This window comes from Sminthopsis crassicaudata, chromosome 4 (genome assembly GCF_048593235.1).
Source record: "Sminthopsis crassicaudata isolate SCR6 chromosome 4, ASM4859323v1, whole genome shotgun sequence".
Lineage (NCBI taxonomy): Eukaryota > Metazoa > Chordata > Mammalia > Dasyuromorphia > Dasyuridae > Sminthopsis > Sminthopsis crassicaudata.
In genome coordinates, this window is record NC_133620.1 from 37,817,889 (window position 1) to 37,889,977 (window position 72,089).

A 72,089-nucleotide genomic window follows, 5' to 3' on the forward strand; every position below is an offset into this window, starting at 1 on the left:
ATTTAGGAGCTGCTTTTGATAGATCTGAATATTTGACTTCGTACAATTCTGACTCACTTAAATCCACTTCACTTGCAAGTCCAGACAGCATCCTCCTGATGTCATCAGTCCTCTTCGAGACCAAAGGATGAACAAAAACTATATTTGTACAGAGAAATTTCCCTGATCGTAGATGTGCTTCATGGTCCTCTCAGACAAAGTTGTTCAGTGCTCTCATGACCAAAGCCTAGAGGATACTTTGAATACTGTCCCCCAACATGTTTGGGGTGCAAGCGGACATGACAGCATCCAAGCCGAGGGCTGATTCCTGATTCTGGCACTTACAAGCTAGAGACAAATCTGAGTTTACTTCTTTATAAAATGAGGGAGCTGGGTTTGATGACCTCAGGGATCCCTTCCTGATCAAAATTATAGAATCATAATATCATGAATTTAGAGCTAGCAAGAATTTTAGAGAGAGCATCTAGTCCAAATGCCCCATTTAAAAAGAAACAGACCCAGAAAGAATTCTTATGACTCCAAGTTTTATCAGCAGAGCCCAATCCCATCCAGTATCTGTTGACTAAGTTTGATTTATCTCTTCACTATGATATTTGCTTTTAATTCAAATACATTTTCTTTTTTTTTCTCAATTAACAATCTACATCCTCACGATTTTACTTTATGTTATTTGTAAATATGTCTTTTTTGTGATACAAAATTTCAAAGTGAGAGCTTCAGACTAAAACTTTGGCAATGAAAACAAAAGAAAAAATTATAATTCAAATACATTTTCAAACAATCTTGTCTTCAGTAGTGAGCAAAAGAGTAGAATATCTTCAAAGATTAGGGCAAAACCACTAAAAATTGGCATTCTGGAACTTTTACTCACCTCTAAAGTCAATCGTACATCTGAACATTTCCCTTACATTAAGCACTCTCTCAGTTGATTAGATCCTTGACCCAGGGCCTTCCCTTGCCCATCTATATCTTTCCTCCAGTGTTGCTAAAATAATGGACCAGCTACAGAAGCCTCTCCATCCCCCTTTACCCATCCAAATTTGTATAGCTCAGAGGTTGGGACCCAAGGGTCCTATGGGCACTCCAGATTTTAGATCATTATCAGTATTATATCAGCTCCATTTACGTCAGCTCCATTATGGCTTATGGCAGTTTTGTGGGCTAGTCTGGGAATCTAACCATTTATAAAATTGTTTTTATGGGAAAATGTCTTCTGACTTCTGATTTACAAATGAACTTTTGGAACACAGCCTGTTCAAAATGGAGGATTGCCTGTAATAGACTCAGAGACATTCCATATGGGAGACAGAGAGTACCTCCAGGTACATGCAGTTACAGATTACTGGCAAAAAGAGTTTTTTTTGTCTTTGCTCTGCAAACAAAAAGGGAAAATAAGATTTCTCATCCATTCATTTGCAAGATAATAGGATAGAAAACATGGATAAAAAGATTAAGGGAAAGAGAAATGTTACTTTTACATTTATTCTGCCTAGTCCAAACAATAAAATATTGATGAGAAAGTCTTGAAGATGCATTTTATTTTTTATTTATTCATTTATTTTACTGATTGAAATAAAAGAATGAAAAAAATGTATTAAGTGTTGTATAAGAACTCTGTTAAGCACTGAAATACAAAATATTAGAAGTTCTTGCTTACATTCAAATAAAGGGATTTATGGTCAAGGAAAGGATATTTTGGGTTACAAAGTTATTTGGTTAATGAATGGAGTCATAGGGGAAGAGAATGGCACACTCCAAGAGTAATGGCAATATTGATTTGATTACGGTTCCAGAACTGCTAAGGGGTAAATTCTCAGAGAGGGAGGAAAGAAATGAGTGTTTATTAAGCTCCTACTACATGCTAGCCACTTGCTAAGCATTTCATAAGTATTATCTCCTTTATATATCTTATAACAGCCCTGGGAGATGATATCTCCACTTTAGTTGAAGAAACTAAACAGGATCACACAGCAACTATGTCCTTTGAAGTTGTATTTGAACTTGAGACTTAGTCCAGGTCCAGGAGTCTTTTCCTAATACCATCTAGCTTCCTCTATGAATAATCATTCTTCACCCGTATTCCTATAATTAACATTGTTTTTCCATAACCAAATTATTTAAAAAATTTTTTCTTTTCAATTTATTTTTCTTTAGAATCTATAATTAATATTGATATTTTCTCCTGATATTATGTACTCTTTTTTATGTCAACTAATATTTTATATTTACTTAAGAATGAAAGCTCGAAAACACCTTTGAGAGACAAGATGAAAGAGAGAGAATAGAATAAACGGGGGAGGCGAATGTAGTTAGCAATATTGTGAAAAGATTTTTGAAATAAGTTTCTCTGATGAAGACCTTATTTCTCAAATATACAGAGAACTGAGTCAAAATTTATATAAAAAAGTTATTCCCTAATTGATATATGATAAAAGATATGATCTATGTGCAAAGGGCTATAAAATAATGCATATCCTTTGACCTAACAATACCACTACTAGGTATGAATCCTAAAAGACATTTTTTTAAAGGAAAGGGACCTATTTTTAAATTAAAGCTTTTTATTTTCAAAACATATGCATGGATAAATTTGCAAGCATTGACCCTTGTAAAACTTTATGTTCCAAATTTCTCCCTTTTTCCCTCCTCTCCTTTCCCTAGATAGCAAGTAATCCAACATATGTTAAACATGTTAAAATATATGTTAACTCCAATATATGCATACATATTTATACAATAATCTTGTTGCATAAGAAAAATCAGATTAAAAAGGAAAAAAAAATTAGAAAGAAAACAAAATGCAAGCAAACAACAACAAAAAAAGTGAAAATGCTATGTTGTGATCCACACTCAGTTCCCACTGTCCTCTCTCTGGGTGTAGATGGCTCTCTTCATCACAACATCATTGGAACTGGTCTGAATCATCTCATTGTTGAAGGACATAAAAGGACCTATTTGTACAAAAATATTTATAGCAGCTCTTTTCTCAGGGCGAAGAACTGGAAATTGAGGAAATGATAAGAAATGACGAGCAGGATGCTCTCAGTAAAACTTGAAAAGTCCTCTATGTACTGTGTACAAAATAATAGCAATGTTGTGGGATGATCAACTACGAATGACTTCACTCTTCTCAGAAACACAATGATCCAAGACTATTCTGAGAGACTTATAATGATAAATGCTGTCCAAACTCAGAAAAAGATAATTGTGTCCGAATATAGATTTTTTTAAAACTTAATTTTACTTGAAGGATTTTTTTGAGGGGGGGAAGAGAGGAAGGAGAATCTATGTTTTTTCAAAGTAACTTTTATGGAAATATTTTGCATAACTTCACATGTGCCTTCTCAATGAGGGGAGGTAGGAAGAAAAGAAAGAATCTGGAACTGTTTTATTTTTTATTTTATTTTTTCACAAGAAAGCTGAGGTCTCATTTATTTTGGTTCAGAATTACTGCAGGAAATCGGAAGGTAAGTTTAACAAAAGGAAACTTTTTAAATTTTATAATTATAAATTTTTTTACACTATATATGCATGAGTAATTTTTTTATAGCATTATCCCTTGTATTCATTTTTCCAAAATTTCCCCTCCCTCCCTCTACTCCCTCCCCTAGATGACAGGCAATCCCATATATTTTACATGTGTTACAGTATAATCTAGATACAATATATGTGTGTAAATACCATTTTCTTATTGCACGTTAAGTATTAGATTCCGAAGGTATAAGTAACCTGGGTATATAGACAGTTGCTAACAATTTACATTCACTTCCCAGTGTTCCTTCTCTGGGTGTAGTTGTTTCTGTCCATCATTGATCAACTGGAAGTGAGTTGGATCTTCTTTATGTTGAAGATTTCCACTTCCATCAGAATACATCCTCATACAGTATTGTTGTTGAAGTGTATAGTGATCTTCTGGTTCTGCTCATTTCACTCAGCATCAGTTGATGTAAGTCTCTCCAGGCCTCTCTGTATTCCTCCTGCTGGTCATTTCTTACAGAGCAGTAATATTCCATAACCTTCATATACCACAATTTACCCAACCATTCTCCAATTGATGGACATCCATTCATCTTCCAGTTTCTAGCCACTACGAAAAGAGCTGCCACAAACATTTTGGCACATATATGTCTCTTTCCGCTCTTTAGTATTTCTTTGGCATATAAGCCCAGTAGTAGCACTGCTGGATCAAAGGGTATGCACAGTTTGATAACTTTTTGGGCATAATTCCAGATTGCTCTCCAGAATGGCTGGATTCTTTCACAACTCCACCAACAATGTATCAGTGTCTCAGTTTTCCCACATCCCCTCCAACATTCATCATTATTTGTTCCTGTCAGCTTAGCCAATCTGACATCTGTGTAGTGGTATCTCAGAATTGTCTTAATTTGCATTTCTCTGATCAGTAGTGATTTGGAACACTTTCATATGAGGGGATATAATTTCAATTTCATCATCTGAGAATCGTCTGTTCATATCCTTTGACCATTTATCAATTGGAGAATGGTTTGATTTCTTACAAATTAGGGTCAGTTCTCTATATAATTTGGAAATGAGGACTTTATCAGAACCTTTAACTGTAAAAATATTTTCCCAATTTGTTACTTCCCTTCTAATTTTGTTTGCATTAGTTTTGTTTGTACAGAAACTTTTTAGTTTGATGTAATCAAAATCTTCTATTTTGTGATCAGTAATGATCTCTATGGAACTCAGTTTTAAAAATAAATATAAAAGACTGTTTTATATGTAACTAGGGAAAATAAAAAATGTTAAATTTAAAAAAAGGAATGTAGGCTTGTTGAAGACAGGGGCTGTTTTATTTTTGTTTTTGTTTTTTAATTCCCAGCACCTAGAACATAGAAAAGTAAATGCTTGTTGCATTTACTTGAATAATTCCACATCCTTCCGGTTGCCTGCTACATGAGCACTCTGAAGGACTTCCACATTAGGGCCTTCTCTTCTTATTGCGAACTCCTCCCTGAGACTATAGCCATGTTTCAGCTCCTTCTTGTTTTGTCTGCCATCAAACTTCACCTCTTTCTGTATCACTGGGGAAATTTTGCTCTGGAGCCTCTTTCTTCCTTGACACCTTCCTCCATGGGCACCTCCCTACCAATTTCTAGCTGTGCTCTGTTTCTCTCTCTTTCTTCTTCCTCCCTCTCCCTCCTCATAACAACTTTGGAAAGTAGATACTTAATACATGAATTGTTCATTGAGATTTTAAAAAATGACTCTAGGTTCCCAGTTTTGAATCTTAAGGAAGAAGTTTGTGGGATTAAGATGGAGAATGGATAGGAAGCAGTCCAAGGGCATCCTATTTTGCTGACCCAGGTCCCCAAAGTACCCTAAAAATTATTTAAATTTAAGGTCACATATAACAGTGAATTGAGAGCTGGATTTAGACTCTCCAATATCTGGTTTCAAGTCAGCTTCTGGGACATATTGGTTCTTGGGGCCTCAGATGACTTTCTAGATTCTTTAAGTTTCAAATCTGCTTTAGTAGAGGAAATTTTCTCAATAGTACCACCCTATTCTGCTGAAGTCATAGACCCTGATCAATAGATAAATAATTAGAGAGACAGACATCTATAATGCATGGATATATAGAGAGATGGATGGACATACAGACAGATCGATCAATCAATTGATCATAAGGGCATCCTTGGACCTAATATGATTTGGGACAAGAACAAGTACAAGGTTTTGCTTCTTCTAAAATTCTCTCCCTCGGTTGACTTGCTTAGTAATTCCCAGAGTTTCTTTAATTGGGGGACAAAGATTTTTCATGTCATAATTAGAGAAAAAGAATTTTAAAATACAATTATGTAAAAAAGTTAATACATCAGAATAGCTGAGCTTTAGTCCAAGCATAAAAGATATTAGAAAATCTCTGGTGTTGTTAGGAGGGAGTTAAAAAGAAGCAAGACTCTAAACATCTTAGATTAGGAAGAATGAGTTGGTATCTAGGGAAAAAGAGAGACTAGAGATCTGGAAGACAAACTTTGCTAAAATCACAATTTTGGCCTCCTGGGTCCTATTTATCTTTATCTGTCAACAAACAGAAGCTGTATGCAAAGATATGTCACCTCCTGCTGAGTAGGTCAAGTCCTACACAGGCTGGCTTAGCGGGAATTGTGGATAGAACTGGAAGGGAACAGTAAATGAGAACATTATTGACCTCCGAGGTCCCTTCCAACTTTAAATCTATCAGCCTATGAATCCATAAAGTGGGGAAGTCGTGAGGAATTATCTTAGAAAAGAGGTAAACAGACATCAAGTGAGCTCCTTTGGGTTTAATCAAGAAATAAACCCCTTCAATCTCTATGCTATTTCCCATCAGACTTAGAGATTTATATCCAGAGGTCAAAAGTATTTTTGTCTGCCCACTGATTCTCACATTATTCAGTGATTCTGTTAATTGATTAGAATGATGTTGAGTATGGTCAGTTACATCAGCATAAATTTCTGTATAACTTAATAGTTGATGGTAATATTTTGGGATCCTTCCTTTTTCTCTCTAATGGAAATTTGTTTTCTTATGCAAATCAGTTTTAAAGTGCTACTGTCAGTGTTTCAGGCCATTTCCAATGGTCTTGTGACCAGCACTGTGGGGACTGAGTGGGGATCACCACAAAATATTTTCACTTTTTTTATTATTTGATCACATTTTGTTTTCTTTCTCATTTTTTCTTCTTTTTGATCTGATTTTCCTTGGGTAGCATAAAATTGTGGAAATACGTATAGAAGAATTGTACGTGTTTAACATATATTGGATTACTTGCTATATAGGGGAAGGAATGGGGAGGAGGGAGAAAAAATTTGGAACAAAGTTTTGCAAGGGTGAATGTTGAAAACTATGTATATATTTTGAAAATAAAAAGCTTTAAAACTCAACTATATACAATTCACATTTTTAGGAAAGACAGGATGTGGTTTGTGGAGGTGGGTTAAACCCCACTATTACCCTGACCACCTCCTCTGTCTGGACTCCATGGAGATAACCCAGGACCTAGAGTCCAAGAGCTTAAGAGCCAGTGTCATCCCCTCACCCCACTGGTCCTGCATCTAGCCTGGTTCCCACAGCCATTATCTAGCAGAGCCAGCCTAGAGGAGAAAGATCCCACCCTCCCCAGGACCAAAACCAACTGTCACCCACGTGAGACAGAAGCCCAAGAAGCCCAGAGTCCTTCAGACCTCCATTACCAACCTGGGCCCGTCCTCCAGGGGGTCACCATTCTGCAAAGGTGACCTGACAACGGACTCTGCAGGTCCTTGTTCAGCCCTATTTCTCTTCTGATCTCGGTCTCATATCTCCAACTGACTCGCAGTCAGCTTGAACTGTATTCCTAAAGACATCTTAAGCTCAGTATGTTCAAAGCAGACTCATCTCCCCCCCAAACCCTCTTCTCTTTCTAGCTTCCCACTACTGGTGACTGTGCAGCCCTCCCTCCCTTAATCCACTTGCATGTCATGGTATCTTCCTACTGTCAAGGTCCTTTTCAATTATGGAGAACAACAAGAAGCAACAACAACATCAAACCTGTCCTGTCTGTAATCTGTTTGCACGTAGTTGTTCACGTTTGCCGCCTCCTATTAGATTCCCCTTGAGGGAAGTAACTGTATTTTGCCCTTCTTTATATTCCCAGTGCTTAGCATGATACCTGGCACGTATTAGGTACCTAGTAAATGTTTTGACTGTTGGCACTAAATAAGTGTATATTGGCTATTGAAGAAAAAGGAAGATGTTCTCAAAGAGGATGGCTTTATTATGAGTAGTTCTTATTTTCTTTTTTGACTAAACTGGTTAATTCATGGAAATGCCAGGGATGGTGTCCATAGTGGGTGGATGGAACTCTGATAATGAACAACAAAAAAGTAGAATTAGTTCATTCTTTGTGTTTCATTTATGCCAAGGGGAAGGACTTGTGGACAAGAAGAGCAAAACAATAATGGACAATAGGGAGTTAATGTCCACTGCAAATATTGTCACCTATTTGCCCTAGATGAATTTACATCCCCTGGCTCCCAGACTATATCCTTGAGTACTGAAAGAACTTGCAGATTGTCAGATGTTTTATTAGTATTTAAAATGATGAAGAATGGGAAAGTTTCTACAGTCTGAAGAAGAGCAAGACGCTCTGGTTTCCTGATAAGAAAACAAAATAGGAAGCTGGACTGGAAAAAATTTCCAGAAATAGTTGCTTTTCAAGCTTGCTGATATGTAGCAGCCCTTTCAGGTTCACCAAGGCATGGAAACCCCTGCAAATGACTGCACAATCTCTCCATCGTGGACGTTACCTGGTAGTCTAAAGGTACTTGCAATTGGCAGGGGGCTGGCTGCTTACCATTCACGGGCTGCCTAGTTAATCATCCATTTAAGCTTTAAATAGTAATAGCCTTTCCTCTTTATGCCCCCCATAGGGCTTGTCCTCTTAACGCTCACTCCTCCTCAGCCCAGTACTTTAAGTTATAGCCAGTGAGTCAAATGCTAATTTAAGTCTGGGAGAGTTCACCCAAATGTTGATTGCTTTGTCCCTGGGGTTTTGCCCTCTATAATTATTGCAGCCGTGGATCCGTGGATCCCGAGCTCTTGTTATCTGTAAATTCTCCTTAAAGCTTTAAAAAAGAGCTCCTGTAATTTGGAAGTTTAGATCATGGTCAATTGTCTGTAAAGGCAAAAATCTTCTCCCGTCTCTCCTTGCAGTTTCCATCCCCATCCATTTGGCTCCTTCCCATACAGCACCATGTAACCTAGCCATCATCCTTGTCCTAGACTCTGCTTGTGTCCCTGAGAGGTGAGCTTGCTTGGGCCCAGCCACTTCCCACTTACCTCTATTCTCTTGTCCTCCTTTCAATAATAGGGAATCTCCTTAAAGCCGGCCTCCAGTCTCTGATCCTAGATCTTGGAAAACGAGGGTTCCATTATCTAAACCTACCTGGCTCCTCACTGTTATAGAAGTCTTTGTTTTTCTCCAATAATTGACTCTCTCCAAGATGACTTCCACAGCTCTGCTCTCTTAGGTTTTCTTTGTCCTCTCTCCCTTCCCCTATGGACAGAGGCTTCACTGAAGGTTTACAGAAGACCACCGGTCCCAAGCTCTCTTCTCTTCCTGCAATCCTCTCTGCAGCAGCCTCCATTCTCTTCTCTTTCCCTCCTCCCCAGTCTCAGATGAAAAGATGGGCTTTCTCCTGGTAAAAGCCGATCTCTCCAATTGTGCAATGAATCTCATAACTAAATCAATAAGCATTTATTAAGTACCTACTATGTGCCAGGGATACAAATAGTGAAACAATTTCTATTCTCTAGCTTACATCCTTACACTCCACCCCATTCCAGGATCATCCAAAACCTCATTCTCAATTATTGCCTCTTTTTCCTAGCCTCAGTTTCTCTCTCCACCCTTCTAATCAGGTCTCTCCATCAAAAGTGAAACGAAAAAACTTCACTTCCACTTCTTAGGTGACAATTTAGCCCTTTTTATCCCACATTCCTAAAGGATCATCTACATTTTACTGTTTGGTCATTTTTAGGTGTTCCAAAATGTAATCTCCTTTGAGCTTTTTTAGCAGAGATACTGGAGTAATCTGCCATCCTTTCTCCAGCTCGTTTTACAAAGAAACAGCTAGTAAGCTCCTGGGACTGGACCTGAGGTCAGGTCCTCCTGATTCTAGGGCTGGCTCTCTACCCACTTTGCCATTTGCTGCCCCCGCTGTCTACCTGTCCACACTGGTCACCTAAGTTTCCTCACTTGCCACTGCTCAGGCTTTGCAATCTGGCTACTACTCTCTTCAATGTTGTTAAACCTCTTCACTGAAGAACCTCTTCTCAAGCCTCCCTGTACCTGATGATGTCTTTCGAGCTTTCTTTAGCCCTTGTAAACTCCTCCCTTCTTTCTATTCTCTTGGAGATCTACTCACCTAGGAGTTTAATTATCAGCTCCAAGGTTGTCCAAGCCCACACCCCTGGCCAGCTCTGATCTTCCATAAGATCACTTTCCTGTGAGACCTTTCTTTACCGATGTCCCAAGGGCAGCCAAACTGGCTATGTTCAAGTAGAATGTATTCTTCTTTCACCAACTCCAGCTCCTGCTCCCAAACTTGCCTTTCTTCCTAATCTTCATTTCTGTCAAGGCCCAACCACCCAGGTTCATACAACTCAATCATTCTCAATGTTTCACTTTCCCCTCACCTAATTAGCTTGCAAGTCTTGCAGATTTTAACAAGTCAACTCTTTCCCCTTCTGTGTTCTACTTCAGGTCATTGTTGGACTATTTCAATAGCCTCCTAATTCGTGTCCCTTCCTTGTGTCTCTTTTCTCCAATCCGTCTTTCTATCCAGCAGCCAAACAATTTTGATCAAGCCTCTGCATGAGTAGCTTGTTCCTGGAAGGCAGGGAACCTCCTCTCTCTGACGCTGAAAGCCATTCCCGGCTTGCTTCACAGCCTGTATCCTCCATGTTGCATTTCTCCTTTCCCAGACTTTGCACAGGCTGACCCCTTGTCCCTAGAAGGCTTTCCCAACCCTTACCTCCACCACTTGGAATTTCCAGCTCCCTTCTCCAGGTTCTGATGTGGAAGAAGGACCAGAGTATTTGTTCTTGTTTGTCCCCAGAGGGTGGAAATGGAATCAACAAGGAAAACACAGATTAAATGTGGACTTGTCAGGAAGAATCTTTCCTTATGATGAGACATGGACTGGGTTGCCCCAAGAGTGGAGGGTTTCAAGCAGAGGTGACCTCTCCCAGGGTGTGCTACCTTTCCCATGAGCTGCAGAGGTCCCATCTACCCCTCTGGAATTCCTTCAGGGAGGAATCATGGAGGACACTTAAGCAGAGACAACCACAAACTCATGATCCTTGACCCAATCCCCAAAGAGGGAGTGGAAAGGGAAGTGAGCACAAGACACAGCCTTGGGGTCTACCCACATCAGGGGACAGGACATGGATAATGGCCTGCCACACAGGAATTCAGAAGTGCTCAAGCAAATTGAAAAGGTGGAAGAGACCTCAGTTCTGTGAAGGCTCCAACCTTCCTGCTTTCCTGATATCTCGCATTAGTTACCAATGTTGTTTCCCAACCCCAAAAGAAGCTCGGCTCATATTTTGTTTATTCATTTGGACAGAGCTTGTTTCCCCCCATCAGCATGTGGGCTTCTGAAGGGTACGGCTTGTTTCGTCCCCCACCCCATATATCCACATGTAGTGAGGGTTTGTTGAATTACACTTTTTTTTAAAATAGTTTTTATTTACCAGATATATGCATGGGTAATTTTATAGCATTGACAATTGCCAAACCTTTTGTTCTAATTTTTCCCTTCCTTTCCCCTGCCCCCAAATGGCAGGTTGACCAATACATTTATGTTAAAGTTGAATTACACTCTTAAAACTAAAAGGTTTCACCAACGTGGTGTACATGGAGATAAGATAATCTGTTTGGAAATAAATTCTCAACCTAGTCTAGATATATAACCCTGATACAATGGAAAGAGTTGTGACATACACATATCTTGGAAGATACACAATTCTTTGTGAGAATTTTGCTAGCAAACAGCATTATTTTAAAAATCGGCCAGTTTTGAGTCACTAGGTAGCAAAGAGTGAACTTTAATTCTAATACCTTTATCAGCTTATTTGTTGTAACTAGTCACTATCACTAAGAAAACTTTGTTTTATTTCAATTTTTTTTTTTTTGCTGAGGCAGTTGGGGTTAAGTGATTTGCCCAGGATCCCACAGCCAGGAAGTGTTAAGTGTCTGAGGCCACATTTGAACTTGAGTCCTCCTGACTTCAGGTCTGGTGCTCTACTCACTGAGCCACCTAAGCTGCTCCAGGAAAACTTTATTTTGTAGTTATTTGACAGTAGCTACCATCAAGATAATAGTTGCAAATACTACTAGAGCCTACATTATTTATCTCTTCCCTCTCCCATAAGCAATTCGCGCTAGTAATGATATGTCTGTGGATGTCCATAATTAAATTGTTCTTATTATAAAAATGGAGATAAGATTTCTATATTTCAGCAGGAGTAAAAAAAAAAAAAAAGAGAGAGAGCATCCCTATGGGAGGTTGGAAAGGCAGTAAGGTAGTGGAAAGATATCATTAAAACACTACCTTTGCCCCCATCTGCCACTGCACTGCCTAAAAAGGACTGGGATGGCTAAATGCCATCTTTTTCTGCACGATGTCACCAGCCATGTAGCACGCCACGTGTAAAAAATGAATAAACTGCTGTATATCACCATCAAGACTTCTGTTCAATAAAATAATCTTGTTACTTACATTATAGTGTTCTCTAAGTGATATTCAATTGAATAGAAGCTGTCTCAAGTAAATCTGCCAACTGGTGTGCAATCAGAAAATGATGGTGTGAAAAAAAACATAAATAAACAAAATATGAAGTGTTTGTTACTATCAAGTTACTTTCAAAGGCCTATGCTGATAGTTATAGATTCTCATCTGTCAAAGAGTAATAACGCTTTAAAAGAGAGTGAATTTTTTTGGTAACTTAGGAGAAACTAGTATCCCCAAATAACTGTAGATGCTTTTAGAGCATATTTCTACTTTTCTACTTTCAATTGAAACTTTAAATGTTTTCTAGATGGGAATTGGCTTACTCTGATAATACAATAAAAATGTGGATTTCTGATCTTTATGGACACTTTCAATTTTGTACTCTCGGTCAAAAAGTTGTATCTATAAAAACATTCTAGCTAGGAAGCATAACCAATTTTGTGTTTGCTACCTGTATGTAATAATAATAATAAAAAGAGCAAAGCTGATATCAATTCACAATAAATTTATTTTACATAAAGGAAGAAGCTTGCCATTAGTGAAAAATTCAGTAGAAAACAGATCTCCTGCTTTCGATCTAGTTTACTCAAAAGTAGAATCCGCTTGTTAGTGAAAACTTCAGTAGAAACAGAAAATCCTGTAAGAAAACATCCTTGGCACGAAGTAAAAAGCTCTTAACACCAAATCTGAAGCAATGAAAAATTTACCATGCAACATTATTGGCAGAAAAGCCTATTTCTGATGGCTGGTAGTTTCTGAGTCTCTTAAGACATTAACATGGAAGACACTTAAACCTGCTTTACATAGTTAATCATATATAAATATCATGTCATAACTGGTAGTCTGTCTAGAGGCCCCCCACTTAGTTGAGCAGTTCTAAGTAAGTAATTGGTACTTTGCCCTTTTGATTTCCCCTTTCACCCATCAGCCAGTCTGAATCCATACCAACGATACTGTAAACTGTGATCACCTAAAAAAAAAAAAAAAAAAAAAAAAAAGAAAGAAAAGAAAATTGTAGTTACTAATTTTATCAATAAAATGTGACAGGGATCATAATTACCCTTGTGATTCATGTTATTTATAAAAAAAATAAATATTTTTTCAAGGTCTGGCTCAAATTCTCATTTTTTAAAGGAGTTAACCAACATTATAATCTTATCAAAAGATGCAATGTCTCATAGGGCAACGTTTCCAAACACCAAAAAAGCACCACATTATCCCTTTTTTGAGATCTTATTCTGTTATTCAAGATTTTAAGCCAAGAAAATAAAGACAATAACATAAACCATTAAAAATCCAGTCATGCTTGAAAAAATGGATTTTCTACATGTCACTTTGGGAGTCCACATGTGTCATGCTTGTTTTAGAGGGTATGTCCTAAGTTGGTGCCCTATATGTCTTTATACAAGTCATATCCCTTACCTCGTCTGCGAGAAGTGATAATTCACTACTGTTTGCAGCATCATAGTCATAAAGCACCCTGGCTTTCCTACTTCCACTGGATTCCTTCAAGTCACTGACGGTAGGAGTAACAATTGTGTTACTTGTTGAAGGCAAGAGAGAGGTGGTAACTGCGGTTGATGAGGAAACGGAGGCATTTGACATGGAAGTTGCAGAAGGTTGATTATTGTTAGATACGAAGGCAGATGGAAAACTGTTGAAAACAAAATGGTCAAGGAATCATTTTTCTATTACTTTATTAAAAAAATTAACATACAAATTAGTTACAAAATTGTTAGTGTTTCAATTCACAATGATGAACTTTTTAGTTAAAATAAGGGATTCAATTTTTCCTCAGAGTAGATGATCAGACTTGTGGGATTGTTGTTAAACTCTGAAGGTAAGAATTTTCTCTTGAGAAATCAGACAATAAATATTTCAACAAATTTCAGTTGTGAAATATTCAACACCATAATGCCACCACTTGGTGGCACTATTCACTTTCTCAACTTCCATTTTGGGAGGAAAAGTGGTTAGTGACAAAACATTCTTCAATCAGTTCCTATTCACCCAGCTCCTTTTCACTTCTAAGTCTAAAAAACAATGATACTGGGAAAAGTTCATAAAGCTTCAGTAAAAAATTACCCAAAGTTTGCTTTTAAAGACCTTTGGGATAAAATACTTCTTCTTACAAAATGTTTCTTATGTATGAAGAAATTTCCCAGAAAAGTAGAAACTCACATTTGATCTTAAAAATGTTATAGGGGGAGAGGGGAAGGGAGGAGGATAGGGTAGGCAAAGAATAGTGAAAACTTCCCAGGATTTTCTCTTTAGAAATTCAAATACAAAAAACAAAAATTATCATCATGGACACAGGCACCAGTATAATCTGTATTAATCAGTTAAAAAAATTCATATCAATTAAAATGGTATTATACAAAAGTGGGCACACTCCCCATTATTTAGGCTTCTTTTAGATTTATTGGATTCTTCATGACTTCATTTTGCGATTTTTTTGGAGTGATGCTCTAGTGATTTGCCATTTCCTTTTCCAAATGTTTAAGAAACTAAGGCAAGAAACTTGCCCCGCCCAGGGTAAACAGCTATTAAGCCCTCTCCCTCCTCACTTCTGCCTGTTGGCGTCCCTGGCTCCTTCAAGTCCCAACTAAAATTCTATCTTCTGGAAGAAACCTTTTCAGAAACCTCTGCTGCTAGAGCTTTTCCTTGGAGATGACCTTCCATCTATGCCAACTGTATCTTGGATATATGTTGTTTCTTCCATTAGACTGTGAGCTCCTTAAGAGCAGGAACTGTTTTTGCCTCTTTTTATATGCCTATGTTTAGCAGAGTATCCAAAACATGGTACTTGCTTAATAAAAGCCTGATGACTTGACAAGCAAAACTTTTGCAAAGAGGAATTCTCACTCATCTACTACGCTGGGAAATGCCCTAGGGTTCTGCACCCAGCTTTCTCCCAAACACCACAAGAACATTTTAAAAAGAGTAAACCTCTTAAAAGAAGGTTCAATAGAATTTATATTTACCCAAGAACAATTTTTACAAGTAATTTAATGACATTCTTGACATAATTTGTTTAAATAACAGTTTTCTCTTATTACTTTTATTTCCATTTTTTGCAGCTTTATCTGTGCCTCTTACTATTTAGAGAAAAAATAGGAAGTATCTTTGAAGTCATTAAAGCTGTGTGCTGAATAAATATTAGGTTCATGAAAAAAATTAAAGACAAATCAGTAGTTTTAACTTATAGCATAACCACATGACCTATACTCATATTAAAGAGAAATCCAGTTTAAATCCAAGCTCAGATACAAGCTGTAAGACCCTGGGCAAGTCACATAACCCTGTTTGCCTCAGTTTCCCCATCTGTAAAATGAATAAAAGGAAATGGCAAACCTAAATAGTATCTTTGCCAAGAAAACTCTCAATGGGGTCATGAAGTCAGACACAACTGAAATAACTGCAGTGTCTGCACCTATGTTCACTCTAACTTAATCTTTTTCTAATTATGATGAAACAGACAACAGTGATAAAATGAGCCAAGAGAACTGGTCTCAGAAGTCAGAGGATCTGGGTTTGAGGGAAGCCTCAAACTTATGCTTGCTTTTGAGACCCACTCAGGGTGCTAGGGCTCTAGGGCCTTCTTTAAGGGTATACTAAGACGAGGCCCTGGCTCAACAATGGCAGAGAGAATTTCCTCACTGTGGGAGGGAAGGGGGAGGGTGTTTTCAATGAAAGCAAAAGGTCTGGTTCCCCATTTCCCGACAGTCTACAACCCGAGAAACTAAGCTCACTTAGTAGAAGGGGGTGGAGATAGGGAAGGCTGCTCCAAAAATACAACTCTCTTTGTTTCAAAAGGGAAGTTAAAAAAAAAAAAGCAAAAAAGCAAATACTTCTGTTAGGCAGTTCTGATCAAAACAAACACAACTACCAAATTTAGGTTCTACCTTTCAAAAAGGCAAAACTCTGATGTTATTTCTTCAGTGACAACCCCATATTTACCCTGAAAAGATCAAAAGAAGGGAGGAAAGCTCTTGTTTCTCTCAGGTCTGTGTTGTTAATCTCAGGCGCATAGGACCTATCTATACTTTTCTGCCTGGCAAAACAGGAGTTTTGAAAAGGCAGGGTAGATTTATAGGAAATTAAGAAGAGAGAAGACGGGCAGTTTTTCCTGTTTTAAACTTATATCCAAATATCCTATTTTAAAATTAGTATAATTTCTTATATTATTATGAGAATGCCAATGAGGATTACTGATGTAATTTTGTAAAATAATTTTTTTTTCTTTTTGCTAAGGTTGGAGTTAAGTGACTTGCGCAGTCACAGCTTGGAAGTGTTAAGTGTCTGAGGTTGACTTTGAACTCGAGTCCTCTTGACTTCAGGGCTTGTGGGTGCTCTATCCACTATTTCAACTAGCTATCCTGATATAATATTTTAAAATCCAATTTATTGTTCAAGAAGCAAATACATCATATTTTAAATTCAAATGTCTCAGTTAACTTTATACCCTTTCTTAGTGCTGTTGTTAAAACAGAGATCTTGACTAAAAATGCAAGTTTGGAAGAAAAGCAAGCAAACTACCCTTTTGCTACCTGCTTTCCTTATGGTTCCTCAACCAGAGCATAGGCGATAAAGAATAAAAAAGTGATTCTCAACTAGGTTAGATCCTTTAAATTTTAACTCTAATTTTTCATCCTGTTTTCCTAAAAACAGTTTATTCTAGTGGCTTGATCCAAACTGATGCAGCCAAGTTTCTCTCCCCTGTTCTAAGAGCAGAACAAACCCTCTCCAGAACCTCCTGTCCTTTGCCTCTTCAGGACCAGTCTAAGTCTTCCCAGAATTCAGTGGAGGGAGAAGGGTTGGTAAATCTGGCTGGTTCCTTGCCAAGTTCCTCTGCCTTGCCTCTCCCCCTGCAGACATGTGCAGATGGCAAACAGACTTGGGATGACTAAAGATGACAAATTCCCAGGCAGTTTAGTGAGATATGACTTTAGGCAGTCGCTTAACCTCTCTGAGCCAGACCTTAGCTGCAAAAAGGGAGAATACCTGTTGCACTAACCTCCCTAGATATTATGAGCATAAAACAAGAATATATATATAAAAAAAACCTCCTGCAAAATTCAAAGTATGATATAAACTGCAGCTGTTATGATTCTCTTGATGCCAAGATGCTCTGACATCACTTTGATTTTGAAGGTCTGAAGTGGAAGCAAAAATACCTGTAGAAGAAGGTAGTTATATATTTCAAATGGATTCTAGAAAGAACTTGTTATGAAACATAAGCAGGGTGGCAACACAGACAAGCTGAATTTGGAAAGTTTGAGCTGGGCTCAAATTCTGGCTTTGCCACCTCCTTGTTTGATGCTGAACTTGTTACTTGCAGTCTGAGTCTCTGCAAAAGGAGATGCTGGGAGCTTCATGAGCACCGAGGCCATGGTCAGCTGATGTCCTTCAGACTCTGATTCTTCATCTATCTGCTCTGCTTGGGCCAATGGCTCTCTTCTTTGCATCTCAATTTTTTCATGGAAAACTAGGTGATTGGAATGACCTGGACTGATCTTTCGTTCTTAAATACACTGATATGATGATGCCCCAGTTACATTTCTTTTCTTTTTTTTCCTTCAAAGTTCCTTTTGACACTGCACAGAGAATAGACTCCCTCAACAGCATTTATCTACATACTGTCCACGTGCCTAAATGTAGCAACTATTCTATTATATGAAGAGAATAGTATGAGAACCAAATTACAGTTCTGAAAAAGTAACTGATACTATATTGTAGAGACTAACATCTCTCATCTTCATTCCTAAGATCAGTGCACAGGTAAAGTCTCACTCCTTGAGGGTCTACAGCTCTGCTCACAAAAGGCATTCATTGTTACCTCCCAAGTTGTTTCTGCAGGTCTAGCATGTACTGGTAGCACTGAGCATAATAAGTCATCTGGGCTTCCACAAAGTCATTCAGGCAGCGAAGGTGGTGTGCCTACGAGATAAGGTTAAATATTAACAGCTCAGTATGAGATAACTTCATTACACTAATGAAGAATTGTAAAAATCCACAATTAACTTAGGAAAACCATTGCATTACGAAGAGTAATAATATAAAGTTTATTTTACTAATATAATCCTATAACAGTAAGTGTGTATGGAGAGGACCACATAAAAAATAAGACAAGTTGACTTGAAAATCTGCATAGCTCTATTAGACAAAGCAAATCAAGGAGAGAGATGTACTGTCTACATTTAACCAGACAAAATCTATATAATTTACGCCCCTGTTCCCATCTCCATCCCTTTGGGGTAGTATACAACTTAGGCTTTTCTTGAGCATGTGATATTCCAAATGAATGATTTTGAATACTCACGTGTGTACTGCTGATCCCTTCCAGGAGGAGTCTGGTTATCTCTGCTTGTCGGTCAAATTCACTCTGAGTTATTCTTAATTCCTGTTCAGACTTAAGACATTTGGGAAAAAAATTTTTATACAAGTAGTAAAGTTACTTTCGAATTGTCTTAATTGTTTTTGCTTCCTTTTGAATTTTATTCTGTTTTCTTCTGTGCATTTAAAATGTTACAATGGCCCTTTTTCTGGCATTACTATTGATAAGCCCTGACATCTGTCCCCCTTCCCAATCTATGGGGAAAAAAAATCTGAAACAAATAAGCACTGTCAAGCAAAACAATCATGATTTATTTTCCAAAAAGTAGCTCTCTTCCAAGTTGTCAGTGACATCTAAAATACCAAAACTGATGATGATCTTTTCTTAAGTCCAAGCCTCTTTTTTCTAGTCCTAAGGCACCAAATACTGATCAAACAATTTCACCTGATCTTCCAAAGGCATCTCAAACCCCATGAACAAGAGACATAACTCACCTCTTCCTCCACCCTCCCTATTCTTAATATGTTTCAGTTAAGAGACTACCATTCTTCTAGGCATTCAGGTTCACCTTCACTCTCACTTGCTCCATATTACCAGATGCCGAGGCATGTCAATTCTATTTTTTTTTTTTTTTTTTTTTTTGTTAATCGAGACTCCAATAGCCACCTAGTTCAGGCCTTCACTTTTCTTTCTCACCTCAACTACTAAAATACTTTCCTCATGGGTCCAATCCATCCTTCACATAGCTTATAAACACAGGATTAAGAAAATCATGTCTGTCTAGGGCCTCTCTATTATTTGGTATTTAAAGTTCCTTACAATCATGCTCCTGTCAACTTCTCCAGGGTTATTTCATGTTACCTCCTTCATAGACTCTATGTTCCAGCCAAATTGACCAAGCTTCTCTTCCCCAAACTTAGTGTTTCAATTCTTGCTCCTTGACTTTGCAAGGGGGTTTCTTCCATGTCTGGACTGTACTGCTTTCTTCATCCATATATCTTAAAATCTCTACTTTCACTTAAAAATCAATTCAATGCAACCCTACACTATGGTAAAATGCAAGCCCTCCAATGGTAGAAAATATTTAATATTTCCAGTATCTAACCCATAGCAGGCATTTAACAAACAGAAGGAAGGAAGGAAGGGATTATTTGATTTCTGAAAGTGCAATTTTCAAAACAATATTTTAATGATCTTCAGAGTGTTTCTCTAATTTTTACTTTAAACTTAAAAAAAGTTTCAAATCAAATAAACAAATCTTGGAGATACAATTCTGGAATCCTATCCTATTATATCAGTTACAGTAAATGAGGCTGCACAATTTTAAGGTTTCTTAGTAAAAGAATTCCTTTATAAAAATTTTTGACCTTTTTCCCTCTAAATCTATTAAGCAATATCTGAGTTTTTTCCTTCTTTAGCTTCCACAAGGCATATTTTACAAAAAGAAAAACCATCAGATTTTCTGTGACATTTCAAAGTTATATAATATTTATTTCTCTTAAGTTACAGCCAACCCTCAACTACTCACTACAAACTGGAGTAATGACTAAAAAAGTTCACTGAATTTTGTAATTCACAAATACTTTTTTTGCCAACAATTACTAACTTCACCTCATACCTTTCCCTCAAATTGTTTAAATAGATTTGTTCACGAATCCCCAAGGAATAACTGCTTAGCTCATTTAAATTGACTCATTTATGCTCCTCAGTGGAGGTACATCAATAGAATCAGAAACCATAATATCTGTATCTCTTCCACTTGCCATAGTTAAGTTGTTCTAAATCCCATGCAACAAGATGATCAGCTTCATCTAAAACCTTAACAGACTAACTGGGCAAATTCTTCTCTGTTTCTCAACTCTTCACTCATTTGAATTAGTTATGAATAGGTAGGAAATCTGGTAAAGAGAAACAACAAATAAAGGTGCTGATAATCTAATTGGACAATTAGTCTCCATTTCACTGACCTAAGTAAGGAAAAAGTAGGTTCACCACTGGGTTAGGCCCCTTGGCAATATGTTGGCATTGCTCAACAAATCATGAAATGAAGTCATAAAAATTATTTGGCCTCAACCACAACACATTGTGCTTTAGCAGTAGGCTCAAGTTTATTTCAGTTAGTACTAATAATACCAATTAGATCAAGAAAAGTAAATGGAAAAAAGAAAAGAAATAAATGTTCTATCTAACAAAGGTATTAAGGAAAATCAATAAATTCAAAGTTAGATCTTTAATCATGTACATTTACAGCTGACTGAGCAATTGTCAAGGCTTTGGGGAAAAGAACAGAAGAGAAGTAAATTGATGTTACAGTAAAACTCTGATAATGATACTCTAGCAAACCCAGAAAGATTAACCTCACAAGAAAAGGAAGGAAATAATCATATGTATATAATGCCTACTACATGCTTAATGGCTTTTTATAAATATTTCAGTTAAGAGATCTCAGAGGCCAGTCAGACTTAGGCCTTAAGTGGTAAAAACATGACATGATGTGACCAGGCTGTGATGACAAAATCAGACATTCACAAGATAGAAATTTTCCATATTTAGATTAATTCACATAATTTAGCAGAGAGCACAGGTCTTGCAAGGCAGAAATACCTTGATTCAAATATAAAGTCACTTACTCAGAGTTCCGGTTTCTTCATTTGTGAAAAAAAAAAAAAAAAAAAAAAAAAAAAAAAAAGGCGATAGTAATTATTTCCTCACACATGTTTGTAAAAATAAAATCTATATAAAGTACTTCAGCATGTGGAACCACAGAAATATCAATTGTCATTATTACTGAAGTGATTATAGATATTTAAGTAAAAGTATACTGCTGTATTTCAAAGTTCACGAAAGCTAACTTACTAAAAGTAGGAAAACAACTTAAAGGAGAGTACTACAGTCTAATTTAATATTTAACTTGGTAGGAAAAAAAAAGACGTACTTTATCATTTTAGTTTAATATATGGTGGAAACAAAGGCTTTGGATAGGATTGAATTTCTGTCTCTAAGACACAGATCTGACATTTTCTGAAGAAAATAAGAAAAGTTTAAATTATATATTATGTATTGTTTAAGACATATAATATATATTTAGATGCACGCTTCAAGAGTCACAGAAGAACCACTCCAATATGCAACACAACTGAGGTATGGTCGAAGATGGAAGAAAAAAAAGCCTTTTCCAGCATGCTTTTCTAAGACCTGCTCTAAGGCACAACCCAAGAAGGTACAAGGATAAGAAAGAAGCAGGGGTAAACTCCATCAGTTTGAGCAGGCAGCTTAGGGCCTCTCCTGCTAATTCCTCAGCAGCTAGCTCGAAGCCTGCTTTCTATTTTAACTCTGCCACTGCCTCCCTGGCCCCTGAGATCTCATACCCTGTTCCTGGCCATTCCTCTCCTCGAGCTATTATTTAGCTCTTTCCCTTCCTTCCCCTTCACCTCTGGTCCTGCCCATCAGACTGAAGGCTTCTTGAGCACAGAGACAGTCTTTGCCTTTGTCTTCCCAGGGTTTAACATTGTGCCTGGCATATAATAGGTGCCTAATCAATATTTACTGACTGCCTAACTTAATAAATGCTTGTTCATTCATTCCTACAATAGGATTGGACACCTTCAGCTTGAAAAAAACTCTTCTCCACAACCTGGGAATTACTGGTCAGACTTCTGGGAAATCTACCTGTGTGACTTTTTCCATACACCATACTAATGCTGAATACCCGTCACCTAACTATATCTTACAATATTCTGGCAGGATCTAAAGGATGCTTATGTAAACAAGTTTCTAACATGTTTATGAAATGAGTATCTTTAGGGCTGCTAGTAAAAAAACAAAACAGAACAAAACAAAAACCCAAGCCCAAAGAAAACCCTAGCCACAACAGGAAAAGAGAGGTTTGCTTAGATTACTACCACAAGCCCTTCCCCTGCTATAAACTATAAGAACTAAGAAAAGATGTTTGAGCCAAAGACGAGTATTTGAAGACCTGGTTGTTCAATAATTTTGGGGAGCTATCGTGGTAAAGAACTGAGTCCTTTAAATTATTACCAACTAACTCCATCTCTGGGTAGAGATCCATTCACAACTAAATCAGGGATTACACTGGGGTCAGTGAACTTTTAAAAATATTTATAACTATATTTCAATCTAATTGGTTTCCTTTGTAATTCCACATATTTTTAAAACATTCTAAGAGGAGAGCCATAGACTTTAGGGTTATAATTATAGATTCTGACAACACAATGGGGCCCATGACACATGAACGATTAAGAACTACTGGACTATATGAACAGGTTCCTATAATTTTTATCACTCAAGTATGAGTGCCAGCTCCTTTGTGAAACAGATTAAACCCAATTACAATTATTCCTAAATGCCATATGACTAGTTTGAGTTCGTAGAAGCCAACACTTGAAACAATAGCTCTTAAATGGAGTATTCAAGATACTCCACAGTTTATATGGTAACCAAAACTGATCCTGAATTAAAAAAAAAAAAAAAAAAAAAAGCATACCATTTTTCTACTACATGGTAAGAATAAAAATCTATTTACTATTTTCCCTTAAAATGCCTTTTTGGAAAATTGCCTTTTCAATAATAATAATGTGCAACTCAATGTTGCATAAGCAAAATTAAGCAGTGTATCACCCTAAGTGTCTTTTCCATAAGTTTCAGATTTGATCAGCAAATTTTAGATTTAGAATTTTTTTTCCACAAATTTTTGTTTAAAGACTTACTTACTTTTGTTACTTCCTCCGCCCAAATCTAGTCAGCATTAAAAATTAGAGGAAAATCATTGAAGACCATGAAAGAAAACTGTGATTACAACATTTTCTATATCATTGCACAGATAAATCACAACATTATTTTAGCATCCTTATTAGAACTATCTTTTTATCCCTCCCGTTACTGAAATTTTTGCAGTTTAAAATATTCTAACAACTTATTCAGTTAAATTTATAAAAACCTTCTTCAGTGATAAATGTATTCAAATAAAAATGATCACTTGAATAGTTCAATTACAGAAATTATGGATTGTAGAAACCAATTATTATACAGAAATTAATGAAAACCAGAATTTCATTTTGGGACAGTTTTTAATTATTTTTAGGTCCAAGTTTCCTCATCTATCAGTATGTTGAGTAAGATAACTACCGATATGACTTCTGGCTCAAATTATGGATTCATACTTAGATGAGATTAACATTATACAGGGGCTATAATTGTATACTTTACATTGACACTACTAACTTTAGAAGAATAAACCCAAGTTATAATAATAATTCATGTTAAAAAAGCTGGGGTATTAAATGTTGAAAACAAAGTAATCTATAGCAAATTCCATAACTACAGTTGGAAAACATTTGTTGTTGTTTTTCCTTCTATTTAACCTAAGATCTTTACTGGATGCTCTGACTTTCCTTCTGGCTCTAACATTCTATGTATACTAAACTTACATACTAATTTTAGCATCATGACAAACATTTTCATACATTCACATTATCTACTAACTAAGACAATGAAAATGAGTAAATGTATTCTCTTGCTATTTGAAAAATATGCTAATTTTCTTAAAAAGGACCTCAGTAACTGTAGTAGTAGAAACAGTGAAAAATAATCACAAATTGTATATATTTAGTATGTGAAATCATTTTTTAAAAATTATATTAAGCCTGAGTATTATATGCAGTTTCCCTGTTTTTGGCAAAGCATTAATTTTTTTAAAGTTGTCATGCCAAAAGTGGGTTTAATTACACTAGAGATTCTCTACTATTCCAACTGAAGTAACACATGCACAGGCCACTGATATCCAACAATCATAACTGCTCAATAAGTATTTATTTACTAATATTAGAACTTGGGCTGCTTTCAGATTTCAGTGCCTTAAGTTGAACTAATTTTAAATAACTTAAAAAAAAAAAGTTATGTCTCCAATGTCTCAAAAGATAACATAAAATTATAGCACGTTAGCCATAAAGTTAAAAAAAAAAAACTTCCCCAAATTTGAGTCAACATATATACTACAGCAGAAATATGAGCTGTGAAGAAATAGCAGAAAAAAAAAGAAACTTCTCAACAACTCACTTCTGGCTCCTTTGTAGACCCACAAGAGAGAAGCTGGGATTGGGCAGGAGATGGGCAGCTGCTGGCTGACTGCCTCCTTGTTGAGAGGCAGTAACAATACCCCCAATACTAGGATGGGAGAGAGAATGTTCTTATACTAAGCAAAGCTCAAATTCTGATGAAAACATTGGCCTACATATATCAAGGAAAGGCAGAAGAAAAAGCCTATTTTAGTATGTGATTATAGATTCTGACATCAACAACTGGTTTGTAAGCACAATATTTAAAAAAAAAAGTTACTTTGATGACAAATTTTTATAGTTCATTTTTGCATTTAATATATAATTCTGAATGTCTAACTTTAGAAACTCAAAATGGAAAGAGATGACGAATAGCAAGAGAAGACAGTTCACTAAAGATGTAGAAAACATGGTAGGGCCAACAAACCTTCAGCCATTTTACATGCAGCAAGTTGAGCATGTAAGATAAATTTACCATAAAGTTATCTCCTTCAGGTTGAGTCGAATTTAGTTGCTTAAGTGTACAGATAAGAGACAAAGAACATATTATAACAACAAACACAGTGAAAGAGTTATCTCTTTTGTACAAACAACACTAACCAAGATGATTTCTTTTAGAAATTGAGCAAACTGTGGTGAGTTTGTGCCATTCATTTTTATTTTAGGACACAAATTTAAAAATCACATCACTATCTAAGGAGGGGGTCTAATTTAAATCAGGATAATGTAGAAGAGTCTTAACTAGTCATCACAAGATAGGTTAAGGGGGAAAAAAAAGAGCTTTGGAAATGCCAAACTTAAAACAACCAACTTCTAAATCTGTTCTACCTAGTCAAAAGTTTTCTATTCAAAAATCATTCTTCTGTTATGAATAAATAATTATAGGTATAATGTTATCTTTTAACCAGTTTCAGGCAGTTCTTAACTTCCCTAAAATAATATGAAAAACATGCACATCTGTTCATTTTTATTAAATATGCTCATGGCAGTTTGTGGGAATAGGTCCAGACATTCTAAATGTTCATTTATATTTGTCAATTAGGTAACAACATAATGGTGCTCAGTTTAGAAATTTTAAATGCAGCTCGTTTACAAAAAAAGAGAGACAATAATATAGAAAGCAGGATTTCAGCTTAGCATTAAAGTGGAAGACATTCTCTTCCTTATTCATAACTTGGAAACCAAATAGAACTCAAACACAATTCAATTAAAGGGGTAAAAAATTTTAAGTTGGAGATACATTCCCTAGTATGGTTACTGAAGGATAGAAAAGTGGATGAAGTAAAAAGGCATAAAAAAGTTTTGTCTCTTTTATGTAATTTTTAAATACATGAACCCCCCCCCAATTTAGAAAACTGCAATTTAGGACACTTTAAAGTGTTTAATCACTGTCAGAAGGCAAGTTTTCCCCTTACTCTTTCAAATCTAGGAACACCTTAGAAGGCTATTAGATGCCATTGGGCATCTTAAATTCCTGAACATTCAAAACTGCTGTCAAATCAGAGGTCAAACATATCAATGTTTCTAATAGGTAGAATCAGGTATCTAAAACCATATGCTAATAAAGTTTACAAAAATACTTACATTGTGACGTGCTATAAAAAGTAATATGATATCCCCTTGGAAGAAATATATTTTAGTTAAAACAGCAGAATTTAATTCATTTTTGAAGATATTAGAATAATATAAAGTTTTTGCTGGGCAATTAAGACATGTAATGCATTTTTGGCTCTTAGTGCCAATTGATTTTATCAGATGGATAAAACAGTCCTTAAAAAAAACAAACTGGTCTCTGGGTGCCACACAAAAGTAAATTTCATTTTTTATCTAAAAAATCTAAAATATGGCAATGGAGGATTCAGAATTGCTACTCTGATATGAGAGTGATCACTTGGATTAGCATGTTTATTCAGGAGCATATATGGCTGAGAATCTTAGTATCTTTTATTATTTCAATGAAACAACCAATGAGAACATATAACTACATAAAGTCCTTTGGACAGAACAAGACTGTAAATACATATTTATTATCAATTTTGAGCTAGAAGGAAACTCAAGAGATATAATCTCATCTCTCCATTTAAATTAGGTGAAAACTAACATCCAGTCATTATCCCAGTCATTCAAGGCAGGGAATGAATGATACATGTATCAAAGTTATAACAACATCTTAGGACTATCAATGATATATAGTTTCTCTCCGACACTGATATGACAAACCGGAAAACTTGGAAAAGCACCAAGTTCAAGTTCTCAGCTCCCTGGATTTAAGGGGAAAGTTGAAGGAGGAGGGCTTACTTGTTCTGCCAAGCGCTTGTTGGAGACCTCATGGCAGGACCTTCCAATCTTTTTACTTATGAAATTCTATGCTCTCAGACCTTTGTGTAAGCAATCTAATCATAAAGAAATAATACACTGTTCATCTGAACAGGAGTACAGAACCTATTCCATAGGGACATACATCGAGCAAATGTCTACTAAACTAATGACAATAAATGTTTAACTAAGGCCTTTGGAGATGAAGATACAAGAAAAACAGCTTAACCATGGGCAAGCCACTTAATGTTAGCCTCAATTTTCTTATTTTGGAAATGAGAAGTTAGAATTAAATTATCTCTATTCAAACTATAAATTTTCAAAATCAAATTCTAAAAGGCTAAAATTTCAACACATCAAACTGCAGATTAACAATTCTATTGATATTTCATCAAATCCACAATTTGCTTTGTGATTCATTATTGTAAGATTAAAATTGCAGTCAACTTAGTTAGCTAGCAACACTGAATTTTCTTACAAGCAAACTTGTTCTGAAAACAAAGCTAATATTAAGATCTACAATTCAATGACACTGTAGAAATCCAAATCCAAATCTATCTCAGCACTTGGAATCAAGATTATACACCTAGAAGTATGTGAGGAAAAAAAAATTTTTACTCACACTGCACTTGTTCATAACGCTGAATCTATGTTTGCACCTTGCCCCAGGTTCCTAGATTTTTTTATTAGTGGCTTTCCCAGCATACCTCTTTAGACTTTAGAAAGCTTGTTGTAAGAGTTTCCCCAGTCAATTAGTTACAGAATTTTTAACCTGCATATATTTTCCTACAAGTAGTTTGTCCCTTTCTTCTTTTAAGCTACAGGATTATCGGAAGAACTTCCACTTTCTGCTTCCTTTGAAGAATTATAGCAAGCTCTGAGCTGTCAAATGTTTTTCAAAGGCAAAAAGTTTCATTCGTAGAAAATGTCTCGTCATGTGAATATGAAGGAAAAACTGTATTTTGTAATAAAGTGACAGAAGAAACTAAATCTCTCTTTTTTTTTTTTTTTTGCTGAGGCAATTGGGGTCAAGTGACTTGCTCAGGGTCACACAGCTAGGATGTTTTAAGTGTCTGAGGCCACATTTGAACTCAGCCTTCAGGGCTGGTACTCTACCCACTGAACTACCTAGCTGCTCCAGAAGAACTAAATTGCAAGAATTTTTGTTGTAGGTGCAAATTGGCATTAATAAAGTTACAAAATAATAAAAGTCAGTCCTTAAAAAAAAAAATTGTAACACCTTAAAATAGACTTACAGAGGCAAATTAGAGTTTAAGTAAATAATTAATTGGAAGGATATATCTCAAAGTAAAATGTATAGCTAATACAGAATTCCAATTCTTATTCTTTCATATTAATAAATACTAAAGCTCTGGGATTCTTTCAAAGGGTTTCAAAATTGCTTAGTAGGATAATTACTCATTAATAATGAATAAAATAATATTTTGGGGTGTGAAATATGGGTGAATTTGATTTCAAAATAAAAACAATTTTCTTCTAGTCATACTACCTCATGTGATATAGTAACAATTAGAGCAAAATTACCTAAGACCACTATCCCAATTTAACTTGCATACATATTACTGTAGCAAGCCCTAGGAATTTTGTGTTTTAAAAGTAAAAATGTGCTTTCGATAACTCTTTAACTTGCATATTATCTTAGAAACTAATAAATGGATAAAATGAATAACTTCAAAGGCAGTTAGGTGATGCAGAAGATGAAAGGTGGGTGTTGGCTTTGACCTGAGTTCTAATCTAATCTTATATACTTACTGTATGACCCTGGAAAGGTGATTTAACCTCCATGCATTTTGGTTCCCTCATTTACAAAATGAAGAAAGAATATCACCTATTTCCCACAAAGTAGCTGTTAAAAAGGATTTAAAATATGTCAAACATTTCACAAGCCTTAAAGTCTACATAAATGTTAATAATAATTATTATTTCAAAAGTTATAACCTCTGGTTTTAAGAGTTAAAACTCATGCTATTGCTTGGTTAGGAATAAAAAGCAGATCTTGTCCCAGTTTCCCTTTAGGTACCATCTTCAACAGTTGTCAAGAAACACAAAACACAATGTTGGAGATCCCCTTTCTTTTGTATCCACTGATTAAAAAGGGCTATGTCTTAGTCATTATCCTCTTCATTTTCCATCTAGGACATGATATAGGACAAGATATTAAAATGAATGTTATAAGAGCTCTAAAGCAATGCCAATGATTATTTGCAGAAAGAGCAACATAACAGATACATAGAGAGTCTCATTACTCTAAAGAGAATAATAATTTGGGGTGTGAAATATGGGTGAATTTGATTTCAAAATAAAAAAAAATTTTTCTTCTAATCATACATACCTCATGTGATACAGTAACAATTCTGAGTACTTTTTAAAAATGAGGCTTTTTTGGAGGGGTTAATGATGACTCCAAAACACTACTTACTATTGCTTTGGCCTCAGCCATTTTTGCCTTTTTTAGTCTGGTCTTTGCTGCATCCAAATCAAGTCTCTTATTGTGAAGTAGTTTCTTTTCTTTCTGTAAATATGAAAAAGGACCTTTTAGAGAATTAACAATTCAGCATGCAGGAAAAAGTAGATGATACATTTTCTCTAGGCACTTCAGAAGTGCAATGGTACAATGCTAGACGTAGAGTAAGGGGACCCTGATCAAATTCCTTGACTTCTCTAAATCTTAGTTTCCTCCTATATAAAAATGGAGATTTAGGAATAAAACTGAATGCTGTTAAGAAACCCCAGCTTGATCCTGGAGAGCTGATGAAAAATGGAGTTCCTTTCCATCTTCACAGAGGTTAGGCCCCATGTGTGTGGGGAATAGCAAATATTCTCAGTTGATATGTAGATTTAGTTTTGATAAACTTTTAAAGATAAAAATATCAATAATATTTTTAAAAGAAGAAAGGTTGCACACTTCTCTTGAGTAAGGCTAAAATGCTATAAGAAAATCAAAATGCTATTGACATTTAATTTTCACACCAACAAACATTTTCTAAAAACAACATATTGCCAAAGTGTTTCAGAATGAAGGTTTTCTTGCAAATTAGCTAAAAGGTCTCAAAGTGGAATCAAGATGACAGCTTTTCCCTACTTTCATTCTAGGGCATAAAGAAGTAGGCTTTAGCCTAAAGGACACAGAGGGTGGGGTCTGCTGGGGGAAAAGCAGGAAAGAGAACATGTCAAAACAATTGGGAAGAATTTGCTTCTTCCCATAATGTAGTGTTTCAGCATATTTCTTAGGAAATGATGCATAATTTCCACAAGTCTATCTGCCCACTGATTAGGTTGCCCTAAGGATTAAAAAGGTAGGTATATGGAATTTGTATAAGCCTCCAGAATTCAGACATATAGGGTAACAGTCACAGTGTGTTTTTGAAAACTGTCCTAAGATAGGTGCTACTTAAATGATAGCTCAGAGTCTTTGCCTTTCCTTGAATTTCTAGGAATCCCATTATAGATCCATTCATGGACAGAGACAAGGAGCTGCTTAATACTAATACTGTCTTACCCACACTAGTTCTTTACTTTGGCCCAACTTTTAATTCCCACTTCAATGCTACATATGATGAACAAAGAGTATAACTGGAGATATTTTATTTTAAAATTACTGTGCCTATTATATCTATACAATTAAGATTTTTGAAATCAACCATTAAGAAGGTGAGTATAGTTGCCAATACTTATTACAGTGTGAATATATAAAGATTTACTATTTTACAAAAAAAAAAAAAAAAAAAAAAAAAAAAAAAAAAAAGTTCCAACTCACAGCAATTGTTTTATAATCTCCTTCTATAAAGTTTCTTAAAGGAGTAAGAAAGTTTATTGCAGATGTTTGAATCAGTTCTCTGTCTGCCATTCCAATTCGTTTTTGTGTTTCTCCACATTTGATGAGGGCATTACCTGCAAAAGAAAACTTTATTTACCATCTTCTGGCAATGTGTAAAATAATTAAGCCTATACAATGAGAGAATAAAGCAGCAACTTGACTATTCAAAAAATCAGATAGTTCTTATGAAATTATTATTTAAAACTATATAACCTCCAAAATACTTTGATCCTGAAGTTAAGAGCAGTTGGATGCAAATCACACTTCTAATGCCTGCTTATCTGTGTGAACTTGGGCAAGTCACAACCTTCCAGTGCCCGAGTTTCTTCTTCTGTAAAATGAGGGTGTTTGGCTAGATTGTCTCTGAGGTCTCTTCCAACTTCTAAAGTTCTGATCCTAAGGCTTAGAATTAGTTTAATTTTTAAACCAAGAAATAGCTTAAAGTTATTAATATATTTTTGCTAGATGCCTTCCTATTAAATCAGTGATAATTATAGTTAGCAACAAATTAGCTATTTTTAAGTCAGAAAATTTAAAAAGTATTAAAATACATACTAGTATTAGAATAACTGAAGAAAACTGTTTATAAGATGTGAATGCTCATAAAATTCTTTATAAAGAATTTATAGATCACAGAAATATATACACTTGAAAGGTACCATTCATTTAGTAACAATACCCACTAGGTGCAAAATATTGTATTAACTGAATTATCAAAAATGAGAGTTCCCAATCTCAAGAATTCTACAATCTAAAAGTTATATATTTGTGTTGCCCAATCATTTCAGTCACATCTGACTTTCTGTGATTTGGGCTTTTCTTGACAAAGATACTGGAGTGATTTGCTATTTCCTTCTCCAAATCATACAGATGAGGAAATTGAGGCAAACAGGGTTACATGACTTGCCCAAAGTCACACAGCTAGTAAGTGCCTGAGGACAGATTTGAACTCAGAATGATGAGTCTCCTGACCTGGCGCTCTATCCACCGTGCTAACCAGCTTACATAAAAGTTGTACAAGAAATGCATAGTAACAACTGACTTAGAATGAGAAAGGTTAGGCTGCATGTGAGATTTGGGAGAGAACAATCTCCATTAGCTATAGTTGAGGAAAGAGAAGGGAAAGTAGAGGAAAGAGAGAATACCTGAGCAAAGTCTCAAGAGAACTCTTGCATGGGATTGTAGACTTGGGAATTGAATGGGATCACAGATGCCACCTGGTTCAATTCCCCTCTTTATTCTATAGATGAAGAAACTGAAGCCCAACTTAGCAGGGTAAATTGTTAAATGTTTAACAGCCATATGTCCAAACAACACACTTTTCTGTTTAAACTGCATTGTAACAATGTCCCCCAGTGTTCTACTTTGCCAGTGACGCCCTAGCTAGTCTAGCCTAAAGTGACTTCAGGTCACGGCAGCTTTGGGGGCCAGTGGATATGCCCAATAAGGAGTATTGCATCCTGAGGGAATCACTGAAATAATAATAGCTAGCACAGATACAGCACTTTAAGTTTTATGAAATGCTTCACACAGACTTATTTGATCCTCATAAGAAGCCTGTGAGGTGGGCACTATTATTATCCTCATTTAACAATGAGGAAACTGAGGCAGGCAGCAGTGAAGTGACTTGCTTGGGCTCACAGAGCTAGTAAGTGCCAGAGTCAAGATTGGATGCAGGACCTCCTGTTCCAAGTCCAGCACCCATCAGTTTTTTAAAAGGGGGATGACTCGAGAAAGATTTTTTGACTGTGGTATAAAGGAGGGAAGAGAAACTGGAGAAAAAGTAGTCAGTTATGAGGGGATGAACAAGCTCAGGGGAGAGGCAGGGAGTGTGTGAAAGTGAGGGAACAGAGATGGGACACAGCAGAAGCAAAAATGACAGGAAATAGGACTTGATGGGATATGACTCTTGACTAGAAGAGGATGCATGGGTACCCTTCCAAGAACAGCAATGAGTAGCTCAGTACAGTAAGGACATATACTTATGTGAGGAAATACACAAAAAAGAATATATGTCACAAAATTTTCAAAACAGGAAGAGGATGGACTATAGGCCAAAGGGCTTAATTTCTTCTTGGAAATAATATGACATATTATTAAAGGGATATTTTGTGAGTATTTAGTCAACAAAACAAGTACTTATTAAGTGCCTATGATATACCCAGAAAGTCTGCTAAGGACTGAGGAACTAAAGTATGACAGGACCTATTCTATTCTCAAGAAGCTCATAGTCTAGCGGGGGAGACAATATGTAAACCACTAAGTACAAACAAATTAAAAACAGGACAAACTGGAAATAAATTACAAAAAGAAGACTAAAAAGGACTTAGAATAGGCTTCTTTCAGAGGATTTTAGTTCAAACTTGAAGGAAGCTAGGCTAACCAATGAAAATGTGCTAGAACTGGGAGACAGAGGCAAAGAGGTCAGCCTCTCTAGACTGTGGAATTGTGCAGGTAAAAATTGTCTTGGGTAATGAAAGGTTTTGAAGGACAAATAGGAAATTTTATCCTGGAGGTGAGAGAGAATAGGAAGTTAACTGAATAAGAGCATGACATAGTCAGTTTGACAACTGATTCAGACACTGAAAAAGGGACTGAAGTGAGGAGACTGCTGAATCAGGGAGACCCAGCAGCAGGAGTTTAGAAATGAGGTGACCTGGATAAGGAATAGAAGGTCTGATTATCAAATCTGAAAATGTCATAAAGGAAGGGTGCACTTGGATGTTTTAGTCGGAATTCATAATAGGGGTAAATGAGAAGTCCTACACTTAGATTCAAAAGCACCAACTATACGAGAACAGGATGGAGGAAGCATGGTTAGAGAACCATGGTGTGAAGTCTTAGAAGACACAACCCCAAATCTTAATCCGTGTGATACAGGAGCTCCACAACCAGGATATAACAATCCCATTGTCTTCTGCTTTGATCAGACCAGATCTGGGCATCACATGATGCTGTACAGACCCTGGCAAGGAGGAACATGGTTAGAAGAGACAGGAGACTGGGGACTGTTTTCCAATACAAAATCGAAGGAACTACGGATGTTTAGTTTGGAGAAGCACAGGAAACCAGTCTTCAAATATTTTAGGGAGACTGAACTTTTTCTGATTGGCTCTGAGGGAAAACTGGGAACGATGGAGAGGAGCTGTAAAGGCAGAGATTGTGGGTCAAGAAGAACTTTCTGGTAAATAGGACTACCCCCAAAGTGGGCTCAGCTTGCCTCGGGAGGCACCAAACCTCTGCCACGGCTGGCCATGGGGCCCATAGAAAGGACTCTCCTACTTGGATCTCTGACACCTCAGACTCTAACAACTGATGTGGCAACTGGGAAGTAGTAGGGACAAGGAATAATCTAAGCAATGACTGAAGTTCCAAGTCTGGATGACCAGGAGATGGTGGTATAGACAATATACAGGAAATTTAGAAGGAAGAGCAATGAGCTTTTAAGGGGTGGGGAGGAGGGGGAAGGGGAGAAGAGGGGGAAGTGGGGTAGTGAGGAAAAAGATATGTTTAGTTTTTTTAAAATTGAGTTTGAGTGTTAGTTGGACATTTAGGTGAAGATGTCTTAAACCCTAAGAACCTTGGGATGTGTCAGAGTCATAGAAATAGGAGTTATCCAAATAGAGATATAGCAATTGAAGCGGACAAAATATTGTGTGAAGAAAGCCAAGGAGAGAATTGAGATGGTGAAAGAGAAAAAAAAGGAACCAAAGAAGAAAAATCAGTGTCATAAAAGCCAAAGGAGACAGGAGGAAGATGGAATTTAATTAAATTTGAGAACCACACCTAAGTGTGAAGAGGCAGGTCAATTCTCTAAAAGCCCCCACAGCTGTGAATTATAACACACTTGAAGGAATTGCAAATCAGCCTTTACTGACACAGATGTGGCTTGTGGATTGAGAATGAAATAAATGGGAGGCAAGAGGAAAGAGGAGGGAGGACAGAGAATGCCCCTGCCTCTCAGTCTCTTCTTATGATTATCATCCTCTCATATGAAGTGATCTGTTCTGCTGGTCAGAATTAGCTCCCCAGCAGCCATTCTCTGGTGGCTCCTGTAACACCTAGAAGCCACTAGCAAGTTGCTTCCCGTAACAGTGAAATGCTTTCAGAAAAGTCAAGGAAAATAAAGATGGACAAAAAGATACTGAACACATGGCAGAATCAATGACAACTCTACTAAGAGGCAGAGTAAGAGCATCATGAGATGGTGGAAAAACCATCATGGAAAAAGAGAAAGAAGGCCTGGACCAAACCCTGACACTAACTAGAATGATCTTAAGCTAAATGCATTTGTTTGGCTATCAGGGGCTGATTCTTCTTTTCTGTAAAATGAAAGAGTTGAATCAGATCATTTTCAAGGTGGCTTTCAAATATAAAATTCAGTGAGTAAAATTACTGATTTTTAAAGTCATTACTAGAAGTTTGTGATTAAAAAGAGGTAGGGACAAAGATTTATTTGACATCTGACTATGATATAGATTTTGATGACCTTAAAAACTGTGAAGTAATGATTTAAATTCTTTCCTTTATAAAAAGCATAGTTTAGAGATTTCTATATCTTAAGAACTAAAAAGTCCAAAAGTTTATGTAAATCAAATTTTAAATATCTTTGGGCCTCCAAGAAATCTAAATTTTCAGTTCAACAAATGAAGCCTATGGAATCATAAATGTAAAAATATTGTATTTCAAATTCAATACTCAGTTCACTTTTTGTTCGAGTTTCAATTACTCAAAAAATATTTCACATATAAAATTATCTGTTCAGGACCTGTTCATAGCAGAAAAAATTTAATCAGACTATGTATTCAAATGAAAATTTGTGCTTAAGGATGAATGGTACAATAAAAATTAAAAAAAAAAAAAAAAAAAAAAGAATCTTCTAACCAAAGAACTTAATCAAAAATTTTAAGACAGACTTTTACAGAATTCCATGGCTACTGTTAAATTATTTATTTATTTATTAAATTGTGCAGTAACAACTGAATATCCCATATCTGAAACTAAAGTGATTTCAAATAAGATGTCCTAAATGAGGATCCAATCCTATTATGAAGTATTTCTTATCAAATCTTTTTAGTTTTCACTTACCATAAGCAGTTCCTGGGCCAAATTCATTCCCTGCATCAATCATGTATTGCCCCAAGACTTCTTGGTTGTTTGTACGACTCGGAGCTTTTCTATCCAACTTCTCATAAACAAACTCTTCTATTCTAGCATCTGGGAAAAAGTTAAGATTATAAACAAATTAAGATGTTATTTTTATTTTAGTAAATTATTTTAAAAAGTATTTTGATATGAACTGTGCTATCTCTTCAAACAAGTACCAGCACATATTAAAACATAGATCTTATTGATTGTAAAAAAAATAGCACAATATTTTATTTGACCATCAAAATATTAACACACCAATATTCTTCCTCTTTAGAAGTTTATTTACAATGTCTTTTTAAAATCAGGAATTAAACTTATTAAAAATAACTGGACACAAATTATTTTAAAAGGCAAAACTTTTCCTAGGGTTATTATATAAGAATCCTGTGGGATTTTAAGTTCTTAAAAAGTCTGATAGGAACAGCTATTTTCAAGTACAAAACTCCTTTGTACATTTAGACTTTTCTTTCAAATCTACTAAATGTTTGCCTTTGAATGAAACACAATTTGATAGCTCTGTATCCCAGATTTAGAAAACATAAATATAAACTCTTTCTAAGTTTAGAAGAGAAAAGCTATTAGAGAATGAGAATAACATACAAGTCTCTTCTTAAACTAATTTGTTAGGCTCGGTTAAAAGTCTCAAAGACTAAATATAGATGTGAGAATCTGTAAACGAGCCAGTTCAGACTATGAAATGACTAAGAAATTGACCTGATGTTAGCAATAATAATACACATGTATTAAATTTAATTTAGTTTGGATCAATAAAACAGTTTCATACTTCATATCTTCCTGCAAAAAATTTACTTCTGTTGGATGCTAATACTAGAGTAATAATGATTTCTATGGTAGATTTTGCTGCATAGTAGAAAATACTTAGACATATTTGTGATTTGGGAGAATGAAGGGCTGCTTACACATTTCAAGTACTGAATTTAGGATTGATATATAACTTTATGTTAAATCTGGTTAAAAGGCAACTGTGAAGTGTTAATAAAATTCATTTTAAAGTAGAACCAGGGTTTTAAGTAAAAATGAATGACTTCAGGATTATCTGACTGTGGATTACTAATACATATAAAAGAAATTTTGTTATAAAGGAAGGCACTGAAATAAAAATATTTATTATTTCTTTCCTTCCTTCTAAACTATGGACTAGCTACATAAGCATGAAAGACTAACATTAATGAAACTAAATCTCATTTAATGTCTGTTAAAAAAGCAAAGCAAAACTACATAACCTAAAAAAAAATCTAGAACCTTTAATAGTACCTCTAATCACTCGTGAACTTGATGCTCACATGGTAGTAATACTGCCTAAAATTTTAAAATTCAAATGAAATATCTAATAATAATCCAAATTCATGCAGTCAACATATCATGGTAAAAAAAAAAAAAAAGGAGGAGAATTAGGAATTAGCTGATTCCCAAACATTTGTCATGTGTCCTCTCTTCTCCTCATTCCCCCTCAAAATATTGTAACAGTAGATTGAATATTTGACTGGTTCTAAAAGCCCGTAGTATTAGTTCCATTTCCACTGCTAATAAGCTGAGCAACACTGAACAAGTCCACCTAACCTTTCTGAGACTCAATTTCTTCATCTATAAAACAAAGATAAAATTACCTGCTCTGAAATTCTGTTTGGACAAATATGAAATAACCCTAATATATCTTACCTGGAATGATTCAGAAAGATTTCTAGCTCCAAGCAAACAGAAGGAGATTTGTTTACTTTTGTGGGCCTTCCAGACATGTTTCTTAAAATTCACTGAGATCATAATTTGAAAAGTGACTGAGCTTGTATTTTAATTATTGTTATTGATTATTGGGCATAACTTGAATTTTATTTTGATTGTATTCAGTTACACAAGATTCCAGAAAGCCTCCAAATATTCTATACATTAGATATGAAAATATACAAAATGATACATGTTAATAACTATATTTAAAAATGCTTTTTTCAATCAAAAAGAAAGAATCCCCAAAATCCAATCATTAAAAGACCCATTAAAGCTAAATAAGGATGATATAGCAGAGGTAGTACTTTAAATAAAATTTGCCAAATAGAACCAAAAAGAAAGAAAGAAAAAAACGTTCCTTACTAGGATTTGGCTGCAATAGCACTTCTGTTTGCTTCATAATTTTTTCTGTCCAATGTTTGGTGCATTCAGCTTTGCTAAGAAGATTCTCTAAGTGAGCATCCAATTCAGTCTTCTCTGCCTGACCAAGCTTTTCTTCTGTGAACTGTTTTTGATAAAAATAAATAAATTATCTTTCAAGCTGAGTTGAAAAACAATGAGTAACTTTATAATCAACAATATACACAGCTAGTCCCCAACTTGTGATTAAGACATATTCTAAAAGACTAATCACCTACAGCATGTTTGAAAATCAGAATGTACAACACAGAGGTCAGGTATCCTTAAAGATCTGATATACTGACAATTTAGAGTGACATGATCACTGAAAGGAGAAGCTGGATAGAGAGAGAAATCATTAGTATACAAAATAATAATGGGAAGGTGAAGGGCAAAGATCTTAAATGGGTATGGCCCATAAGTTCTTACCAGGTCAAATAAATATTATTCTACTGCTTTCTATTATTCTACTGCTTTCTAGGATACCCTCAATAGAAACTCATAACTTCAGGAAATTTAACAGTTTGTAATTTATAGCCACAGGCTGTTCAGGCCATAAGCATTAAGCTCTACTTTGTACAATGTCTCAAGGTATGAAGACTTAAGTCACCTGGAACACCTTGTTATATGGATACTATACTAGAAAGCAGCAGCCAGGAACCCTGCTATATTGGGGAGATAAATGTTTATTTGCTGATCCGTAACAAAATTACACATGGTGCTTCATAGTTTACAAGCATTCACAGTCACTATGCAGATAGGTAGTACACTTATTGTCAAGTCCACTGCACAGTGAGGAAAAACTTTACCATAATCATACCACAGGAATGTGTGGCTCATTTCTTCAGGGAGTGTGAGGGAATTCAAAAATTTTATCTTTTACAGCAAACATTTCTTCAATAATCATAAAATACATTTTTTATTCGAACAAAAGAAACCAGAATTTAATTAAATATTTTTAAAAATAATTAAATCTTATTTTAAATGAAAAAAAGATTTTTTTTTGGAGAAATCTGGATATTCCCAGGCTCAAAGCCACTGCCTGTGGGCACCCTTAAGGTTTAGAATTCCCTTTTTATTTGGTGTATTTTCCATTATATCATCTTGAAATCCTTCTTGATTTCTATTTCCTTCTAAATCCCAGAAAGGATTAGAGAAAGGGGTGTGACTGGTGACCTTTCCCCCAGAGTAGGCAGGATATGTCCATATAATCCTAAACCACTGGGTAGTGGGTGGGAATTTAAGACTACTGCTTCTTTCTCCCACTTTTAAGATTAACCTGAAAAGCTATATGTTTATATTCTAGAAATTGTGGATTTATTTAACTGGAAATGACCATTAATAGTTGTTTTTTTTTTTAATTATCCTTAAATTCAATAGCCAATGGGTTCATTTGGAAAGCAGTCAAGGTTAATTTTTTTTTTTTGGTAAAAATACTTTAAAGCCCAAGGAATTTGAGAGTTCAATATTTATGGAAATTTTTTTTTCTCACTCCATGAACTCTTGTCAACATGAATAGAGAAATCAACTTACCTAATTACTCTACACTTAGTTTTCCAGAAGGCATTGAGTTTTCCTTTATTATATGCATAATCATAGTGGGGAAAAGTATATTAGAATAGGAGAAAAAGTTAATTATATCTCTGGATTAAAGGGGATTATTTGATTCCAATACTAGAGTTCATACTCAAATCCTTTAGAAGTCAGAAGACTTGGGTCAGGTTCCGGTTCTGACTCTACTTTACTTGCATGACCTTGTACCTGTAATTTAACCCCTTCTGAGTTTTAGGTTCTTCACTAGTAAAACAGGAACAACTCACCTACTCAGACAACAAAGATACTATGGAGATTAAATGAAATAATTCACGTGAAAGCACTGTGTAAAATAGGAAAAAACTAGATGAGCCATTATTACTATAATTATTATACTGAGAACCTAAGGGAGAAAACCTAAAGAGGATATAAAACAAAAACAGAAACTGAGTGAGTTTCTACTCTCCTAGGTGATTTCTCTCTATACAAGAAAGTACCACAAAATAAGTCACAATAAGTAGGTTAACCTAGTGAGCTTAAAGGCATTTAATAAAAGAATAACATTTTGAAATATTATGGGATTGAATCCCGATAATTACCCAAATTTTTATAACAACTACTGCAATTTCCTAAAAGATATCCTACTCTGACTTCAGAATTCAAAGAAAAATAACATTGTCTTGAGGGGAAAAAAAGATGGATAGATGGATCCATCCAAAGTGGATAGACAAGGATCTCACTGGTTAACTTGGCTTTTCAGGGGAGAGGGGAATACTCACATACAAGACAGAAATAAGAATTAACAAAAACAAATTTTATCCCGAAGACCAAAAGCTACAGGGAAACCAAGACTGATGGAGAGACCTAGGTATAGGGCAACTGGACTTGAATCATGGTATAGTCCTGGGTGACAGCTTTCCATGACTCGGTCAATCTCCTCCGCTGTTAGAAAAACAAACAACAACAAAGAAAAAGAAGAAAAGAAAAAAATGGGGGGAGAAGGTTCAGCGAAAAGAAAATCACTTGAATCAAGGATCAGAAAAGGAAGTGAGTTAGGAAGTGAGAGACAAGAGTGTTGGAAAGTCAGCTCACTTGGGTTTAAAAAAGCCTTGAAAAAAATCAGGAATGTGGGCAAGGTATGCAAGCACAGCAATCTGATAGAAGGGACACCTACACCGAGGAGACACATATCCATCAAAATGAATTTGCCTTCCTTCGCTCCTCCTCCTTCCCCCCTGATGCAGACCCTCTATCTCATGTACTAGCTGCTGGGGAGTCCCTCTTCCTCCAGTTTCTCCCCATTCCAATTCATTCTCCATGCCACCAAAGCGATTTTCCTAAAGCACGGGGCTGATCATATCACTCCCTACTCAAAAAACTCCAGTGGCTCCTATTATTTCCAGTATTAAATGTAAAATCCTCTGCTTACAATACAAAATAAATACAAACTACAAAAACCCTTGCCAAATCGAGCCCCAGCCTGCGTGCCAGGCTTCTTACAGCTTCCTGCCATGTACTTTTCCATCCAGCAATACTGGCTTCCTGGCTGTCTCACAGACTCTCCTCTGACCATATAAGGGATAGAGCATTAGGCCTAGAGTCAGGGACACGAGTTTAAAACCTGCTTCAGATACTTACTAGCTGTGTCATCCTAAGCAAGTCACCTACCCTCTCTTTGCCTTAGTTTCCACATTTATCAAATGGGGATAACAACACTCATCCTAGGGGATTGTGGTGAGGATCAAATAAGATAATTGCAAAGTGCTTAGCATAAGGCTTGGCTGAATGTCATATAAAAATATTAGCTGCTGTTATTCCTCATTTAATAATTTATTATTTATCTTGTATATTGCCTGACTGTACAAATGTGTGTACCAGTTGTGTTTCCCCACCAACCCCCATCAGATTTTGAGCTCCTTGAGGACTGGGGCTCTCATGGTATCCTCAAAGCTTCATACAGTGCTTGGACTACAAAAAAAAAAAAAAAAAAAAAAATTCCTCAGAAAATGTTAACTGATGGCCAGAGATTTCTTGCCACATTCCCAAACATATACACAAATCATTTCCACATTTCTGCTTATGCTATGCTCTTTGCTGCTTGTTTCAGTCCTCTCCAACTTTCCATGTCCTCTTAGCAGAGATACTGCCACATCCTTCTCCGGTTTACCTGAAAGATGAGCAAACTGAAGCCAAAAGAATTTAGGGACTTACACCCAGGTACACACAGCTAAGAGGTGCCTGAGACCAGATTTGAGCTTGGGAGGATGAGTCTGAATCTGAGCTCGGTGCTCTATCACTGTATCACCTAGGGGAATATATATCATCCTCTCCTTCCCATCCTTACCATCTTCGGCTATCAAAATGATATTCACTTTTTAAGCACAGTTTCAATACACCTTTATCCATAATACTCAATCTAATACCACACTGCCAATTGTCTACTGGAAGTCCCATTGATACTTCAACTTTTCCCATAAGTTAACTAACCCTCAGATATATTCTTCCATCTAACTTCCCTATTTCTATTAAGGGCATTCCTATTCAAATAATCCTGTCTCAAACTTCAGAGTGATCTCAGGTTCTTCCTTTCTCTGCCAATTTTCATCAGTTCTGTCCCCCCTCCAATCTCTTCACCTATACCTCATGGCTCTCTTTACTACTGTTTATGCCATTCAGACCTAGATTTCTTCAGTCAAGTTCTCCATGGTCTTCCAACTTCAGCTCTCTCTTTTAGAACCTATTTTTCATGTAGCTACCAAAACAAGGGTTCTTATATTCAAAAACTGATACTGAGGTTCACTCCAAGTATAAGAAAGAAAAGCATGGTGGTCATGACAAGGCTTTAAAGAAGAAGCAGAAGAGGAAGGTAATATCATTGGGTAACATCACTTGGTCGACTGGCAAAGTGAAGAATAAGCAGCAGCTTATCCATGCTTCCTTGGGAGCCTTGTAAGGTCAAAAAACATTGAGGAAGGCATTGAACATGTTGGATGGATGCCTAATGTTGACCTTATAGAAAGGAGGGGAAAGACCAATGCCATAACATTGGCAGGCACGGACAAGGTACCATCTGCTATTACTGGAGGCGATATCCACATTTATTAAGATTCCATAGAGTACTACTAGATTGGAGCATACAAGTCTGATCCTGCAGCTCCCTCCTGAAAAATCTTCTGAGGAATAGAACAGAAAATAAAAGCATTATTAACACTTCCTAATATCAAACACTTGGGATACAAATTAAAAAAAAAATGAGACTTTCAAACTCACCTTCTATTTGAGACATCACATTAAGAAATGGTTCCTCACTAACTGGAGATTAAAATACAAATTTAGTCCTGTATTTCAAGGCCTTCTTCAATATCTCCCATCTACCTTACCATTTGTATTTGCTCTGCCCTTTTTTCATCTGGTTAAAGTGTTCATTACCTGTTCTGCTGACTCATTTTTTAAAAATTTAATTTGGTAGCAAAATAAGCTTTGGCAAATAAATTATTGGACTTATGATTTTTACTGTTTCCCTGGTTCCACATCAGTTTATACAAGTCTTTTCACATGCCTCTAAATTTCTCCTATTTTTTAATCTTATAACACAGGTATAGTCTATTACATTCTTATATCCTAATCTATTTAACCACAAGGAGGCAGTGTGGTGCAGTAGAGAGAGGGCTGGATCTGGAGCCAGGATTCTGATCTGCATTCTTGTTCTGAACCCAGTATCTCTATGACATTGGGAAAAGCTCTCTGGATAGCAGAGATGGATTAGAACTAGATGACTTCTAAGGTGTCTTCCAGCTCTAAACCTGTGATTCTGCCACCATTCCCACTTTATGGACATTCACTTTCTTTCCCCTACTACAAAAATGCTACCAAGAATATTTTACTACACATGGGACTATATCCAAATCGTTATAATTTTTATGTGTAAAAATCACTTTAGCATTAAACATTTTGAAACATTATCTTTACTATGATGTTTACAATGTCTTTTATAGACTGAATGTGTTTAGGGAATGAAAGTATCCTGTTAAGTCAAAAAATATGTGGTCAATTTTAAATGGCTGTATATATGAAGCATAAGGAGTTTAACCCAGCTATTTTATTTTCTTGTACTGAGTAGGAAGGAAGTTGAACTAAATGACCTTTAGGGTGCTTTTCCAGCTCTGAGAGTTGATTTTAAATGGATTTTTTTTTAAATGAAAGCCTATTTTAAATGCCCTGGACTTCATGGTGAACCCTTCTGTAAAGTAATTACCTCCTCTCCTATCTCTACCAATTTATCTTTTGTGTTAAATTCACATATCAGGTATCTATCATTCTTATATTATTGTTTTAATCTACAATGATACTAAATCAAAGCAAAGTCATAAAAATCCAATCTAATGTTCTCTTAATGGCAAATTTTGGCAAAAATAAAAAAAAAATCACTTTGATAACTGTTTTAGACCATAGAATACAAGAATATTTTCCATTAATCGGTTCAATTTTTTTCATCATTGAACCTTTTTAGTGACTTCAGAAAATACCAGATCCCACTATTTGACTATTAAAAGGTATTTGATTTAGTATTATATATCTTTTCCAATTAGATATCTTCTATACATATTTTAAAATCATCAAGAATTCCTTAACAAACAAGATAATATTGTGGAATGATTTGTTATTTATATTACATGAAGCATAAAATAAGGAAGATATTTGTGTAAGGTGCTTTTAACTGTCTTAGAAGTAGTCTTATGCAGAGCCCATATATAAAAAGCATTCCTTATAGAAAGTGAAGATGCTTATTTACAAATGATTTCACTGACTACAAGTTCTGAAACCCTGAACAGCCTCCTAAATGAGATTTAAAATCATTAAGAGTTAGTTTAACTATCCAAATAGGAAATACCTAGTGGATGACAAAGTCATTTATTAAGATTAGGATATGTAGTTGCATGAATAGCCCATAGAAATTGTCTATCAGTTAACAGAATCCGTTTATCAGTTCATTTTTGAAGAGGACCAATGATATGACAAAGTGGTATCTTGACTTGTGCCTGAAATGCACAAGTTGTCAGCCTCACTCTTTCAGTGTCACTGAGGTCAAGTGACAAGACAAAAGTCAAAAGAATCACTGGTTATGACCCAGGATGCAGTGGATGACCTTGGCGCTTTCAATGTCAGAACAAACTGGAAGCATTCCACTACTCCTGCTTTAGTTGCCTGCATGGACATTATGAACAAACTGTTTTTATTTATCTACTTCATGGGGAGGAGTCTTCATATGCATGGGGTAGATATCCCCTTAATTCATTAATGGGTTTGAGGTCAGATGGTTTAATTCAAACTTCAATCTAGTTTAACCCATCTACCAAAATGGTTTACTGGGTGTGGTCACTGTGCATGCTTACAACTTCCTGGTGCTACAGGTGAGAGTTGAGGGCCAAGAAGACAAAAAATGGATGAGCAGCCCTGAAAAGGGCTCGGCAAGGCATTGTACCAGAGACTTTTAGTCTCTCTTTTAGTCATCTTTTAGATAGTCCGTAAGCTGGTCCAGTGAGCCAGACCCAAAATTGAGTACAAATAAGAGAATGAGTTCATTCATCTGCAGCACTGTCAATGATCCCAAGCTTCTCACTGAAAACAAACTCCCATTTTTTTTTGCAAACCAATTTTTGTAAAGTTACATGATTATGAATCAGGGAGATTATGTTATTTAGAGATTTACACAATTATAATCACTGAAAGGGCAATGGAAAGTGACACCGTAGCCATAAATAGATTACTGAATACTATAAAACGGGAATAGTACACATAAGCAGTCCAAGTCAAAGAAATATATCAGAACAAGAAGTAATGTGGTCTAGGAATGAGAAGTAACAGGTGCACACCCCACACATAGTGCAATCAAACTAAAACATCCCAGTATATTGGGTACATAAGGAGTGGGACAGGAATATCACAGGATAAAGACAAGTAGACATACAACAATGTACTGTTTGTAAGGAGCAAGTAGCACACATCTGTAAGACCAAGGGACCAAAAATTTTTTAAAAATTTAAACTTTTGCAGTACCAACCAGAATGAGTTTGTGGAAAACTTTACAAACTGTGCAGTCAAAAGTGGTATTGTGAAAAGTGAGCCTGGGGTGGGGCTCTGGTTCTGTCACTTCCTAGATGGCTCTAGGCAATTACTTCACCTAGTTTGTCTTCCTCCTATATAAAGTGAACAAGCAGACAAGATAAACTCTACCATCATTTCCACCTCTAAAACAATACCATCTTATTTGGATCCAATTATGGTGTATCTGACACTTAAGTGACACGTAAATGACATAAGATTTATCCAATACACACTCTGCTTTTTAAAATCACTCTAATCTATCAATTCTGGAAAAAATAAAATAAAAACTCCACTTTTCTGCACCTGAAATTTCTTTAGAATTGTTATAAGGACCCAAAGACAAGAGAAATATGCATGCCAGGGACAAGAAAATTGCAACACATCACCAAAAACATGCATGTAAGAGATGACATTCAAGGCATTAAGGACAGATCTGAAGTGAAAAGAGGTAACTGGGTCATGTAACAAAAATAAGATCAGACAGACAGCCCGACTGCTACAATGTTAACCCAGAAACATCAAAGGAGACAGGTAAAGACCCTCAGAGTGTTAGGTGGATTACCTATAAGATAATGGGAAAGACACAGGTGAAAGAATGACCCTAAAACAAACAGAAAGCATTTAATAAATGTTCATTGATTGACTTCATTGATGAAATGAACTATAACATCATGAATATAAAAATGCCAAGAATTAAACTGCAATTTACGTTTCTATTATTTCACTACTATTATGAAAGAGGATGAAGTGATAAGCAGAATTCTATTTATTCCTCTATACAAAGTGTTCTAAATGAAATATTTTAGCAGTATTCCTAACTATAAAAGAGTAGAAAAAGAAGAAAAAGGGAATGAAGAGGCTTTTTCAGAACACTGGAAAAGCCAGACTGATGTCTGGGAGGTTATGTTCTTTTAAAATTTTTTGGTCTTCAGCAGGATGAGTTCAGAGAAGCCTGGAAAGACTTACATGAAATGATTCTGCGTGAAGTGAGCAGAAAGAATCAGATCATTATATACAGCCACAAGAAGACTATACAACAATCAATCCTGAGGGATGTGACTCTCTTCAATCATGGGATGATTCAAATAAATTCTAATTGTTCAGTGATCAAGAGAGAGACACCCAGAGAGAGGATCGTGGAGCAAAACATAGCATTCTAGCATTCTCATTCTTTCTGTTGTTTGCTTGTGTTTTGTTTTCTTTCCCAATTTTTTTCCCTTCCTTCTTGATCTGATTTTTCTTGTGCATATATTGGATCTAACATATATTTTAACATATTTAGCATGTATTGGACTATCTACCATATAGGGGAGGGGATGGGGAAAGGAGAGGAAAAGTTGGAACACTTTGTAAATTTCCAACTTTGAAAAGTTGGAAGACTTTGTAAGGGTCAATGTTGAAAAATTACCCATGTACATGTTTTGTAAATAAAAACCTTTAATAAAAAAGCAAATTAATTTTTTTTTTTTTTTATCTTGAGGTCTCTACAAAAAAAAAGCATGTGGTCCACTAGATCTACCTAACACAGGGCCAGGAGAAAATAAAATATGTAACTTGCGTGAGAAATAAATTTAATGAAGGAGGAAACAATCAATTCCACAAGGGAAGGACAATGATTTGAATTACAAGTTTGTTGGAGGATGGATACTATGAAAATTCTGATATAATTTACTATTAGAAAATCAGAAAGATTTCTAATCTCATAATTTGACAGGTTTTAAATATATATGACTCTCTACATTAACTTTTCTTTTAGCCCACCCTAGAGCCAGATCTTTATCTTCAATATCTAGACTTTTGTTTTCCTATTCAAATAACTTGATTATATCTAATTTTTAAATCAAGTCAGTCTTTAGGCAACATATATTTAGTTGATCTGGAAGTGTCATTATTTTCAGCATATTTTGGGTACAGTATAAAGTGGTATTTAAAATAATTAGAACTTTGATTATTTCATGAGGTGTTCAGACTATGCTCACTGCACTCCAGCTTTGTAGTTATTCTCCTTACCCTATCTTAACTTCCTATACAGTAGCAACCTTCCACAATCCCATTCAATCACTTCCAGCTTTATCCATCCATAGGTGTTATTTTTCCCCAATTAAAATATAAACTACTTGAAAGTGGAAATAGTCTCGTTTGCAATTAATTTGCTTAGCACATAGTATAAGCCTTTAATAAATGCTCTTTGTCAGCATTTTAAAGCATATTAAGTGAACGGCTTAATGAATAAAGATGTGGCCAGTCTAAGGAAGACCTAGATTCAAGTTCTCACTGATACCCACTGATTTGATAATATTAGGCAAATCACTTGTCAGCCCCACAAGCAAAGCACTAAAATTACAAAATGCATATTTGAGCCAGTAGAGGGGTTTCCCTAATTCTTCCCTATTGCATATTCAGTAGAGGGGAAATTCCCTATTCTAAGGAAACTACAGTTGCAGAACAAAAATTTTTCTCTGGACTTTTTCCTAATTACTTCATGTTATTAAAATATCAAGATTAAGCATAATTTTTAAAATGGCCTTCAAAAAGAAAATATAAAAAGACTCTTGCAGACATTTTGGTCCTTTTAAGAAATTAGAAGAAAAATAAATATCTTGTGTTAATTATGGAATAACCACATACAAAACTGAAAGAATATATTGAGCCTATATAACTTCCCAATCAGTGGTACAGGTACTTAATTACAGATGTCCTAACACAAAAATATATGAAACACTAAATAAGTGAGGGTGATTTACATCATATAAATTTTATCTATGAGGAGCTCTACATATTGTTATTGTGGTTGAGGACCATGACATCAAGGAGGTGATGCCATGACATGCAAGTGAATTGGACTGAAGTGAGGGAGGGCTGTGCAGGGTCATCTGCCTCACTTTCCTCTCAGAGCCATCTGGGTTCCCATGGCCATGGAAATAAAGAGAAAAGTGAAATGATCCCCACCCTCAAGGAGCTTATATTCCAATAGGGAAGACAACATGTGTGTGTGTGTATATATATGTATATATGCATATAAATAATATATTAAAATGAATACAAGGTGTTTTCTTTTACAACATCGCTAATATGGAAATGTTTTGCATGACTACACATGTATAATCTATATCAAATTGCTTCTCTGCTTAAGGAGGGGGGAAGGGAAGAAGAGAGAAAAGAATTTGGAACTCAAAATTAAAAAAAAAAAACAATGTTTAAAAATGTTTAGATTTAGTTGAGAAAAAATAAAAATGAAATTTAGAAAATGAATAAAAAGTAGTTTTGAGAGAAAGGGCAAAAGATGAGATGTGGGCCCAAAGGGGAAGGGAAAAAGGAAAATCAGGAAAGGGTTAATATAAAAGCTGGTATTTGAGTGAAATCTTGAAAGCAATTAGTCCTTCTGAGAAATGAAGGTGCTTTCCTTTTGCTATCCTACTTTTTTGTGTTGGTGGTGAGGTTGGGAAACTAGGTCTCCTGATCTTGCCCAGATTCAAAGTAGGGGAGCCTTCTCATTGCTGATCAACATACAAGCTTTGGCCTGCTTATTTTCCTCCTCAGGCTGACTAGTGCATTATATGATCAATTTTCTCTCTCTCTCTCTCTCTCAACAACTCAGCCCCCAATCTTAAGAGATCCCCTAACTTTAGCCTTGCCAATAGCATAAGCTACTACACCTGAACTCCTAACATGTCTTTTAAATGAAAATTATATATTTTCTCCTTTTAATTTAACAAGTTACTATTGTATACAAGGCACTCCTCTATTATAGAAGAAACAAAGAAAGACAAGACACATTTTTGACATTAATCTTGTAAGTTCTAATTGATAGTTCAAGACAATCATAGAAGAGATCTCAAGTTTGTGCCAATAAATTGATGATAATGTTTACAGGAAGAAGAGGGCACTCTCAGCTGAGTGTAGTCAGGAGCAACCTTGACAGGAGATGGGATTTTTTTGCTAGAATTTAAAAGGTCTGCTACTTGGAGGAAATTAAAATAAACATATACTACATATGAGGGGAAATACAAAATTTGAGCTCCTTACAAATTCTGGTTTGTTGCTTATTCTTCCCAATACTAAGAAATGTTATTTGATTGTAATGGGAAATTCTTAATATTTAGCTAGATAACAATGTATTTTTCCTTCTACTGTTTTTTATGATTTATCTGGTCTGGTACAATTGTCAAGCTTTAATTGCAACTCAGACTTTGTATATGATTATAGGATAGGTGATCTCTGAATTCTAATCCAACTCTAAATCTATGACTCTTACCTATAACTGCTGTGATTACTGATGTCAACAAACTATAGAATGAAATCTCATCTATTGACTTAATGCTGTTTTTGAAATAAGCTTCACAAAGCAGTGTTCTGTCTAAACAATCAGCATACTATTTTCAGTCTCACATGAGATCTCTTAACTCAATAAGGTGCTAAGTTTTATTCTTAATGGTTCTAGAGACTTTTAAAAATATATTTCATATATTTATATTGATTTAATATTAATAATTTAAAATTTATTCCTAAAAAGATTAAGTGCAAGCTAATGTTACAGAATAGTATCAATGGCAAGTAAAAGAGATTGAACTATAAATAAAGCTCACAAAAGCTTTTTTCTACTTTTCTAAATCCCCCCTCCCCTTTAAAAGCATACTCTCACATCTAGACTTCACTGTTTGTCTTCTTTAGTTAGTATAGTAAATTCCAGTTGTGTCTCCTTAGGCTACCACTCCATCCAAATATATCAAACCAAGTCACTCCAAATGGAACTGAGTATGTGGAGAAAGACAATGTTAAATATAGACAGAGATTAAAACTGCATTTGGCATTTAGAGGTTTGGCCAATGGACAAATTGACCTAATGGGCACTTGGAGTTCTGATTTACTTAATAAAGCATCTAGCTAGTCAAGCCTTTTTAAAACATAAGATACAGACGGAAACTTTCCTTGATTCCAGCGGCCATTGGAAAAGTATGCTTTCTATTCTCCAATTTTCCTGTGTGATCAGGCCATGTATTCTTACAAGGAAGAGTCAGAAGACCGGTTCAAGTTGCACTTTGGCCACTTCCTGTGTGTCCATATTCCACTGATTAGAACCAGATGCCTAAAGGTCCTTTCTAGCTCAACTCTTCCATCCTAGGATTTGGCTCCACCTCGACATTGCTATCTACCTGTCACATCTTTCAAAAAGCACAAATTTCAAACTGTCTTTTTTATTTCTTATATACTCGATGATCACCACATAATAAATGCTTAATCAACATTTTCTGATTTGAGTGAATTATTAATTTGACTTGTCATTGACCCATTTATAGGTAAATTCCCAAGAAACGATGACTAAAATTCCACCTGAAATTAGCTGGGTCAGAAGAAGTCTCTTGCTTTTAACAAAGGTACAATTCTAGGCAACCTCTTAGTGGCCTAAATAGAAAATGTGAATTTCTCAGTGAAACTACAAGATTCAAGTTCCAGAAAGACTAATTAGACAAATCAGACAACATAAATGTGTAAGAATTCTATGAGCTTCCTGTCTTAGGAACATAAGAATACACATTGGAAGAAATAGACTTTATCAAATGTCAATCATCCTAAAGGAAGACAATGCTTTTACAAAATTATAAGAGAACAAAACAAAACATAAACAAGGAAACCCGTTCAGTGGGTTACAAAATGACCAGAGGAAGGAGAATTAGAAGAGAATGACCGAGAACCATAAATTTAAGTTTACTCCAAGTCCTCAAACATTCTAATCGTAACCATGAAGCCAGAAAACTGATTCAAACAAAAAAACTCAATCTCCAATGATGTCTTGTCGAACTGGGCTTTTTTTTTTTTTTTTTTTTTTTTTTTTTTTAAGAAGCTATTTTCATTAAAATTCAGGGGGAGGTGGTTCAAAAATTTCACCAAGAATCAAGCCTAAATGTGATGTCTAAGCAACACCAAGCTTCAAGGGACTTTGAAGGAGCACCGGGGTGACTGGACGGGCGGGCTTAGGAGCCCGGAGCGGACTGGCTATTTTTCCGGCTCCTTTTCTCCGTCTCCAGGGCCAGTCCGGAGCCGGCTCCTTCCAGCTGGAATCTGGGACCTGAGAAAGTCTTGGGTCACTCCTTCCCCGGCCTCGGACACCCCCCGGCGGGTTTCCCACCGAAACCTCAACTTATTTCCAGTTAAAAACAGCAACAACAAAAGTTTCTGAGAAAAACTTCCACGCCAGCGCCGGGCTCCTCAGAAGAACGTAATTAAGCCGCACCAAACGCCGGCCGATAGCCGAGGGGCTGGCTATTTCGAGGCGGCGAGGACGAGACCCTCTCGGAGGCCCGAGGGAAGCCCCGGACTTACACCAAGGCGAGGCCAAGCCCCCGGACCAGCCCCCGGCCAGAGCCGGCCCCCGGCTACTCCCAGCGCGGCGCCCCCAGCCAGGGCCCACAGCGTCCCCGGGGCGCCCCCATCTCCCAGCAGCTGCCTGGGCCCAAACCCGACGCTTCCCTGCGGGGGGGGGGGGGTCCCCGAGGGCCCGGGGGAGGTCAGGAGGTCAGGCCCCGGCTCAGGCCTTCCTCGGGCTCCGGGAAAGGCCCCCCCCTGGTGGCCGCGGCCCTCGGGGAAAGGAAAAGGGCGAGGCCGCAGCTCCTTCCGTTACCGACCCGCCCCCGCCCCCCCTTAGGCCAGGCCGGGCCCGGCTGTCAGCGGCCGGAGGCGGGGCCTGGGGAACCGGCCGCCACGGGCCTCGGCCTCCCGCCCGCCCGCCAGCCCCGGCCCGTCCCGCGCGCTACCTGCACGGCGCGGCTGAGGAAAGTGCCAGCGTCCGCCGCAAGCTTCTTCACATTGAAGTCCATGATGCTCATGTCAGGCCGGGCGGAGCCGAGCCAGAGCCGGAGCCGGGGCTGGGGCCGGGGCCGGAGCCGGAGCCGGGCGGAGCCGCCGCCACCGCCGCCTCAGAGGGAGCGGGCAGAGGAGCCGGGGAGGGGGGGGCGGAGCCCGGCCCGGGAGAGGAGAGAAGAGCAGCGAAGGAGGCAAGAGGCGGGGCCTCAGGGGGCGGAGCGTAGCTTGGGGAGGCGGAGCGGGGCGGGAGAGGTGGCGGAAGGAGCAGCAGCTGTGGCCAGGGCGGGGCCTAGCCCGCTAAGGGGGAAGAAATGGAGGGGAGGGAGGAGCAGCGGCCAGGGGCGGGGCCTGGCCTGGGGAAGTGAGAAGGGGCGGGGAGGGGAAATAAGGAAAGAAAGAAGGAAGGAGAGGACAGAGACTGGGAAAGAGCAGCGGAGGCTGTTGGGTTCGGGAAAGAGGAGGGGGACTGGGGAGAGGAGGAGGAGGAGGAGGGGATGGGATGGGAGGAAGAGGCGGTGGGGCCTAGCCCGGTAGTGGAGCGAGGAGGGAGAAGAAGGGAGGAAAGGGAGGGGAGGGAGTAGGGAGGGGAGGAAGGAGTTTGGCCTATCCTGGAAATGGGGAGGGGAAAGGAAGGGAAGAAAAGGGGAGGGGAGGGGAGGGGAGGGAAAGGGAGGGGAGGGGGGAGAAAAGGGGAGGGGAAGGAGGAGCTAAGGTCGGGGGCGGGGCCTAACCTGGGAAGGGAGGAAAAAGGAGGGAAGTGGAGGGAGAGAGGTGAAAGGGGTGGGGCTTGAGGGGCGGGGCCAGGGATGGGAGGGGCTTGGCAGAGGAGGGGGCGGGGAGGAGGCGGAGCAGGGACGTGGCTTGGAGTAGGGGTTGTGGATGCCGCTGCTGCAGCCTTGGAGTTCCCCAGGGGCTGATGGCTCGGGATGGGGGGGATCACCCCTCTTCGCAGCTGGCGCCATGAGACGCCCTCCCCCACCTCCCTATATAGATGCTACACAGGTTGCAGCATTGAATATGTTGGGAGTGAGGGGAGCCCAAAACTACAAAGGTTTTGCACTTAGGTCCCTGGAAGGAGGCTGGCGCCTCAGTAGAAATAGGGGAGTAGGAAAGAGAAGGCAAGTTAGGGGGAAAATAAGAGTTCTGATAGGGACACGTTGAATCCGAAGGGGCTGTGGGCTCCAAGGGGTCAGGAGGCAGTTGGAGATGCAGGATGGCGCTTCAGAGAGATGCTAGTTGAACTTAATCATAATTGAAAAAGGGCCAGCTTAGAATGTGTAGAAAGAGAAGAAGCCCCAGGTCACAGTGGTCATCCAGCCTTTGTCTGAAGAGTTCAGTGAGGGGAGCAGACTGCCTCCCTGGGAGGGCCTGCTACTTCTGGATAATTTACCATTGATGCTAATTAAAAAAAAAAAATTCCTCTAGATCCGTCTTTACACAACTTCATTCCACATAGTTGGGCCATCTCATTCTAAATATTTAAAGCTAGAACCATCCAGTCTTCTCCATGCTAATCATCTCCAGGCCTTTGGATTGGTCCTTGTGTGTCTTGAACTCGAGCCTTTCACTACCCATCACCCTCCCTCCAGAGGTTCTTGTTGTACTTAAAACAGCCTCGCACTCGGATGCAGGGACAGCTGGATGCGCTTCCTTCTTAGCTGTGGCCTAAAATTCCCACACTGACTACTTATTTGTCTGGGAGCGAATCATTTCTCTGAATTGCAGTTTCTTTAACTCTAAAACTAGCATTCCTAAAATAACTCCCCCACAGAGCTGTTGTGAGACTCAAATGGCTGCAAAGCTTAGTGTGGTCAAGATGTTAACCCTTCTTCTCTTCCGTCACTTCTTCCTCCTCCTCCACCTCCCCTTCCTCTTCCTTTTTATTCTTTCTTTTTCTCCCTCTTTTTCATATCTCCGTGATGAACACCTGACCAGATTTCCCTGATCCCTTCCTTGTAAAGTCGTTTGCTTGCTTTGGAGCTCAGAGGCAATGCTTTCCATTTCATACTATTACATTTCCCTGTAGTACTTTTGACTGATGTTCTGGTTTGTAACACATGCTCGTAACTGACGGACAGGTTAAGCTATGTGGAGACCACAGCCACAGAGAAGCGCAACGGGGTAAGTGAAGGGCAGGAACTTTGCCAAACAAAGACTGACCCATGAATGGTCCTCAAGCAATAAGAATAGCGTGAACAGCCCGGTAGCTGGATTTATAAAATATATGTTTAATAAGTGGGAAATTTGGGGAACGTTTCTGCTCATCACATATTTACCACATGCAATCAAGAAATACGATTTACAATTAGGGATAATGATAGAAGTTGAGAGGATTAGAATTGGGAGGGATTTTAGAGGTTATCCAATTAAAAACTTCTTAAACCGTGGGTTTTGTAACTGAATATAAGTTTCCCCAAAACTTTGGCAATAGTAGTTTCTGAACTCATGATATTCTGAACACGAGACAAGCGTACTCTACATTGTGCACATGCCAACACTGCCAGAATCACCTTGACTCACATTTGGGACGCAGGACGTGTAAAAAATTCTCAGGCTAAAAAGGGATCTTGAGGGGAAAAAAGTTTAAGAAATTCTGATATAATTCAAACTTCATCTTTGTACAGATGAAAGGCAAGCCCAAGGTGCTTAGGAAACCCAGTAATTTTCAAACCTAGTCATTTCTAATTCAAGATGCAGGGCTCTTTCCATTGGTATGCGGCCTCTCTTAACAAAAGATTGGGGGTTAGTATCCTGGCCTTGATCTGGAAAAGGTCCTTCTTACCAGGAGACTTCAATAGTTGTCTTTTGCCTTCAAGCTGAAAACTAAAGTACACAAAGAGATAGAGGGCCAGGTCAGCCAGAGGTGTTTAAAGGAAATGGAAAGACCAAGGTCAACCACAGGTGTTTAGAGAAAATAGATTAAATCAGTCAGATGCAGTCTAACAGAATGAAAGGTCATCCCTAGAAAGAGATTTCAGGTGCACACAGCTAAGGTGGAAAGGGGACAAGGATTGCTAATTCCTTCATATTTTTCCTCAGAAAATGCTTTAGCAAATACCCACAATAAAATACCTTGCTTCTTTTCCCCTTTAGGCTTCATCCCTCCAAGCTCCCAGGCCATGGGTTTGAGAAGGGCAATGACAGATGTCATTATTTCTTGCCAAGTAGCTCAGTTATTTATAAGAATAAGGAAAGCCCTCTGCAAGCTCCCTCTTCATGTTCTTTCTCCTTTTTCACATCAGCATGTGATGAATGTTCTGCCATATCTTCACCTACCCTATTCTCAAACCATGAAATACTTTGCCTCAGAAGATGAGCAAAAAACTTCAAATATGGAAATCTGCAAATCTGCAAATCCACATCATTCTTCATCTAAAGTAGATGTTACATTATTTACTCCATTAGTAAATGTTCCTTTGTAAAAAAGATATCAACAAGTTAATATTTGAGAATACATCAATGTTCCCATGACAGTAATAGGACCTTCCCCCCTCAAAAAAAATCCTCACAGGGTTTCCCCCTAGAATCTTGAGAGGAGGAGGAGTTAGCTGTCCTCTGGGAACAGAGCCTGCCAGCGAGAATGAGATTTAGGGTGAGCAAGCCCAAAGGGGATGCTGTCATATGTACAAATTACATTAGAAAAACAAATGTTCGTGTATAGACAAACAAATCCATCTTATTCGCCTGTCACTTTGTCCTTACATCTCTAAAGAGTAACTTGGCCATTTCACACCACTCAGATTGGCTAACATGACAGGAAAAGATAATGATAAATATTGGAGGGGGTGTGGGGAAATTAGGACACTGATGCAGTGTTGGTGCAATGGTGAAATAATCCAGACATTCTGATGAGCAATTTGGAACTATGCCCAAAAGGCTATCAAACTGTGCATATACTTGGATCACTACTGGTTCTGAATCCTAAGAGATCATAAAAGAAAGGAAACCACATGTGCAAAAATATTTGTAGCAGCCCTTTTGTAGCAGTTCCAAGAAACTGGAAATTGAGTGGATGCCATTAGTTGGGGATGACTTAATAAGTTATGATATATGAATGTAATGGAATAGTATTGTTCTATAAGAAAGGTTGAGCACACTGATTTCAGAAAAGCCTGGAGAGATTTATATGAACTGATGCTGAGTAAAGTAAACAGAACCAACAGAATATTGTACACAACAAGATTGTGTGATGATTGACTGTGATGTGTTTGGCTCTTTTCAACAATGACATGATTAAAAGCATTTCCAATAGACTTGTGATGGAAAGTGCTATTCACATCCAGAAAGAGAACTATAAAGACTGAATGTGGAACAGAGCATATATTTTCACCTTTTTGTTGGTTGTTTGCTTGGTTTTTTCTTCCCTGTATTTTCTTCCCTTTTGATTTTCATTCTCTGAAGAATAAGTTTCACTTTTGCAGTTTATTGATTATTGATGGAAAGGACAGATTTGTGTTTCCGTATTAATAGCTTGGTTTCAATATTATCATTGTATTTGACCTGTGTTTTGTTGCCTTTTAGTTTTGTCTTTCTCTATATTGTGTAGTCATTGTGTAATATAGGATAGAGCCTTGGTGAACACCTACAGTTTAGGGGCATAGTATGAATGATGAGTCTGCAAATGATATGGATAAGGAGTAGATAAAAGGAGAACCAGGAAGTAGTGTTAGCAAAAATTCTAGGAATATCCAGAAGAGAATGGTCAACGGTGCTAAATGCCATAGAAAAGTCAAATAGAATGAGGACTAAGGAAAAACTATCAGATTTTACAGTTGATTTGCAGAGTATAATTTCAAGTGAGTGGTCAACTCAGGTGCCATATTGTAAAGGATTAAATAGTGAGAAGAAAGTCAAGGGAAACAACAGCTTTTTCTTTAGGAGTTTATTTGAGAGGGAGGAGAGCTATTGGATGACAGCTTGAGGTGATGTCCAGCAAAGATTTTTTTGTTTTGTCTTTTAAGAATGGGGGATATTTGGGTGTCCTTAAAGACTGTAGGGAAAGAATTATGTGTGGCTGGATAGAAGTCGGAGATTTGAGAGAGGGAGGTCATGGAGGGATGGGAGAGGACAGGATCAACACATATAGAGGTGTTGACCTAGGTAAGAAGAGAGACCATGTCGTTGTTAGAGAGGGGGTTAAGGATTAGAGTTGGGGGATGATGTCAAGAGATTTTGAAATGAAGAGAAGGGGGAAAGGAAGAGCATGTGGTGAATGGCCTCAATTTTTTCAGTAAAGTAAGAGCCAGTTTGCTCATCTGAGATGGGGGGACAAGGGAAATCTGGATTAGAGAAGAGAAAGTTTAGAATAGCTTCTGAGAAGCATGACAGTAAATTAATTAGGGAGGGATAAAAGAATTGCTTTTCTTTAGTGAGGGCCCCATCAGAATAAGATAACTTGAAATTTATAGTTTATTGCTTCCACAGTTGTGTGATTTCCTCCAGTTTCACTCAATAGTCCTTAATTAGGAGGAGAGAAAGTGTATTGGCAGGGTGAGTATTCTAGGCTGGGGTTCCTGGATTCCAGGCAAGGGATAAGCAGAGTCAGGACAAAGGAATCCAGAGACTTGTGAGCTGATGACAGTGTATGGATTTATGATAGGGTCAAGATTAGGAAGGGGGAAAAAGAAAAACAAATTCAGAGTGGTGGTAATGGCCTGAGAAAGTACGAGAGATCAGTACTACAAAGAATAGATCTAGGATGAGTAAGACATAGGAAAAGATGGAGTCATAGGAGATTATCTGAGTTTTAGGTAAAGGAAATAGATAATGGATTAATGGATACAGTGAGATCCAGGGTGTGACCATCCCACTGTCTTGCAAAAGTGGGGTAAAGGAAATGTTTCTTGCTGTTCAGTGACCTTTGATCAGGCAAAGAAACACAAAGCATACAGGGATTTCAGGTTCAATTTTAAACTTCCCTAGATAAGCACTTGTAACTGTCATGGCTGCTGGGAAGAGGGAAGAAAAGACTCTGTTACTGGAAGGACTGGAAATCCAAGAGAAAACTGGCCGAGAGAGACAGAGACAGAAATAAAGAGAAAGACGGAGAGATAGAGAAAGAAAAATAGGAGGGGAGAGGAAGGGAGGGAGGAAGGGAGACAAGGAGCAGGGAATAGAGAGAGGGGAGGCAGAGTGGGAGAGACAGTCTTTCTGCAATTCTTATAACTTAACTAGGGGAGGGAAGAGGTTCCTCCTGCCTTAATTACCAGGCATCCTTAACACCACCCCACGGGAACCAAAGGACCAATTGCTGGGTTGCACGTATATTTTATCAAGTGGTCGGTGCCTATGTTCCCAAAAGAGAAGGAAGCAAAGTATACAATGGGATATAATTCCACAGATCAGCTGGTTGCCCTGATTGGTTCTCCTACATAATAATCCTTTGGAGGAAAGAATACTCTCTTCCTATTGACTTCATTCTCTCTACCTTCAAACATACATTGATCTTCCTTCTCTTGGAAAATTAATTCCCATGATACAGCCCACTGCTATTACTATATTTCTCTGAACTGCAGTTCAGCAAATATCCTAGCACTTTCCTGTGCAAAGATACAAAAGTACACAACTTTACAGGGAGGGGAGAAAAGGACAGGAAAGAACAGGAGAACAGAGGAGAAGATTTAGTCCAATCTCTTTTATTTTAGAAACTAAGAAATTTAGAGAGGCAAGTGTGGTATGATGGAAAGAGTAGAAGGTCTGGATTCAAATATCTAAAAGGATAATATTTGAGAGCTGGTCTCCTGTCTTAATTTTCAATCTGGTAGGAGCGTAGATTTATATCTGGAGACTGGGGTGTGATGCAGCCAGCTCGAATTGGCTGGAGAGGGATAATTAAATTTTTATTATGAGCATTCGTGCTTTGGAAATCAAAAGCTTACAGATCAGAACTTGATTTATTGTTTTGTTGATTAATAATAGAGAAAATACTAATAGTGAAGATGAAAAGCATGTCATTGTTAAAAGAAAATTTTCAAAGAGCCAGTTGTTAAACATTTAAAAAAAAATCAGAATATTTACCAGCCCACTCCTGACTGGAAAGGACTTCAATGACCATCTAGTTGGAAGGTGTCAATGACTCTAGGCAGCAAGTCACAGCAAAACTGTGGCCCAACCAGATTAAAATGTAATTGGGAAATTATTAACAAAATAAATATCCATTACAACATAGGTTATATTAAATTCATATAGTAAATTAATTAATGGTTTTTCTAGGTTATATTAATATAATAAATTAATGGTTTTCTAAGTCAATATATGGCTTTCAGGGACCCATTTCTATCTATGATACTACTGATCTAGTCCAATCTCCTCATTTTGTAGATGGTGGAGGAAAAACTGGTTCAGAGAGGTCATAGGATCTGCTTAAGGTAGGAAGAAGCAAAGTCACCATTTGAATTCATGTTCCCTGATTCCAAATTCAGGGCTCTTTTCATTATACTCACTACAAGAGGCACACAAAGGAGGATTAAAAGGATAAATCTGTGAGCATTTGGAAAGGGATGTGGTCAACTAAGGTTCATTAAGCACAAGTCATGTAAGACTAGCCTCGTTTCCTTTTTGACAGAATTATAAAATAGGTATATTAAGAGAAGGCCAAAGTTTCTCATGCTATTCTTGTGGACAAGATAGAAGGATTATAATTAAATATACTTAGAGCTTCTTGAATCCAAAGAATGTAGACATTAATGGATCAAGATCAACAAGGAGGGAACGCTCTAGACAGATACTTCAGGATTCTGTCCTTGGCCCTACTCTGTTCAACATTTTTATCAATGATTTGAACATTAATGCATTGATGATATGGTTCCTTCTCTTCTCCCCAATACCCCACTCTGCTTTTATTTCAATCTTTCAAGGATACATAATTTCATTGATGTGGATACTCCCTGCTCAAATAAATATTGCAACTCTCTTTACCCTAGTAAATAAATAGTCTTCTTAGGGACTGTAGCTGAAGAATTCATCCCTTTTTGGCTAGCCTTCTGTTGACAAACCTCTCTGAAGTTAGCTTGATTTGTCTATGGAAAGGAGACGTGATGGTGGGCCCCAAATTTAATCTATTCAATTGGGAGAACCTGCCAGATCTTAGCTTCTGTTGGTATAACCTTTAAGAACCCAGCATCACCTCCATATCACAATGAGATATTAAAGAAGGAGTATAATGGAAGACATAAGGAACAATCCAGTATGCGTTTATTAAGCATTTACAGTGTGCAAAGCACCATTGATACAAAGAGAAAATCATCCCCTCAAGGACTTTACCTGGCACTGAGGTATACAAAGGGCAAACATAGGTATATACACGAGGAGGTAGAGATCACTAATCTCTAGGGGCAACATGATGTGAAAGAGCACTACATTTAGAGTCAGGATCTGAGTTCAAATTCTTGTTCTTCCCCTTAATACCTGTGTGACAGCTAAATCGTGTTATAATTTCTTTCAGGTTGAATTCATTTGTCGAATGCAGAGAGTGGACTACATGGTCTCAAGTTATTTTCAGCTCTAACTCTACACTCCTGAAATATTAAACCCCATCAGTAGAAGCATAGGATCCAGCATGAGAGAGGTCTTATTGCACCCTGCCCTGATCGAGCTAAATTGGAAGGAAACAGCATCTGGAACATGTCCAAAGGAAGGAGAATAGGATTTTGAGGGTCTTGGGAACCATGCCATAAGAAGATCAGTGGGAAGAACTGGGAATGTTTAGTCCAGAGAAGTGAAGACTTAGGGAAGAAATAATTTGTTTTTTTAATATTTGATTTGTTTTCATGTAGAGGAGGGATTATATTTTCTCTGCTCAGTCCCAGATGAGAGAATTATGGCCAATGGGTAGAAGTTATGGGGCAAATAAGTTTTTTGTGAGGGAATTTGATTCCTGGAGTATGAGGGAGAGAGGATATAGGGTTGGGAAAGCCCAAAAACATAAAAAATGTAACCTTGGCAAGTCACTTTAATTTCACTGTGCCTTAATATCTAAAGTCCCTTCCTACTCTGGATCAATGATCTATGATCTCACGAAATTCTGTTCAATACTTATGTTTTCCCTCCCCATTCATTTTCTAAAGACCAAGGACAACTATCATACAGTGCTCCACCTCTCTGTCTTCACCTTCCTAGACTGAGATGTCAAGATCAGAATGAATGGGAAAAAACTAGCCAGCCACAATGAGTTGCTTTTGAAATGATGCATCTGTAGAGAGAGGCAATGTACAATGACATTTTATGCCTTGCGTAATTTCAAACACACTTGACTTAGTAGAAATTTATGGTTATTGGACTAGAGTTAAGAGGACACTAAGACAGCAGATCCAGTAACAGAAATATGGATTATGGGAAGAAAAAAAAAAGGGCTGATGAGGTTGGTTCAGGATATATTGAATTTGAGGTACTTAATGATAAAATGAGGTTCCATGCAATTAGGCGGGGCAGTAGATAAGAATATCAGGCCTGGAATCAAGATTACCTAAGTTCAAATCCAGCCTGACACTTACTAGTTGTGAACCCCTTAGAGTCACTTTAAAACCACCGAATGCCTCGATTTATCTGTTTCCTCAACTGTAAATGGGATTAGTAGTAGTACTTGCCTCCCATAGTTTTTGTGAGGAGATAATATTGGTAAAGCATTTGGCATAATGCCTTGAACGTCATAGACACTGTATAAATGCCAGCTATTATTAGCCATTAAGTATCTGTCAGACATTTAGAAATTTGAGACTAGAGCTCAACGGAGAAGGGAGAGCTGACTGAGTAGATTATAAATTATTTGAACTGAAACATTGACTAAAGATGAGACTACCTAGTCCTAGAGAATAGGCCCAAATTGGAAGGATGTCAACAGTTAGAGGTTAGAAGGCAGCTTCTTTGGGTCTCAGTTTCCTCATTTGTGAAATGAGGTTTGAAGTAAATGATCCACACTATTTCTTCTAGCTCTAAATTTCTATGATTCTGAATCTAAGAAAACCTAGCAAGCAGAGAGATAAGAAGTGTCTAGAGGAGGAGAAGCAAAATCCTGGGAGTAAGAGTTTAAAATCACAGAATCTTAAGGTTTTAAGAAGGAAGCTTGAGAAGGATTGGGTACCACCTTTTGTTCCTGCCTTTATCTCCATCCCCTTAAGCTCACCTGGTTCATATGGCAGTCCTAATAATTCTCTCTGCCATATCTTTTCAAATTTATCCAACTTTTCTATTCTTTCTAGCACCACCCTAGTTTGAATCCTTCTTCTTTATATACTGGAGAACTGGAATATTACAACTGTTTCCCAAATGGTTTTTCTGCTTTTAGTTTTCCATTCTGTAATCTATCTTACAGGCCACTATCAGGTGCTCAGATAATTCTTTTTTGGATCTTTCCCCTCTCTATTTTTTCAGTTAAATAAATTACTTGAATGTTTACATTTGTACACTTTTATTCATCCTAGATCTATTTCCACCATATGTAAAGCATCCTCAAAGAATCATAAAATGTTAGGGGGGGAATAAAGGATTTAAAAGTTTTTACTCCAGTTAAAAATTTTTAAATATAATTTTTTTTCATTTAACAAAAACCCACTTTCTCTCTCTCCCACCTTTTCCCTGCCCTTGTTGGAAAAGAAATGAAACAAAACCATTAAGATAAATATAGCCAAGCAAAATAAATTTCCACACTGGTCATATCCAAAAAATATATGTCTCAATTTATACTCTAAATCCATCATCTTTTTATCAGATGGGGGATAGTGTATTTCATCATGAATCCTCTGGAATTGTGGTTAGTCTACATAAGTCTTTCAGTGTTATTTGTTTTTACAGTGTTCTTAATTGTATAAATTGTTCTCTTGATTCTCACTTCACTCTACATCAGTTCAAAGTTTTTCAGATCTTTCTAAAACTGTCCCCTTTGTCAATTCTTGAAGCACAATAGCATTCCATTAGGTTGAGTGGATAGAGTGCTGGGCCTGAAGTCAGGAAGACTTGATTTTAAATTAGGCCCCAGACACTTTCTAGCTGTGTGGATCATTTACCTTCTGTTAGATTTAGTCTCTTCAATAAAATGGACATAATCTTACAGTACCTACCTCCCAGGGTTGCTATAAGAATCAAATGAGATAATATTTGTAAAGCAATTATCACCATGCCATGCATCTAGTAGACACATAATAAATGCTTGTTTTATTCCATTAACTCGCTCCTTTTTACAAATGAGGAAACTGAGATCTGAAGAGTGAATTGCCCATACCTGCACTGCCAGTAAATGCTAGAGTCCAAACTCTGAATCCAGGCCAAAGTTCCTCCCCAAATATCAGCATTAAAAAGACAATTTCACCTTCAATAAGACATGGTAAAATGGACTGTCCTTGTTAGTAAATAGCACAGAATGCTGAGTTCTAAAGAGCTTTCTAAGCTCTCACAATTTCACAGTATCCCATGGGGGAGCTCACTGTGCAGTCCTTATGTCAATCTGATAAATGTCAGAAAAGACACACAATACCATGAAGGTAAATCCCCAAATCTGCTGGACTTTCCAACAATACCATGAAGGTAAATCCCCAAATCTGCTGGACTTTCCATATTTACATCCTAGCTCTATAGGGGTAAGGACTGACTGAGTAGATCTTCTCCCAACTCAAGCAGGAGATGGGGATTAAGTCAATAAATTCATGCACATTTGCATAAACACATATATCCAAAACCATACTCCCACTACTTCTACTATTGTAACTTTTGACTATATTAGCAAGCATTTATTAAAAGCTTAATAGGTACCAGGTCCTGTGCTAAACCCTAGAAATAGAGATAGAAGCAGAGACTTTACATCTAATCAGGGAAGACAAGTCAAAGGAACTTGGAAAAGGGGAGTGGAAGGCATTATAGAGAAATCAAGGAAGAAACTTAGGCGTCTAACCTAAAGAGGAAAGAATTCATGGTTGGTCCAAGCATCCTTCAAATGGAGGTTCTGGAGCATAACAGTTAAAATTAAAGTAGCCTGAGGCACAAAGTTCCTAGCATAATCAATTTATTGGTAAAGCATTTACCAACATTTACCAAGAAATGGTAAATTTCTCAGCTTCCCCAGAAAAGTTAAAGACTCTGAATCGGGGAGAAGAGGAAATAGCTGTCTTTTATCATTTTAGGGAGTTCAAAAATGAGGAAGAGTAGCATCATAGGTGAAAGAAAATATGGAGGGTGGAAATTGAAAATGAGAGCTAGTAATAGCCCGCTCCTTCCCTCCTGTGACTAAGAAATGCTCATTGTTTGAGACCAGCTGCATCTGCAAGGACAGAGATAACAAACCATACTTCATTGGATAATAAAACAGACATCCTTGAAAGTCAGCTTGGTGGTATGAAGATACTAGGCCAGATTACCCGATGTCCACTTCTATATCTAAGGGTAACTAACTGATTTCCTTGACAAAAGAATAGTGATTAACAAGGAAATGGAATTTCTGAACTTAGATCATTACATATAGAACAGCTGAATTTCTGAACTAAATTAGGAGACAATCAATTGACTTAAACAGTTACAGGACAACGTTAATTAACTGTAAATAGGATTAACCTGCCCCCCCCCCATCAATTTTTTTTTCCAAGAAGAATCAGATAATCAAAAGAGAAGGGGCTGAGGGGTGGGAGATACTTCCAATGGAATGTTTTGAAACTTCCAGAAAAAAAAAATAGGAATCAGACTTTTATGGAAGCTAGTGGTGTTAACTTCATTGCAAAATTTTTGTCTTCTCTAGCCATCATCCCCCAGCATTTGCTGCAGATTAAAGCCATAATGATTCAGGTCATACATAAACCGCTTTGCTTCCTTCCAAATGGATCAGACTATACGTTAATCCTGGTGGATGTATAATCAGTTTGGACAGTTCTAGCTCAATTCATAGCTTGTTCCAGCTAGCATTTATTCCTCAGGTCAAATCTGGGGTCCAAATAGCTGATTGGCTATAGTAAAAGAAAAGTTAGGGAGTATCTGAACATCAGCAGCACGAACAGGTTCTGAGCCATAGCCTCCACTGGATTGTTGTTCACTTGTGACTCTTCATGACTGCTTTTGGTTTATTTGGGGGGGGAGGATGTTTTTTGGCAAAAATACTGGATTGATTTTGCCATTTCCTTCTCCAACTCATTTTATAGATAAGGGAAACAGGCAAACTGAGCTAAGTGACTTGCCCACAATCACACAACTAACTAATAAGTGTCTATAAGTCACTCTTGACCCCAGGAAGATGTTTTCCTGACTCCAGACCCAGCTCTCTATCCATTGTACCATCTAGCTGAGATACCAGCTTCTTCCCCTTACTTAAAAATCTCCTTATTAACCCCCACTTCCCTCCAAAATGCCCCAAACAACATCTTAGCCCCTAATCCAAGGCTGGCCATAATTTGGTTCTAACTCACCTCTCTGGACATCTTTTGTGGATATTTTGTGCTGGTGTATATAAGTACGTGCCGTAACAGAACATTTGTTCCTTAAGGGCAAAGACTATTTTAGTTTTGTGTTTGTATGGCCTGTACCTAGCACAGTGCATGGCACACAGAAGGCATTTAATAAATGGATTGGTTGGTATTACCTTTGCCTGTTGTATGCTCTAGATAAACTGGATTACAGTCTCGCCCCCTCTTGCTTCCTCTCCTGCTGATGTGTCCTTCTCACGGTCACCACTTCAGAGTACTTTACCTTTCTTGACATTACTCTTATCAGCTTGTGTCAACCTTTTGAATCCATTTCCTCTTTTGAAAATGAGCTAAAACAGGAATACATTAAAGAGCTCTCCCTGCAGCCAACTGGGACTCCTTAAACACTTCCTACTTTCCTTCTGAGCAGAATCATCTCTACTGTGCGGTCAGATTTGCTTTCTTGAGGGTCCCCCATGGGCAGCCTTGCAGGTAATGGACCCCAGAATGTCAGGGAGAGATCCTCTGCCCCATCTCTCTGGTTCCTCCTAGTCCAATGCTCATCCCCTCCTGTTCATCCTCATGCTACATCCTGGAAGGACTCCTGGAAGAACTCGTGACTGGGCTGTCCTGGGTAGAAATCCCACCAGCCTTTAGGGCCCCTATCCCCCCAAAAAGAGGCTCTGGGCCCGCACTTTGCTCCCACTAACTGGTGTCCTGGCAGAATTTCCCTGCCAACTTCCAGCCCATCAGCATTTCACGCAGCTTCCCTGTTTGTGACCCTTGTGATGTCCCTTCACCCTTGGGGAGGGGGTGGTGGAAGAGAACAGTGGGCGAGACAATGCATTTTTCCAATAAAATTTTATTAAACAGCTACTTCAGGCCAGGTTCAATGCTAAGTACTTAGGACCATTAGGAGATAAATTCTTATTGCTCCCCAGCATTTCATTAACAGATTAGGGGATATACTGGCACTTTCCTGTTCCCGTTTCACCAATGCAAGATGTAAAGAGGGGATGATTACTGGACCAAAAGGGAACAGAGAGGTCAGGCAGAGGAGTTCCCCTGCCCTTCTGAGGTCCATTCCCTTGTAATAATAATAAAAATAAAAACAAATATGCTTCTTTCGTGCCAGGCATTGAGCTAGCACTTTACAAACATCTCATTTGATCCTCACATTACCCCTGTGAGGGAGCTTCTCTGACTCCCATTTTCCAGTTGGAAACCTCCGTCAGACAGAGGTTAAGTGACATGCTCACCATCACACAACAAGGAAGTTTTATATTGAAGAGGTTGGATTGAACTCAAGTTTTCTGGACTCCAGGTCTGGCATTCTATGTCTTTCTGCACCCAGCTGCCTTGTGACTCCAGTGTCACCTTGAGATGAAAGGCAAAGGGGGAGAGTGGAAAGGGAATTGAACTTGAATTAGGATGTCGGCTCGGGTCTGGGTGCCTGAGCTGGGTCTGGATTTGAATTCTGGTCCTGACACCTACTGCCTATGTGACATTGGGCAAACCACATAAATCTGTTTAGGGCCCAGTTTCCTGGGAATCTTACTGGGTGACCCTGAGCCTGATCCAGCTCTGAATGTGTGTCCTTATGAATTTCCCAACAGGTTTTAATGCATACTGGATATTCTCTACAAGGGATGAATTCAAATAAGACCAGAAAAAGGAACAATGCTGTGATGTAGGAAATGAGTTGGTAGATTTAGAAAAATATGGAGAGTTTTGGACTTATGAAGGAAGATGCTATCTACTACCTTCAGAGAAACAGGACAAAAAAGCATAATACAGATTTACATACATGCATATGAATGTATAGATGTGTATGGTTATAGATATCTATATACATGTATGTGTGTGGATATGTGTATTATGTGAATATATATGCATGTAGAGATATATGTATGTGTGTATGTGTGTGTATAAATTTGTGCTTAATTGTAGCCTTTCCAGGGATTGGGGGAAGGAAGGAGAAAAAAAGAATAAAGCAAAAACTGCACAGCAGAGAATAAAAGAAAACTTAGAGGGAAGAAAAAAAATGGACAGCTCTGAACACAGTGTTATATTTTGAACCCTCTCAGTTTCAGCTGTGCATCTGGCAATTTTTTCTCTTTCTATTTTGTATTAGAGTTTTAAATAAATAGAAAAGTGGCACACACACAAAAGAAAAAACCCTCTGGTTATACAGGCCAGGTAGGATATGGATTATGATATAGAAAAGAGCAGATAAGAGGAGAGAGAGAGAGAGAGAGAGAGAGAGAGAGAGAGAGAGAGAGAGAGAGAGAGAGAGAGAGAGAGAGAGAGAGAGAGAGAGAAAGAGAGAGAGAGAGAGAGAGACAGAGAGACAGAGAGAGAGAGAGAGAGAGAGAGAGAGAGACAGAGACAGAGAGAGAGAGAGAGAGAGAGAGAGAGAGAGAGAGAGAGAGAGAGAGAGAGAGACAGACAGACAGACAGACAGAGAGAGAGAGACAGAGTCAGAGAGGAGAGATAGACAGACAGAGAGAGACAAACACACACACACACACACACACACACACACAGAGATTCTAGTTAGCCCAGGGAGGAGCCAGTATCTGAAAATGATGATGGTCAATGATACCAAATAACTTAAGAAAATCAGGATGAGAACTGAAAAAACACCATTAGGTTTAACAATAAAGAATTAAGTCTCCAGGTTCAATTCTGGACTTTTCTCTTTTCCCTCTGTACTACTTCACTTAGAGATGGATCTCATGGGTTCCCATGAATTCAATTATTCCTACATTAAGGCTTCTCAGATCTGGCCTCTGCCTCTGTCCCAACCTGCAGACTCACATCTCCAATTGCTTAATGGACACTTCAAACTATGGACACACCTCAAAGTACATTAATCTCTTCTACATCGTGGGGGTTAGGGTGTGGTGTCCCTGAGATTGGGAAAATCCGCTTAAACTTTTTTGGCTCTTTGTTCCAGAGAAGTCTCAGTTTTTCTCTCTTTTATGGAGTATTTATAATTTTAAAAGATAAAATATGTGAATATTACATAATAATACACACATATTTTATGCATTATTCTGGGTTTTTAAACTTTTTCTGTGGCATCTGCTGACCTGTGTATATCTTTTCAGCTTCTCCAGAACTCCCTCAAATTCTCATTTAATTTCTCATGCTGATCCACGATACACTGAAACAGTGATGGGTGAGGTTGCGATGTAGAAGGGGTAACTATACTCATTATCTCTTCTCCTCCCATCTCTCTCAGCTGTTACTGTGAATTATACCCCTATGGGTCTTTCTGTTTGTCTTTCCATCTCCCACCTCTGTATTCTCACCGGCTGTCCCTCCTGCCTGGAATCCTTCCCTCCTCACATCTGCCTTCCTTCAAATCTCAATCAAAACCCATTTTTGACAAGAACTTTCCTGATCCCTCTTAATGCCAAAGCCTTCCCCTATTTTTAATCTCTTCTTTGCATTGACTCCCCATTAAACTGACTCTGAGAGCAGGGCTTCTTTTGCCTTATTATAATTTTTTGCAACCCTAGTGCTTTACAGAATACATAGTATGTAGTAAGTGCTTAATAAATGTTTATCGACTTAATGGATAGATCACTACATTAAGTGAGAGGAAGAATAGATTCCTACATCTTTTCCCCCAAGACCTTTCCTCAAAACTTATAGCACAGAGAACAGAGCAAAGGGAGATTACAATTCAGTTCAGCTGTGTGCCAGAGCAGCTTCCTAGGAGTTCTCAGAACTAATCTTTCACAGGGACTAATCAACTATTAAGTGGCTTCGAAGAGAAGGATAAACATGCAAAACTGAGATAGGACCTGTCCGCAAGGAGTTTACATCCTACCAAAAAGTAGCAGAAAGGTAGAAAGGTGAGAATTCCAAACTTTTAAAAGTGCCAGAACTGAAAAGCAGGAAACAAACAGCCAAAACAAATAAATAAAAATAAAAAGTGGTAAAGGTAGGAGGAGAGGAAGGAGGAAGGAGATTGAGAAGTATTATGAATATATAGTTAAATTCATTTATTCTTATTTTTCCAGTTGGCATAATAGCTAGAGCTGGGACCTGAGTTCAGATTCAGCCTGACATGAACTGTATGATCTTGAACAAGTCACCTCAGTCTGCCCCAGTTTCCTCATTTGTCAAATGGGGCTAATGATAGAGCTTCCTTTCTGGGGTCAAATGTGTAAAGGGGCTTAGCTGAATGTCGGCATATACTTGGAGCTTAATAAGTGTGTGTTTTCTTCCTCTAATGTTGAACCTATAAATTTACTCTTCTTTTTTCCACTGCTGCAACTATTCCATCCCTCAGCCCCTGAGAGCCTTTGATTTTAAAGCGGTTGACTTAAAATTTATTGCTGCTGAAGCATGTTAAAGGGACAAAGTATGAATGTTTGGGCAATGAGACAAATGCAAATTACATGTTTGTGCTTCGTTCCCAGTCACATGCATAATAAAAAATAGAATTCCTAAGCAGGCTTTTTGGGGGCAACTAATACACCCTTAGACGTAGTTTGTGTTTTGTCTTTTTTGTTGTTTGTTTTTTAACCAGGCAGGAGGGTAATGAGATAATGATCATATTTATGTAATGGTTTTTATTTAGGGTTTAAGAGACTTAGATGAATGGTTTTCTACAAAGTACTTATTAATTAGGATGCTATGAAAAGCAAGCTCAGCAACCACCAATGTCAGTGGAAAGCAAAGATTGGGGAAGGGTTTGATCATTGTCGTGGTGGAGAACATCAGTTTGCCTACTGCTCGACCTTCTAACATTTCAGACCTGGAGGCCCCAGTTCAAGGACATGAGTAGATGGGAGAGCGTCCAATGGAAACAAATAGGAGGAAGGGCTGTGAGCCCAACTGGGGTGATCAGCCTGAGGAGAAATGTTTAAAAGGTCTTCATGTGGAAAAGGGATAAGGAGGGTTCCGTTTGGTCCTGAAGGGCTGAGCCAGGTGATGGAGATGAGAGTGGGATGGCAAATGGTCAGGAAACACTTCCTAACTGGAGAAAAGGAAGTGGGGCCTGTCCTTAGTGGAAGTCACCCAGGAGGCGCACGGCCCCTGTCGGCTATGGCACAGGGGGCAAAAGTGGATCTTTCTATGTCCCTATCTACGGCAGAGGCCCCCCGCCTTCCTGCTCCCACATCCACCACCCTAGTTCAGACTCTCATCACCCCCTCACAGAATATCTGCCAGCCACCTCTTCCTTGGTCTGAAATGTCTCTTCTCCAATCCATCCACCCTCAGTCACCAAAGTGGTTTTCCTAAAACAGGGGTCTGATCATTCCACCCCATCCTTAATAAATGTCAGTGACTTCCTACTTCCTCTGGGACCAAAGATGAACAAACCATTTGTCATTTAGTTTGGCTGCTTCTTACTTTGTCAGCTCCTCTACCATCTCTACAGGAGCCACAGTGAGACACTCAGCCCCACTTCCCTTAGACAGGATGCTCTATTTCCCAGGCCTTTGCCCCTCCTGCTGGGAGCTCTCTCTCGTTTCCTCTGCCTCTTGGGAGGTCTGGTTTCCTTCAAGACCAGCTCAAGTGCGACTATAGAAGGCCTTTCCTTGTGTCCCGCTGCTAGCTGTCTTCTCCAAGATTGCCTGATGTTTGGTAGATGTCTTGTGTCTGTCTCTCTGTCTGTCAATCTATCATCTGTGTATTCTCTCTCTGTCCCTCCTTCCTCTCTCTCTCTCTCTCTCTCTCTCTCTCTCTCTCTCTCTCTCTCTCTCTCTCTCTCTCTCTCTCTCTCTCTCCCCCTCTGTCTCTGTCTCTCTCTCTCTCTGTCTCTGTCTCTGTCTCTCTCTCTGTCTCTCTCTCTCTCTCTCTCTGTCTCTCTCTCTCTGTCTCTCTCTGTCTCTCTCTGTCTCTGTCTCTCTCTCTTTCTCTCTGTCTCTGTCTCTGTCTCTCTCTCTCTCTCTCTCTTTTCTCCCTGTCTCTGTCTTTGTCTCTCTGTGTCTCTCCCACTCTATCTCTGTATCTCTTCTCTTCTCTTCTCTTCTCTTCTCTTCTCTTCTCTTCTCTTCTCTTCTCTTCTCTTCTCTTCTCTTCTCTCTCTCTCTCTTTCTCTGTCTCTGTCTCTCTCTTTGTCTCCTCTCTTCTCTCTCTTTTCTCCCTGTCTCTGTCTTTGTCTCTCT

General features: G+C 37.7%; 1 protein-coding gene across 4 annotated transcripts; it reads right to left on the reverse strand.

Moving 5' to 3' along the window:
* Nucleotides 1-12,775: 12,775 nt before the first annotated feature.
* On the reverse strand, nt 12,776-53,384 carry SH3GLB1 (SH3 domain containing GRB2 like, endophilin B1). 4 transcript variants are annotated; one of them, XM_074266322.1, is made up of 11 exons: nt 52,534-53,378; nt 38,108-38,249; nt 35,939-36,067; nt 30,791-30,924; nt 29,453-29,545; nt 24,698-24,805; nt 23,354-23,377; nt 18,608-18,697; nt 18,125-18,225; nt 13,708-13,939; nt 12,776-13,255 (listed from the first exon to the last, which is right to left on the reverse strand). In XM_074266322.1, exons 1-11 carry the CDS (start codon nt 52,603-52,605, stop codon nt 13,148-13,150), a joined length of 1,233 nt encoding a protein of 410 aa, XP_074122423.1. In that variant the 5' UTR covers nt 52,606-53,378; the 3' UTR covers nt 12,776-13,147. The 4 variants fall into 4 exon arrangements, with proteins under 4 accessions (XP_074122423.1, XP_074122421.1, XP_074122420.1 ...); XM_074266320.1 differs by lacking the exon at nt 24,698-24,805 and adding an exon at nt 25,172-25,210; XM_074266319.1 differs by lacking the exon at nt 24,698-24,805 and adding an exon at nt 25,124-25,210.
* Nucleotides 53,385-72,089: the final 18,705 nt, after the last annotated feature.

What these genes read in the sequence shown, in the direction of transcription:
- SH3GLB1 (XM_074266322.1), bottom strand. Translation starts at nt 52,605, where the DNA reads ATGAGCATCATGGACTTCAATGTGAAGAAGCTTGCGGCGGACGCTGGC. An exon ending in TGGCTGAGGCCAAAGCAATA is followed by an intron (nt 24,806 to 29,452) that starts GTAAGTAGTGTT and finishes CTCCCATCCTAG; the next exon opens with TATTGGGGGTATTGTTACTG. An exon ending in GGTCTACAAAGGAGCCAGAA is followed by an intron (nt 23,378 to 24,697) that starts GTGAGTTGTTGA and finishes AATGCTGACTAG; the next exon opens with ATTTGGGCGGAGGAAGTAAC.